The 72089-nt window shown below is 39.5% G+C and overlaps 1 protein-coding gene across 1 annotated transcript; it reads left to right on the forward strand.

The window, feature by feature from the left end:
• The first annotated feature begins 6888 nt into the window (after positions 1–6888).
• Positions 6889–47159, forward strand: LOC121326630 (claudin-18-like). The gene is made up of 5 exons (XM_041269968.1): positions 6889–7268; positions 24368–24532; positions 30869–30971; positions 41897–42007; positions 45809–47159. The coding sequence occupies exons 1-5, from the start codon at positions 7049–7051 to the stop codon at positions 45963–45965; spliced, it is 756 nt and encodes a 251-aa protein (XP_041125902.1). The 5' UTR covers positions 6889–7048; the 3' UTR covers positions 45966–47159.
• The last annotated feature ends 24930 nt before the right edge of the window (positions 47160–72089 follow it).

The following is a 72089-nucleotide window of genomic DNA, read 5'->3' on the forward strand; positions in this document are numbered from 1 at the left end:
AAAATAAACGTGATTTATAAATAGTGTAAAATCAAAAAGACAATCATTAATTCAAAAGTGACAAATGAAACAGTGAATCAACTACAAGCCATCGTTAATAAAACGTGTCTAATTAAATTGAAGTGAGCAAACCCGTTACATGAAGATTATTTTTGATAAAATTGTGCAAATGTAGTACCATACACATTAATTACGTAGCATTTAATACATACTAACATTTTACTTAAAATTGTGTAATTAAATATCCATTATATAATTAATATTATATATAAATATTATATAGATTACTTTGTCACATTTATCATATAATCGTTTTTCTAAGTACCGGATGTTATTTTTTTCACTGATCAAATCGGTGAATGGTTTGTGTTTCTTCCATATTATGCTTAGTAACACTGTCAGATTTGCTTTGCACAGTATATCCACAGGTGTAAAACTCTGGTTGTTGGCAACTAAAACACATCCGGAGCGTCCTTACAAGTCCTGCCCCATACACATTAATCCTGTAAAATATTTCAATTTATGACCTACTGCAATTACCAGTTTTGTTAGTATAATTGCAATACAATTAATGTCTTAAGATGGTTAGCATTCGACAAAACTTTTGTCATCCCTTTAAAAATAAACGTGATTTATAAATAGTGTGAATGCCCAAAAAGACAATCATTAATATATATATATATATATATATATATATATATATAGATATATATATATATATATATATATATATATATATATATATATCAATAATAAATAGCAGAGATGTATATTTACAGATTAATTAATTATTTTGTAAACAGATAAGTAGGTTCATCTACCTTCAGAACCATGAACAGCTCATGTTCGCAACGTTCCCACTTCGACTTCAGCCACTGCAAAAACAAATCTTTAAATATACATCTGTATCTGTAAGAAGCTATTTATTATTGATCTGAATTCATATGTGTATCGGACGATACCGGGCGGGACTAAAAGTTTATTGGACGGTATCGGACGGGATTAAAAGGGTATCGGACAGGATTAAAAGAGTATTGGACGGGATTAAAAGGGTATCGGACGGGATCGGACAGGATTAAAAGTGTATCGGACGGTATCGAATGATATTAAAAATGTATCGGACGGGATTAAAAGCATATACTGGATGGTATCGGACAGGTTTTAGTCACACCCCTCATTTATAAATAAACCTTTTAAGAGTGCAATACATGTACGTGTATTGCTGTTTTTGTAAACATCTGAACGCTCATTAATACAAACCATTTCTATGTTCTCCAGCTGTTTGGATGAACGGGCTTCTACTGTTAATTTGTTTTGTCAACATGGAAATGTACTGGAGAACGCATTTATTTCTGTATCATTTATTAAACTATGTTATTCTTAATTAATTTTTAACTGTTGTTGAAATATGGTGTGTTCCAGCACTTTTTTTTTCATCATCAACCAGTCACAGCTATGCTCTGCAATCCCAGAAAACAGCAACACACATTCTCCCCACTCATTCACTCATTACCCATTCTCCTTACAATACATGTAATATAAAAGACAGACCAGACAAACTGAATAGACAACAAGTCCTGCAACAAATCAATTGTCCAGGTCATTACTATATATATATATATATATATATATATATATATATATATATATATATATATATATATATATATTATTTTATATGAACTTTTAAAGTAAAAAAAAATATGAAAGCATGTGACATCCTTTATGTACAAAGGTCTTCACTAATATAAAACTGAACAAGAATGGTTGAGTATTTATTTTCATTTCAAAGACAGTGTTTATTTATATCTGATAACAAAAAAGAAATAAATATCAAGATAAATAAATGTCTATGCATTGATTTATGCATTTGTTTATTTCAATGTTTAATGTATTTATTTATTTATGTTTTACTTTTACCAAATATATTGGCTACCTTCAGCATAGCTAATTCTCAGAAATGAACGTTCCTTTTTGTCCAATGCGGACCACAAATAGCATTACTTTCATCAACCAGTAGAAGATCCGTACTTCCTTGAGCCAATAGGGACCACAATGAGCAATACACTGACAGGAAACCAAAATGTTTCAGAGATCAAGATCACAATCTCAGAATGATGATGATGATGAAGTAGAGGAATGATGACTCGAAAAAAAGCTAATTTACAGTAAATCAGATGCTTGTTAGCAGGTCAGCTTATTTTTATTAAGCAAGGGAGTTTAATTTACAATCCATGTATTGGAGAAAAAAAATGAATTGCATTAGTCTCATTAAAATGTTTCTTCTTTCTATTGACACACTGACTTCATGTTTATGGGCGTTATTCATAGAATCATAAAATACTGTAATTTTTTGGTGGGAGGTGGTAGAATGGTGGGGGAGGTTGGCTGGCAGTTGAACTACTGAAAAAAAAAAGTGTAATGAAATATGTGCTCTAGTCTGATTTCGCAATGATACTGAATAGTATTTTATGATTGTTAGAATTGTCCAATCTACTAATTTCTTTTTTTAGTTTACAGAAGCTTTTTGTATGGTAAAGTACTGCATGAGGTTTCATCAACTTTTTGGAGAGGTCTTGTGGTTATTTGTACAGTATCTCAAAAAGATCTTTATATAACATATTACTGTATTTATTTGAATGAATTCTGTATGTATTTATTTGCACGCTGGGGAAATACAGTATAACAAATAAAAGCAATTGTCCGCCTTTGAACAATGAATAGTATTTTCATTTAATGATAAGTGATGTATTCCATTTGCCTTTCCAATTAACCGCTTATGACATACACCTATTCTTTACTACTAAACCCATTTAACCAGAAAGGAACTTGACGGGTCCAAGAAAAGTTGTAAACATACTTTACCAAGAAAAATGAGCGTGTTGACTCTTCATTGTCTTTCAGATTCTTTCTGTGCACTGTGTGAATGGAATGTGTTCCAGCAGAATCATTTTTCCCACACCAAAAGTAAAATATCATGAACTCTGATAAGAGCGACATCTTTGGTAGCTTTAGTACTATTTCAGGAAGGCATGTGAAAATGTATGTTATAAGTCTGTTTTAGGGTGCTTTCCCAGTTCAGTTGTGCTTTAGTTCCATTTGCCTGACATAGTTATATGTGATGTGCTGAAACTGATCCTTGAACCCACTGTTCAGGTGTCCGCTCTCACCAGACCTGTCTTCGTGTAACAAGTAAAATACTCACCCAATTGCTTTCAGTTGAATAGTTTTTTTATTACATTCAAACAAAATAAACAAAACCTAACTCCTCTCTGGAGCTCTAACTACACTTTTTCCAAGTCAAACTATCCCGGATGGCTAGGCCTCTTATAGCAATGTAGATCATACCATTAACATTATAACTATACTTAGGACTGTAAATCTACGTTTAATTTATAACAAGCAGCACCAAAAGCACGGCTTGAGAGGAATGAAGACTTCATTAGCAGAGGTAGAAACATACAAAGTAATACCAGCTCCATTGTAGTTTTGTGTTTGTTATCTATAGCTTTTTTTTTTCTTTTTTTTTTTATAGCAAAAATGAATTTCGAACTTTACACAGCTATAAAACAAATCTACAACCTGTGTACCCTTTTTCACTTGTCCTAGTACTGTTTCTTCCCATTTTCCCCTCTGCCTGGTTAGTCCATTATTACCAGAAACTATATCCTGTTTCTAAAAATGCTTGCATCTCATTAAAAACCAAGAACGTCTTTCTTAGGGGATACAAATCTAAAAGTGTGGTGGAAGTTTATACTTTAAACTCCTGTAAGACAGAGACTCAGTAGAACAAACAAGATTGAGTAAATAAGTTTAATAGTTAAAGTTTGCAAACCTGAGAACACTCTCAACACACGCAGGTGTTAGGAAAACCAAGCAATGTTCTGAGTACATAGAGCCAGTAAGCATAATATATACCTTGTAACCTACAGTTATTAAGAGCCAATCACAGAAGCTCAACTTAATATTCGCGGATAGCAACAACTTGGAAGATTAAGATGAGACCAATCATAACAATATTTAAATTGCAAACCCCCCTAAAATGAAAAGTAAGTCAGTGACATTTCTTGTGAAGTGCCACGAAAGCAGCTTGCGGTTGCTAAGAGATAGAACTTCCTCTCTCTAGTTAAATGTCAGTACCTTTCCATTCCTTATAAGGGAAATGGCGGTTCTTCAACGAGACAGAGGAAGTATGTTCACAAACAACTATTGATAATAACACATTATTATTGTATTATACTTAAATCTCTTAAACCTGAGCATGGAAAGCTTAAACAGTCATAGCAGTAATAACATCAAAGTGGCCTATCAAATTATACAATAACAACACATCATATAACTAATATCGTAACTACTTATAGTTAACTTATTATAGCTTTTGCAAGCAGGTCTTGTTCCTCCTGGCACCATGACAATCTTTGTCTTGTCATGTAGGCTTCTTGCGGGTTACTTCAAAGCATGACTATATATGAACATTTCTGGTCTACCTTAGACCGCCTTCACTTAGTAATAACAAGATGCAGGTGGAGGCTAAAAGGGGAAGAGAAATGTCTAGACTGTTAAAGACTATATAACTAAAATCTAAAACTTAATATAAATAAAATTCAAACTTCTTATTACATTGGTATAATCCCTTTTAAGTCACACAGGCTAAACAAACACATGAACAAACAGCTCAGAGGTTAGTACATAAATTGCATAAGATGTAATTTTCCCACCACAAAAAGCAACTAATTTTAAAAATTTACTATAAACATTGTGTATTCTAATAAATAGAATACACATAAAAATTACATAACATTTGTAAGCTTTGTTTTTATAAAGTGACATTATAGGTTATATATATATATATATATAAATATATATATATTAGTAATTACTTAAGTTACTCAATGAGAGCCTAACTACTGTAAAATAATTCAACAGCTCAGTTTAATCAGATGGTTTAAATATAATTATAACTATATATTTTTGAATAGAAAATTACGAAATTCTATTATAAAATATATACATTTGACATGTACATGACTTAATGATTTTTTTAAGTCCCAGTGAAAAAGTTAAATTATCAATCTTATCAATTATCAATTACAGTAACATAGGTTAGATCAGTCAAAGTGATGTAATCTGATCTGCTATTTTGGACCGTTGTTCTTTTGTATTTTTCTTCTGTACTTTTGTATTGCTCTTAATACACTGCAGTGCTGGAGTTTAATAATATAAGCATTTTCAGTGTGTCTTACAAAATGTGGCCTGAAGCTTTAGAATCATTCACCGCCAAGTAAATATTAATAACACAGCAAAGAAACTGCAACTGTACATTTGATAGGGGGTATCCGCCTTTACACTCTACTACATTATTAAAAATTACAAATGGGAACATGACTTTACAATAAAGCGATTAAGCATAACTCTGTATAATGTAACCAGGACCTCCATTCTAATAACCTTATAATTCACTACAGCCCATTTAATATGCTCTGTGCTCCCTGCTGAGGGGAATATTGCCTTGGTGTTACAAATAACTGACCGAAACTGTGGAGCAAGTTTCACTGTTGATTCTCCCGTGTTTACCAAGTAGAGGAAGACTGGTACCCCGTGATACAGCAATGTCAAATACACATCAGATACGTGTTGCTATCAAAGCCTGAACAAACAGGGAACGAACAATACGCTAAAAGCTTTGCATTAGAGAGGTTTTTACGAGAACAGCTTTTACCTGGAAGTACAGCAAATTCTATTGTTAACTAGGTTGTTGCTACAGTGAGTGTTTAACAGTATAGGATATAATGCTGCTTTGAGCTAAATTAATCTATGCTTTGGAAACCACTTAATTGTCAACTGGCAATTAACACATTCCTTGTTGTTGATAATATTGAGCCAAATGACTTTGGATTATTTGTGTATAAACACATCACCTCTAAATAAATGTCTTAGTTTGTAATTCTATAAAGTGCTGTGAAGGGATTGTCTTGCTGCAAACTTTAGCAAGCAATGTATTTTTATGGTGGCCATTCACAGTTGGTAATTGGCACACTGGTGATCTAAGTTTAAATAGGTAGATTGGCAGCTGTTTTGACGTTGTAGAAATGGGGGGGCGAGGGGCGGGGGGCTAGCTCATATAAAGGTTACAATTTTGATACAGTTTGACTGGACTTCTACCAAAGGTTACCGATTGCCCTTGTAGGCTTTTCTATCTCATTAAAATGGGTAAAATGGTCCTATTGGGGAGCTCATAAATGGCTAAAAAGCGGTCCCCTACTTTAGGAAATAAAATGCTATAGAGAAAAGATATAATAAAACTAATTAATTTACCTAAAACAAGCTTTCAAAAAACATCTGTAAATAAATTGATTCATCAATTGACCTTGAGTCTGAAAGCTCTGAATGTATTCCAGATCTTTACAGGAGAAAAATAACTTTTCAAACTGACACCAATTTCTAGTAGAGCTGTACCTTTTGAAGGTCTCTTAACTACACTTGTAACATTAATGTAAAAAAAAAAAAAAAAAAAAAAAAAAAAAAAAAGATTAAAACATTGTATATCTGCTGTATTAAAAACTCACACAAATATGTTTTCAGAAATGTTTTGTTAAGGACTGTTTAACAGAATAGATTGCTCGTAAATACTGTTAAAAAACAGTCCTAAGAATTGTGGTTTTAATTTAGAGCAAGGTAAATGAAGGCTACATACATTATGATGAAACACAATGACAAGTCTTTTTATCAGAGAAACATGAAAACTGCCCAAAACCTCCTTGAAATGCAAAAACATATTTCTACCCCCCTGGCCCTCCCTTTCACAGGACAAGAACAAATAGACCAATTTCAAAAACAGGTGCAGAGGCGTACAGGGAACCAATTACAAACCTATCTGAGTCAAACAGAAAGTCAAACAGGTGAGCCAATGTTTAGCGATAAGACCGTACCGTTTGGATGCTGATGTGATCAAATAAGACAGAGAGTGGGTGCCATTTTATATCATTTGCCTCAAAGCTTAGCTTTGCTCACTTGTATTTGCTGTTGCATACAGTACTGCAATTGTATAATGTCGGCCACCATGTGTCAAGTGATGGGATTCGTCCTGGGCCTTCTGGGGATTGCGGGTGTCATCGCTTCCACAGTGATGGACCAGTGGAGCACCCAGGACCTGTACGATAACCCAGTAACGTCAGTCTACAACTACAGGGGGCTCTGGCGGTCCTGTGTCCGACAGAGCTCTGGCTTTACAGAGTGCCGACCTTACTTTACCATTCTCGGACTGCCAGGTAGGTCCACTGTTTGGGACTGGGGAAGCATGTAATTGATGCATCATGGAGAAAGGATGGTTGGCACTACTTCTCTAAAACAGATTCGGAACACCATTTTGAAACAAGTGCAAATGTATATTTTTGTAAAGGAATAAACCTAGAAAGTAGCATTATTTTTCTAAATAGTTTTATGCTGTTTGTTTAACTTTTCTCATTATATTTACTTTTCCATTTGCTTTAAAAAAGTGCTTGAAGTCTATTACTGCCAGTGTTTTGGGGACAGTTCTCTACTATTGGCATAGTATTGGGAAACTATGCAGTACATTTTAATGATATGAGCAGTGGTAGCTAGTGTTAATGTCAGTTTGTTAGATTCTGGGATTTGTGATACAACTATAGGGAAATAACATGTTACATACAGTAAGTGTCATAGCAACTATGTTTTATATTGGCAATAACACTGCAGTCTTTTGGTAGTTGTCAAAAAGTAAATTGTTTTTTGTAATTATCTGGCAAAACAAGACATAATCTCACTGGGAATGGAACCAGCAATAGTCCAGAACAATTTGATAAATATCTTTATCTAATTTATCAAAATGATATTTTAATAACACAAGCTTCTATATAAATACAATTACAGTTCCACCTGTTTCATGGTTACACAGACTTTTAAAAAATGTGGTCAAAATAACCAACTGCATATATTTAGAAATACTGTGTAAGAATTACCAAGATATTTACAGCTATCTTCAACAAACCAGTAACAAATTGTTTCTACAAAACCTTGATGCGCTCTATTAAAAATGGTTCTATAAATTGAAATTGTGCTTTATTATTTTGTAAATGTATTTTTGCATCAACTAGTGACTGATGCAACTGGAAGTACTGTAACACATCCTAGTTGGATTTTATATTTACCAATTTACAGGCAGGGATTAGATATTCACTAATATAGAACAGTGGGCACTAATTCTGGCCCTCAAAGTTCGTTCTTGTGCAGGAATTTGTTCCAATCCAGTCCTAAATTAATTTACCATTCTAATTTAGGATCTGCTTGAAAAAATGTCTTTACTTGAATGGATATTTAGGGCCATCTTGAATTGGAAACTATTGGTATAGAGCAATGAAAGCAGGCAGCAACATTAGACCAGAGGATGGCTTCCTTGGGCTCCTGTTGAGCACCTATAGAAATAATCTCACAACCACCATTATGACTTACAAGGGCCTATTCTCAAAGTGTATTACTGCTGTCTGTAATTTACTCATATTTTTTTTAAAGAAGAAAAACATGTCTTCCTTATACAAAATTAGCAAACAATCAAGGATTTGAACATAATGTCTATTAAATACTAACTGGTTTGATTAGAGTACAATGCAAAGCCTCTCAAAGGCTGTGTGTTTTGGGATGGGCCTAGCCCTGGCAAGGCTCCCTGCATTATGGGAATGTACTGTGATGATTTTGTTTGTACTGTGCGTAACATGGGGACTACAATATCAGCACTGTGAAATGGTTCTTATCAGTTCTTTAGTTGGACAAACAGTAGAAACTTTTTAAGCTTATAGGTGCTTTAAATCAGAATATGATTCACACACCCTATGTTGTTTTCCATAGTAATGCCCATTCATCGTACCATATTATAAAAATGGGATGGTTAAATAGACTTACGTTAAACATAAGTTGACCCATAATCCACATTATCACATGTCCATTTCAAAGCAGTAACAGCATATAGACCTTATTGAAACTAAGATTTCTCAATGGAAAACAGAAATTTATATTACTCTCCTTACTCCTTTGTGAAAAAAAGACATTACAAAAAAGATGGTGTAAACTTTTATCTTTTTATAAGAAAACTGCTGGCACCATCTATGGTAGTCAGTTTGAATGGACTGAGTTAAATTTCAAATTTCTACCCAGGGATCCTATTATGTATAACAGCAGTGGAAGCAAGATAAATAACATGTTTAAATTAAGAATGAAGGCACTATTTACCAGTGTCTAATCACAATAAAGCAGTATAACCTTATCTGTATGGTCGTTCTTATCTTCCCAACATGTCAACTACCAGACTGTAGGGCCTCTAATCAGGGTTCTAAACTTTGCTCAATAGAAAAGCAATGCTGTTACACACACTTGAGTAAAGAAAACCTTGACTATTAACCTTTAAGGATACAATTACAATGACAATTCACAATTCAGAGGGTATTGTAGAGGATTAAAAATAATATACAGTGGTTTGCAGAAGTATTCACCCCCCTGCAAAGTTTCCACATTTTGTTAGCACCTGAGCGTACTCCATATCGCTTTCAAATTAGACTTTACATGTAGAATTTACACAAACTACTCCACATTGATAAAGTTAAAAAATGCATGTAGAATATAAATAAGCAAGCTTTACAGATAAAAACAGATTAATGCAGCCCTAAATTAGCTCAGGTGCATATGATTTGTTTGAAAGGTCACAAAATTAGTGAAATGGTTTCAGCCTGTGTGTACTCAAAGTGGTTTAACTTGTAGATCATTTCTCTCAGGTATATAAAGACTTTCAAGCTGTAACTCACATAGTGATCCAACAAAGCAACCATGAAGACCAAAGAGCTTTTGAAACAAGTCAGTCATAAAGTGGTAGAGAGGCACAGAGCAGGAGAAGGGTACAAGGAAATTTCAAAGGCTCCGATTATGTCTCTCAACACAGTGAAGTCCATCATTAAGAAATGGAAGATGCATCATACCACCCAGACACTACTCAGATCAGGTCGCCCTCCCAAATTGAGCAGCTGGGCAAGCAGGAAACTGGTTCGGGATGTCACTCTGAAGCCAACAATGACCTTGAGAGATTTGCAAAGTTCTGTGTCTGAGATGGGAGTCACTGTTCACACATCAACTGATCCGACACAAAGCTGGCTTTTATGGACGGGTGGCAAGAAAAAAGCAATTACTCAAAAGTCTCCTCTTAAAGTATGTATGGAGTTTGTCAGGATTGAGGGGAGATTGGATGGTGTAAAGTACAGGCAAATCCTTGAGGAAAACCTGTTTGAGTCAGCCAAGACTGAAACTAGGGAGGAAATTCACATTGAGTCAGCCAAGAGGAAATTCACATTTCAGCAAGAAAATGATCCAAAGCACAAATGTTCTTGAGTGACCCATTCAAAGTCCTGAGTTGAATCCAATTGAAAATGTATTGCGAGACTTGAAGATTGCAGTCCGTCAACGATCCCCCCAAAAATTATCAGAACTAGAACAGTTTTTCTGTAAATTGGCAAAAATCTCCTACTCTAATTTAGTAGAGACCTATCCAAAAAGACTCACAGCAGTAATTGATGCAAAAGGTGCTTCTACCAAGTACTGACCTAAGGGGTAAATTTCATTTTGGACATTTTCTTTGCAAGTTTTGCTGACATTTAACCTCATATAACATCCTCATATAACAGTGTTCAATTTAACCACTACAGCTTTGAATAGAGAAAAAAAAGTTTGTTCGAAAAACTGTGCATACATTATTTGCAATTCAACAAAATGTGACATTATTGGTAGGGGGTGAATACGTCTGCAAACCACTGTACTTGTGGGCATAGAACCTAGAAAGTCTATATGGGCACTGAATAGTGTAACAAAACATATGCTAAAAGGGAAGTGTTCTAACTGGATTTAAACAGAGTAGTGTACAGCTGCCACCACCGTTGATACTCCGGGAAGGTGGGGACAAAATAACCGTGGAAGAGATAAGATAAATTACGGTATCTAAGGAACAGAGGGAAGCACCAGGAAAACAGCTATATTAAAAAGGTACTTAAACAAACAAGCTGGACATGTACTCAAGTAATACAGAGGGAACGACTATATAGCAGTGGTTACAGTATTCAGGATTTTCAAATAGTCATAACTTCATGAACAGCTTTAAAGTTAACTAATCTGGCTCCATTTAAATATACACACATTAAAACTAATTAACCCAAGTGCACAATAAATAAGGCACTACATAAATGAACATGATACACATGTGAACAGAATTATAAGGATTAAGTAAAGAACTAATAATTAAAGACAATTAAATCGCAATAACTATAGGTACACAATCTTGAAATGAGCTTACTTGTTTTAGCCCAGCAACTTAACCCTCTGTACAATAGGACATCAAATGCATTAATCAAGTCCCAGCAATTTAGCAGCACCCAAGCATTAGACTGGGTCAGAATAGTTGCAAATGGTAATTTAAACACCCAACTATATCAGTAATCTACACATTATACACAGAGCTTTAGCAATAACTATTAATTTAAGTACCCAATTGTATCAGTATTGTGCTTAAGAATCCGTGCGGCAACGCGCTAGTTTAAACTGTAAACTAGTGGTTTTCAATCTTTTCATCTCATGTACCAGTGTTTCAGGCAGGGACCATCAGGTGTACCAGTAACAATGTGCAATCTTAAACCACTGTTGTAAAACTGAAACCTACCCCATTACAACCAGGTTTGTGTCTGTAATCGCTTGTTTGTCGACTTATTCTGTTGAATGGTTAATCTATTCATGAACTCTGCGTGTTTATATTTTTTATATGTTACCAGTGTTGTGTATGGAATTGGTGACTGCACCTCTAATTGTGTACAGTTTGTAATACGGCAGGGAAGGGGTTAAGTTTACCTGCCCAAAAACACGTGTGAATGCACATTTGTGTTTAGTTGTTTAATTTATTGTATTGTTTAATTATCACCCGCACCTGGGCATCATTAGGACCAGGTGCAGGGTATAAATAGTCAACAACCTGTATAGTCGAGGCTGCTGAGTAGAAGGAGGTAGAAGGTGTGCTCTGCTTCCGAGCAGGCAATGCAAAGTGTTTTGTGACAGGTAAACGGCTTAGCCATCCTGTGTGTTAGTCAGGAACCTGTTAGTGTATAGACACCGCTCCAAAACGGAGTTAGGTTTTGTTTCTGTTTTATTTGTTTAATTATTTGTTTGTGTTTATTAAAAGTGTGCGCAAGCATTGCAAACTTTCACTTCCTTGTCCTGGGTCCTGGTTTAAAGGGGCAACGAACCATGTGAGTTGCAGATCTTTTACAAGTTGTACAGTAATATAGAGACAGCATGCTCCAGCTGCATGCTCAATGTTAGTGACATCCTGATTTTCAGGATAAATTCAGCAGTTCCTTTAGGTTCCCTCTGCTGGGTAGTGCATTTCAAAGCAAAGACTCAACCATGAGTGCCAAGGAGCTTTCAAAAGAACTCTGGGACAGCTGTTGAAAAGCACAGATAAGGGGATGGGTATAAACAAATATCCAAGGCCTGAAATATTCCTTGGAGCATGGTCAAGATGATTATTAAGAAGTGGAAGGTGTATGACACCACCAAGACTCTGCCTAGATCAGGCCATCCCCCCAAACTGGATGACCAAGCAAGAAGGAGAATGATCAGAGAGGCTACCAAGAGGGCAATGGCAACTTTGCAAGAGCTACAGGTTTTTATGGCCAAGACTTTTCAAAGCGTGCATGTGACAACAATATCCCAAGCACTCCACAAATATGGCCTGTATGGTAGGGTGACAAGAAGGAAGCCATTATTCAAGAAAGCCCACCTTGAATCATGTTTGAAGTATGCAAAAAAACACTCAGGAGATTCTGTAGCCATGTGGCAAAAAGTTTTGTGTTCTGCCTAAACTAAAATGGAACGTTTTGGCCTAAATCCAAAGCGTTATGTTTGGCACAAACCCAACACAGCGCATCACCCAAAGAACACCATCCCTACTGTGAAGCATGGTGGTGGCAGAATCATATTATTGGGGATGTTTCTCATCAGCAGGAACTGGGGCAGCTGTCAGGATAGAAGGGAAAATGAATGGAGCAAAGTACTGAGAAGTCCTTGAGCAAAAGCTGCTGCCCTCTGCAAGAAAGCTGAAACTGGGACAGAAGTTCACCTCTCAGCATGACAATAACTCAAAGCACAGAGCCAAGGCTACATTGGAGTGGCTAAGGAACAAAAAGGTAAATTACCTTGAGTGGCCCAGTCATAGCCCGACCTAAATCCAATCAAAAATCTGTGGCATGACTTGAAGATTGCTGTCCATCAATGCTCCCCAAGGAACCTGACAGAGCTTGAACAATTTTGTAAAAAATGGTCAAATATTGCCAACTCTAGGTGTGCAAATTTGACCTATCCTATCCCAGAATTATCAAAAGACTAACAGCTGAAATTGCTGCCAAAGGTGTTTCCACCAAGTATTAATCCTGTTAATTATATATATATATATATATATATATATATATATATATATATATATATATATATATATATATATATATATATATATAATATAATTTTTTTTCCCCTTAACAGTGTGGAGTATGGTGTGTAGATAAGTGGAAAAAAATCCTGATGTAAATGCATGAAACTCTGAGGCACTGGCACAACAAAATGTGAAAAAAGTTCAAGGGGCTGTAGACTTTCTATAGGCACTGTATATTTATGATATTAAACACACCACAGCAAGCACATTGTCATATTTTTTTTTTTTTTACTGCAATCTAGTAAGATGCAGTACATAGTATGCTTCCTAATTACAGTCCCAAGTATTTCTGTGTGGTCTGCTGTCACTGCTTTAGCACAAAACTCACGCTACATACGGTGCTCATAAATTACTATGCCTGCTTTTTAAGCTGATGAGATATTATCAGCTTATCTGGAATCTTATACAATTTAAACTGCTGACGGTAAACATGTAACTAAGGTCTATTATATCTGGGATGCAAAAAAAAAAAAAAAAAAGACAACTTTTTCAGCTTGGTATGGTAACCTTTTTACTTCATTGTTTGTTTACTTCTAGGGCAAAAACGTGCTTAATTAATTTCTTAATTTTAAGGCTCCCCGTTAATGGCAACAATTACCGTTCACAAGTGTATTTGTAGTGTTCTGGTTCTAATTCACATAAACATCGACAAGAACAAGATACAAAGAATTTACGTCACAGTAAAATTTCGATGAAAAATGGTGGTGTTCATGAGTACACAAACCAGTTTGTAGTGTTGACAAAGTTCTTTTGTCCCAAGTCATAAGATGTTACTACAATCTATATGGAGAGAGCGTTTGTGTTCGTAAACGTAAGGTCTTATCACACTTTAGTGTGAAATTAAAAAAAACACACACACACATATATATATATATATATATATATATATATATATATATATATATATATATATATATATATATATATATATATATTTTTAAACACTCTATCCTGATTAGTCAAAACAGGTCACATGGGGGTGTTGATATTACAGCATATCACCATGAGTCGACACTTTTTTTCAAAAATGGCAAAATCACTGCCATATAGCCATACACCTAGAATTTAAAATCAAAACGGCAGACATATTGGAAATTATAGCAATAAACATGACCAACAATGATGAGATTTATGTTAATGTTGAACTTTTGGGAAACCGAAGTGTACACGAGATATTGAATGAATCTGAATCGGACACCAATGATTAAAGTAGTGAAATAAATAAATTCAAAAATCGCCATTCTGATCGCTGTTGCTTCTCCCTGAACTATGGCGTTTCACTATCACATTTTGAAAATAAAGAGTTTAAAAAAATATCTGCTGTCCGTTCTTCAGTCTGCCTGCCTGCTGCCACCGGGCCCACCCCCTGTGCTGCTGTGTGATCTGAACATTTATAAATTCATCGACAGTTCCTGCCATACATTTTAAATGCGTACATGTACGATGGGATCATGTTTTCTGCTGTGCCCTGCATTGTTTTAAATTGATTCTTAACACTGATCCAGTAGTTCTCCACGTTACCAAGGTGTAAATTGCAGTCAGTTTGATAAGTAACCGGGTAATCCATGCAAATAACGTCTTTCTCGCCTCTGTAATGCTGTAGCACAAACCTGGTATGGCTACCTCCTGTTACTACCCCAGATAACAAAGGATTATTAAAAAAAACTTACTCTCACCTGATACTATTGCAGATCTTGTGAGGAAGGGTCTGTGTGATTTAAAGGCAGTCTTAATTGTACTGTGTGATTTAACGGCAGACTCATTTGTGCTGTGTCATGATGAAAATGGGCACTCATATCTTAAAAAATGTAATGAATAAACTAGGAATTACAAGAAGTGTAACAAATCAAAACTGCACTTTCAATGGCAATGTTCAATTCAACATCTGAAATTATTATTTAATTAAGGCTTTTTTTATGTTTTAAGGGACTATTTTTTCTAAGGTCAGGCAGAGGTGGTAGAATATTTAATAAAAATTACTTTTTTGTTAATTAAAACATGTTTTTAAAGGGGTTTTTTTTTGTTTTGTTTTGTTTTTCTAATGATCCATTTTATAAGTGCAATAAGGCACTTCAGGGTGTGGGATATACTCTAATATCCACACGCCCCGGGTGGTTGAAGCCACTCGGCTTCGCCTTGTGACTTATAACACATATTAGAATATATCCCAGACCCTGTCGTGTCTATTGCTTATTGCTTATATATATATATATATATATATATATATATATATATATATATATATATATATATATAGACACACACACACACACAGACCTACGTCATGTTGCACTGGTAAATATTGACACTTGCTTTTAGGGAGATGGAGCATGTTTGTGCCTATAACCCCTAAAAAACAGTTATCAAATTGATATATTATGATGGTGCGATTGAGGAAGCATTGTGTTTTGAGGAATCATATTGTCATAAAACAACTGTGTACCAGGAAAAGATACTAGTGATGGGCAGTTTGATTCTTTTTAGTGATTTGATTAATTTGATTCAGTTCAGTTTGGTGAATAGATTCATTTCATTCATCAAATTAATTATAGTTTGACAAAAAAATAATAATATATATTTAGAATCCTGGAGATAACATAACAGTTTGAACCATTAGCATTGTTTAGTCATCAGACTGAGGATGCCGTTTCTCTTTATACCTCTCAAGACATTAAGGTAAGACTCTCTGTGTTGGTATCTGAGCTTACTGTGAAATTTAAAGGAGTGAGTGTTGTCATCTTTTACAGCCTTTCAATCATTTGGTAGCAGTCCGCTAACGGGGCTAGGCTCATCCTTATCCCCACTGTCGAGCAACTCTGCTGGCTGCCGAGTGGCAGTTTTAATATATATATATATATATATATATATATATATATATATATATATATATATATATATATATATATATATATATGTGTGTGTGTGTGTGTGTGTGTGTGTGTGTGTGTGTGTGTCCCCGATGCACACAGTGCGCTCGGTGCTTACTGCACCTCTTGCGCATGGTGCTTGGTACCCTCGGTGTGTATAGTGCCTCAGTGCATAAGCAACCATGGTGCACTGAGTACGCTGGTGCACTCAATGCTCGTTGCATGCAGTGCACTCGGTGCGCTCGGTACCATTGCTCTCGGTGCTTAGTACACTCGAGGCACACGGTACTCAACGCATAGCAACTTGCTGCATTCAGTGCACCCGATGCGCTCTGTGATTAGTGCACTCGACGTGCACAGTACTCGGCACATAGCGCTTCTGTGCAGCCGGTGCCCGGTGCACTCCGTGTGCATGTTACTTAGGGCATAGAGCCTCGGTGCATTCGATGCACACAGTGTTCAGTGCTCATGGTATCTGGCACATAACACCTTTGTGCATTCGGTGCACCCAGTGCGCATGGTGCTTGGTACACTTGGTGCGCTCAGTGATAGGTGCCCTCGGTACGATAGCACCCCAGTGAGCACAGTACCCAGTTCTCGGTGCATGCAGTATTCGGTGCACGCAGCACTAGCTCCACTTGCTGTGCATGGTGCTCAGTGCAATCGGTGCGCACAGAACTTGGTGCGTCCAGTGCACATAGTACCCTGGTGCTTGGTGCACTTAGGGCGTACACTGCTCAGTGCACTCGGTGAGCATAGCAGTCCAGAACATACTGGCCAATTGGCGCACAAAGTGCTTGGAGCACTCGACAACCATGCCGAGCATTCCATTTACCGCCCAGCGACAAACAACCATTCTGCGTGCAGTGCCTGGGGGTCCAACACAGCATGGAGGCCATGGACAGAGAGGACTTGTGTGCGGTCTTTCAGCCCAGGATTCGGAACCGGAACTGATTTTATAGAGGAGGTACGCCCCTCTTGTGATAGACCGGCATCAGTGCCAAGTATTTTGAAGCAAGCAGTCTGACTTGCTTCATTGGATGGCACAGAGAAGCTGGGCTTAGCAGGATTCCCCCTGGTTGACTCCACCATCATGGCCTTGCTTAAGGCCCCACTGGTGGGTGGATTGTCAAAGGACCCAACGTGCCTGAACTCTCAATGTAGGGTTACGGAGACACATTTCAGGAGGGCTTATGCAACGGAAGCGCAGGTGAACCACCTGGCTAACATGGCGTGAATTCTCACTTTGTATTTAGATGGCATACTCACGGGGGTTCCACTTCCAGAGCCTTTGGCCACGGAGCTCCACCTTCTCTTTAGTATGCTGCTCCAGATCACCGGTCTTCAAGGGCAAACCCTAGGTCAGGCAAGACTAGTGGTAGCTTGCAGACAGCTATGGCTGTCGCAAGCCAGGGTACCCAGATAAGGCAGTGTTTGTGGACGTGCCAATATCCCCGGGGCATACGTTCGGTCCGGCTACGGAGGAGACCTTACAGCACTCCTTTCAGCAGCGTGAAGCATCTTGGCAGCTGGCCGCATTGCTCCAGTGTGGGGTAGGTCGAGTGCGTACCATCACAAGGACGGTCCCGCTGCGCATGGCCCTGCTGGGTGACCTGAAGCATTGCTACAGGCCACAGCGGCAGTGGGAAACTCTCCACAGAGCATGAGGAACGCAGGCCACGGTGCGTCTGAGCAGCAGCGTTCCAGGAAGCAATTCCAGGACTGTTGCCCTAGGCAGTCACCTCGGAGTGCCCTGCCCCAATTTCAGCAGGGCCCCTGAAGGCTTCTAGCCTCAGACCCACCCTTTCACCACACAACAGCTGCAATATTGTCGCGCTTGCACCTCGGACACCTGGGTGCTCGCTACCGTGCAAAATGGTTACACGCTGCAGTTCCATTTGGGACCTTCCCTCATGTGGGACCCTCTTCAGGTCTTGGTACTCAAAGAAGAAGTAGCCACCTTGCTGTGTAAGCCAGCCATTTGTCTAGTAGACCCCACCTCCTGTGGAGAGAGGTTCTACTCAAGATATTTTCAAGTATCCAAGAAGGACGGTGGCTTTTTCCCCATCTTTGACCTAAGACTCCCCAACAAGTTCTTGAAGGAAAGGCGGTTCCAAATTCTGACTCACCATCACATTTTCCAGTCAGTCCTGCTGGGTGACTGGTTCACCACCGTGGACTTACAGGACGCGTACTTTCACATTACCATTCGTCCAGAGCACAGGAAGCACCTATGCTTTGCCTTTTAGAAAAGTGTTTACAAGTTCTCTGTGCTGCCATCCAGCCTCTCCCTGATTCCTTGTATGTTTTCAAAGTGCATGGATGCTATCCTGGCCCCGTTGCAGTTGCAGGGGATCAGAGTACTAAACTATCTCGATGATTGGCTGATTTATGTTCAGCCGCGAGAGGGAGCAGTGGCCCAAACAGCAATTGTGACGCAGCATCTGTCGAGGCTGGGCTTCACCATCAACAATGTGAAGAGTCGGCTTATATTGGTGCAGTGCACAATGTACTCGGGGTTCCGGCTGGACTCCAGTACGATGTGCGCATACCTGTCAGACGACAGAGTAGCAGCTATTCAGGATTGCCTCTCCCTGTTTCAACAAGGATCAAAGGTCCCTTGGTGCAGTTCCAAAAATTATTGGGTCTGATGGCCACAGCCATATCAGCCATTGAGCTGATTCTATTATGCATGCACCCACTCCAAGCATGGATCAATGCATTCTGCTTACACACCAAGCATGACAGACACCTTTGGCTGACAGTGCCTCACCCGTGCTCCGCGGCATTACGATGGCTTCCCTCTCTAACTGATGTTGTTGGTGGTCATATTCGAATTTAAAGGGAACATTAGGTTACTTATCATAAACCTGGTTCCCTGAAAGAGAAGACGACCACCACCCGAGAGTTCGCATCGGTCACACTCATGGGTTCGATGCAAAAAGAGAAATGGCTTCCTCAGTATGACGATTTTAACCACTCGGTAGGCGGGACCGAGGGCGTCATCCCAAGAAGGGGCCTATCAGCAGCTCTGTTATAGAGAGCTCAGAAAATACCCACCATTAGGCAGGCATATCCCATACCTAATGTTGTTGGCAGTCGTCTTCTCTTTCAGGGAACCAGGGTTACAGTAAGTAACCTAACTTTTCAATTAGTAAATTGTTATGTTGGTTAATTCAGTTAGCTTTAGCAGAAAAACGTTTGGGGAAATACAAATGTAATAACATAACTAAAATAGATATGTAACTGTACTTTAAAGTATTGTACGCGTAAGAGTGTTTTAAAAGTAATAAATGCTTTGAACGTAATGTATAGAGTGTTTTGATTGTGAGAGTGTTCATAAAGTATGTAGGGGAGTCTTTTAAATGTAGAATTAGAGTGTTATGAAAGTGACCTGAGTGTTTTGAAAGTGACTAGTAGAGTGGTTTGAACATACTACACCAGTACCCAGGCCAGGACTCCACAGAGTAAACTTCTTCTCATACACAGCATCAAATCAAAGTTCACAATCACACACAGGCAGCACCAATGTAATGTTGTTTTCAGGTACCTGGATAAAAAGTGGTATGCAGCACTTTGAAAACACAGAAGTGCCCATTCAAATCTGGTACGTTATGCTGTTTTCGATCTTTTTGTAATTTAATTTATCATATTTATCCAACATGAAGAACATAGTATGCAAATATTTGTCAAATGCAATACATTGGGTCTTGTACATTTGTTTACTTTAACTTTGCGGTGGACTTAACATTTTGTCTTGTTTGTCGTGAATTGTTTTTTCTTTTTAGAGAAATTTGATTGTCTATTTCCAGTTTTGTCTGAAAAAAATATATATAATGAACTCAACATTGTTTTGTGTTTTTACTGCAAACTTTATAGCTTCCTACGGAGGAGGACACTAAATCAGACGATTTAAACTAATCTAGTATTAGAAATAAAACCTAGCTACTGTACTGTGTCAAAGAAAATGTAACAATATTTTAACACCCGCAGAAAATTACACTTATCGAATTTTTCCAACAGGTTTTATGACTCATGGAGGAAAACATTTAATTAACTAAAGTTATCAGATACATTTTTCTTGCTACTGATAAAAATGGAATGAATAACTTATTTTATTTATAAATATTTATTATTATAAATATTTATTTTGAGAAAATAATTGAGAGTATGTCCATTATTGCTTATAAACCCTGAAAATAAACATTTATTATGTTATTACAGTCACTTAAACAATGTCTTGTGAATTTGCCCAAACATCACGAACATTGTAAACTTGGGTGTGTAGTAACACATTTTTATCAATGTATCTTAAGTTGGTCTAGAAAAAATAACATAATTTATATATATATATATATATATATATATATATATATATATATATATATATATATATATATATATATATATATATGTGTGTGTGTGTGTGTGTGTGTGTGTGTGTGTGTGTCCGTCCGATGCACACAGTGCGCTCGGTGCTTACTGCACCTGTTGCACATGGTGCTTGGTACCCTCTGTGCTTAGTGCACTCGGTGAGCTCGGTGCCTGGTGCTCTCGGTGCTTATTACACTAGAGGCACACGGTATTCGACGCATAGCGACTTGATGCATTCAGTGCACCCGATGCACTCAGTGATTAGTGCACTCGACGTGCACGGTACTCGCATATAGTGCCTCTATATATCTAGATTGTCAAGCCTGACAGAAATAAGACTCACCATTATAATACAGTATGATATACAGTATCAGTTCACAAAAAGATCTTCCTCAGACATTTTGCTAAGGCTGCAAGTACCTTTGCTTGATTTAGAAGAACCATGTTTGCAGTTGAAAAATGCATTAACCGTTGTATAACCAAATTATGATAATTGCCATTTAGAAAATAAGGAACGGTATTAATACCGTAATGTACCTAAACCGTGGTAAACCGAAAAACAGGTATACCGACCCATCCCTATGACAGGGGGTGGGTTAACATGAGATACCGGACACTTAGTGCGTTATAAGGTGTTAACACACCCCCTGGAGTGCCTTAATGGTATTATAAATCAAATTTAAAATTATTATATTTATTTACTTTTTAAATTAACACAGCAAATAAAAAAAATAAAAAGTTTGATAACAGTAAATATACACTACGCACAAAAAAATAGTCTAAACATGTTTATTTTTTTATATTAACATAAGTTTAATTGTAAATATAGCATGTATATATTAAAATTTTAGGTACATTTGTGTGTAAACCATATGTTTCTAACTAATCCCCAAGCTGTGTTTGGGTTGAGAGCTTAAGATTTTTTTTAGCTTCTCCAGGTCTTCGTGTGTTATTGGGGGGTGTTGCTTTGTCATTTCCACTTCATCTCAGTTTTTTAATCACTGCTACCAATACATTGTTAGCTGTACGGCAGATCATTCAAAAAGTGATTGATACCAGCTTGCAGACTGATAAAGCTGGAAATGCTGTACTGCTCTCCATCTTTATTTCTTATGGAAGCATAAAATTCCCCAAGGAGACTGTTCAGTTGTTCCCGAGAAAGTAAATGAAAGATAACAGGTTTACCTTTTTCTTGTAGACCATTTTGTATGATGTTCACAGCCCATTTGAAAGCTTTTATTGTGTTCTTTTTTCCTTTTGTTCAATTTCAAGTTGATTTAGTCCTGTTTCTGTTGCCATTTTTCTTTTAAAGTAAAGTTAATTACTGGTATCATTTGTCAGATTCAGGAAATTGATCTTCATGCCATTCGTCAAATGTTTTTCCATTAAAAAGATCAACATTTGATTATGGGTTTGTCATTTGTTTTTAATTAATGATAATTTACAAATATTAAACATAGAATAATGGAATATGAATTTAAATTCAAAGCTTTTGGTGATGTGTCTGCATTGGAAAGTTGTGTGAGATTAATGTATAGCTGATTGAATGCAGCTAACCAATCAGAAAGCAGATTTTTTTCTAAGCAGGTTTATAATATAAAACAAAGCCCCTTGATCAAATTCTCAGAGCTGCTGGTATGCAGGGGATTCATACAACGCATCCTTTAAGACTACACGTCTTACAAAGCCAAATTGTTGTTGTTTATTTTTTCACATATCAAAACAAAGAAGCAAATGAATTATAGCAATAAGAAAACAATAAGAACATGCTCAAAATATGCCTTTTTGTTTCATATATAAAACCTTACCACGTGTACCCATCTTTTTTTGCTCTTTATGAGGATTATTCATGGATTTGTAATCAAAATGTAGCATTTTCCCACAGTGTATAACAGAGATTTCACATAAAATCTAAAATGTATTTTCTTAATGGGGACCCCCTATTATGTCTGTTCATGTTTTACAAGAATGTATATGTATATCAACTTTAAAGACACTGCTATATGCTTAATGAAGTGTGTTGAAAGACCTTCTAGGTAATGGAAGACATCAATGAATGTAACAAACCAGGTACCACACATTTACAAAATACTGTAACAATACGAAATCGTTATGTTCCAACTGCCAAGAAAACTAGACTCCCATCCCACATCATCTTGTGAACAGGAAATAAATAAAATTACGGAACGAAAATCCAGTGTTGAAACTCCACTGTTGATGTCAAATTTTGAGCAAACATAGGCTTCATAGAAGTTTTGGCTCTTTTGAGCAAACTGATAAGGAACTAAAAGGACTGGAGAGCTCTGCTAATACTAGACACTGGAGTATTTCAGCAGAGTCTAATGAACAGCAGCGAGAGCAGGAAATGGCGGTCACTATGTTCCAGATAATCGGGTTCATTCTGTCAGTACTAGGGTTAGCCAGGGTCATTGCAGCAACAGCCATGGACCAATGGAAAATTGAAGACCGATATTATAAACTTCAATTTACAACTATGAAGGACTTTGGTACAGTTGTGTTGGTGAGACTTCTGGTCTCGTTGAATGCCGTCCATATTTCACTGTTCTAGGACTACCAGGTATGTCTGTCACCAGTTTTATACTGAAGGTCATTTGTGAACTTGCTGCTGCAGTACATTGGTATAGTACCAAATGTTAGAAATGTAGAATGTTATTGTATTTAGTTTACTATGATAAAGCTTGTTGTAAAAGTATATTGCTCTGAATGGTTTTCCAATTTTGTTTTGCAAGCAATATTTAGGAAAAAAAAAAAAAATCAGTTCTGTGTTGTTTTTCACTGAGTTGTGTTTTAAGTGTGAGGTAGCAAGAGTCTAAATAACTGAACTACCGTAGGGGGATCTGCTTTCAGAATAAGTCATACAGAACACAAAGGAACTTACATTGAGTTTGGAAAACGAGTTTGATTTTGTACTTTTAAAATGCCATTTTTACATTATTATTATTATAGTCTAACCCATGTTTTGATGTTTGCGAACATTCTGACGTTCTTATTCCAATGATTTAATGCAGAATGATCACAAGCAGAGTACAATGGTAAGAGATCAGTAAGAAAATAAATTTTGAATTGAGAAGTTGGAGGAGTAGCAACAGAAATACATAAATTAAAAAGCATTCTTCCTGGTCAATTTAAATCATGTTCTCTGACTATTTTGTTTGAGGGTTTATTGTTAATGTTGGTGTTTTACTGATGTGGGTTTATTGGCAAAAGCAGTTTAAGAAACAAGTAACAAGTACCAGTAACTAATATTAACAATACTTGACCTTTTACAGTAAATTTCTACTCTAAATAGCGGCATTTGCTGTATAATACTTAATTACTATAACAGCTATAATAAATGCTGCTGAATACTGCTGAAAATGCTGATAAACATCTTGTAAAATTTGCAGCAACAAATTGCATTATGCTGACATTACTACATTTTCAAATAACCTAAAATAGGAAACACATGCGCTGAAGTTACTAGGAGTGGTCCAGTTTGAAAACCGCTGCTGGATACTTCTTGGTGTTGAAAAGTGACTGCCCCAGATGGTAAATGAAAGATACCTAAGTTTGTGGGATGGATCTCCTCTTTCTTTAGGCAGCTTCCAGGCAGTGAGAGCCCTGATGATTGTGGGGATCGTGCTGGGGGTTATTGGAGCACTGATCTCCATATTTGCACTGAAGTGTATCCGAATGGGCAACATGGATGATACAGTGAAGGCTAACATGACCCTGACATCCGGGATCCTGTTCGTTGTGGGAGGTAAGGTTTGATCAACAGCTGCCCATTTATCCCGCTGTATACAATAGTTCTTGCTTTAAGAAGATGAATTTGTCTTGGCATCATTTATGGATTACTTTCAAAATTTCAATGATGCTTGACATATGTAATTACAAAACTGATTTGCAACAATATGAAACTCATCATGCACACATTAGGGATGTACATGAATCTTAAACATACCAAATAAAAATGGCAACTGTCAATACGAGACTAAACTATAAATCATGCTTGTCCCAACTCCATACCACTTATTGGGTTGTGTGAGGCATCAAGAATATTAGGATTTATATAGTCAAATAACAACACACATTTATTTTTCATTAAGCTTCTGCAGAGCCCATGCACAACAATGTTTTTGTGGGTGATAAAGTGAAGAACCTACACTTATTGGATCACTATTATAATGTTGCAGCATCAGCTAACTGTTTAAGAGAAAGTTTGCGCACTCTAAAAACACAAATACCAAATACCCTCATTAAATGAAGTTTATAACTTAGGTTTGGGGGGATGAACAAACCCTCATTCGCTACGTCATTCAATTATCACCTATTCATTCCCGGTCCGCCTAAGCTCCCGAATTATCTCCTGTCCACAAGCATCCGATATTACGTCCTGGACAATCCCAAAACTCAAAATAGCAGCTTCAAAATAAAAACATCCCTTTCAGTAGTTCAGCTCGCACAGATCAACTCTTCCAGCTTTATATGACCTTCCTGAAAACAAGTTCCAGTTGCTCTCGCAATGACGCCACGGCAGGACCCAGCTTCCCTGCCTCTGCTCCCTATTCACTCTCCGCCCCATGCCGTGGCGGGGCGCACACACCCATTCACGGATACCTCGTGCTTCCCTCAGAGCTGCCTCCACACCGGCGCCTAGATAACCTTCTCAGCAAATCACTCCCGAGCCCCAAAATGACTATTAAAGTTTCTGTTCACCCCCATCAACATCCAAGCGTCCACTTCAGAACTCAATAATCACCACGACCCCCAGTTCATCTCTTACCTTTTGCATGGTCTATCTAATGGATTTTCAACCGGCCTTGTAGTCCTCCCTTCACTATTTTCAAAAACCTCTTGTATAGATTATAACAAAAAGTTTGATCCTCTGGCCGTGACTTTTCCTTTCCTGCAAAGGACTATTGTATACAAATTCCTGATCGGACCCTTGATACTAGCCTGGGAAACCACCCTCCAGGGTGGGGGGTGGTGGTAAAGAAGAATTACCGCATTAGGATTAGCTAAGAAGTATTCTGGAAAGAAGTGTCATCATAGATCTATCTACACCCCATAACTCTTCCATTCCCAGCATTAGCAATCTAATCCCCCATGCAGACTTTTCTTTTCTGTACACAACAATAGATCACACCATTTCTCTAATAAAAATAGCAGGTCGAAATGCATTGCTAGCAAAAGCAGACATCTCAGATGCTTTCAAAATCATGCCTATAGAACCCTCATTAAAGCAACTTTTTGGCAGTCAGTGGCATGATACATTTTTCTGTTTGCCTTACCTTCGGTTGCAGAAGCAGTCCAAAAATCTTCAACACCCTCTCTGAAGCTCACTGCTAGATTCTCCTTAATAACTACCACATCCTATACATTTCTGCTCCAGCTTCTTGACAATTTTCTCTTAATCGAATTTCCCCCTGCCTCACCCGTTCAAAACCTATCCATTTTAAAAATCGTCTTTCCTAAAGTAGGAATTCCCTTAGCTGAAGAGAAAACCTCTGGCCCCTCCACTTCCATTGAATTTCTGGGAATTAAACTCGACTCCAACTCTTTCAAAACCTCACTTTCCAAGAAAAAAAAAAGATTGTATCATATATGTCATTTCATCATTTTTATCAGAAGCCCAGTGCTCAAAATGTGAGTTCGTCTCTCCTCGGGCATCTAAACTACGCAATGAGAATTATTCCTTAGAGTCGTTCTTTCATTTCCTATCTGCTGCAGCTTGCTGTTTCTGCAAACTTTCCCCCGAAGATTTGTAGCTTTTCACAGATGCTCCCCCATCTTATGGGTTCAGAGGCTATTTCAGAGGAAGATGGTTTGCAGCTCTTTGGCCCCAGGAGTTTTAATCAATGCCTTTTTTGACCAAATTGCTCTTTTTGAAATACATCTGATCACCATAGCTGTTTTTTCTGTGGGACATCGAATGGTCAAAAAAGTCCATATTATTTCATTCAGATAACTTCCCCACAGTTCACATTATTAATAAGCGTTGTTCATTTTCTTCACAAATTATGAAAATTCTCAAGAGAACCCTAACCCTAACCCTAAACCTTACCTGGTTCTCAGTCTTTAAACAATTTTTATTAACAGCAAAACATGTTCCAGGTCATTTAAATAATATTGCTGACTCTCTGTCTCTCGTTTTGATTTTACGAGATTCAAACTCTTTGCTCCAGAAGCTGATTCTCTCCCCACTCTGACCCCTCCCTATTCAAAACAAATATTTCTGTAAATCATCCAATATATCCTCTCATCCTTCAAGCCCAGGAAACTTTGCTTCATGGTATCTCGCCACGCACCCTCAAAACTTATTGGTCTATCTGGACCTGTTTTAAAAACATCCACGCTACCTTCAATGCTTAATTTCCCTCTTACACCACCTCAGTTATCACCTAATTCTTCACGTTCCTTCGAAACAGTCACAAAAAAGTGTCTTCCATCAAAGTAGGTGCTTCAGCCAATCAATTGTTTCATAAGCTCATATTTGGTGCTCCCAGTCCTATTCTCACTAATTCAACTCTCCTTACTCCTCAAAGGGCTCCAGCACTCTGAATCACCTTCCTCCCTCTTTCGTTTGCTTACACGTCAGATATTCTTTCTCACTGTATCTTCATTCTCAGAGCCAGGTAGGTACCTATCTGCTTTACTCAACAAAACTCTTGAAGCTCTTTTTCTATTGGCTTTTTAAGTTGCTCTGAATTTACAGCCTCTTTTCATTCTTCCATTCCCTCTCTTCACCCTGGCATGAACGACCTGTCCGTTCTCTTTTCAGACACAATTTCTTTTAACATATAAATAAGTAAAACCATCTAAAAAGGCAAAGGCACTCTCATCTTTTACTTCAAATGAAATTCTCACCTAAGTCCCTATGAATCCCTCCTCAATTACAGACCCTTTTTTTTGAATGAAAAGAAAACTATCAAAACTCACATCACTTATCATCTTCAACAGATTCTGTCCAAGTGCGGATTCTCAATGTCTCAATTAAAATTAGCACAGACCCGCGACTGCAGCAGGATAGCCTACCTATTATCAACGTAGTTTTGTTTAAACAAGTTATAACAATATGCCAATTTTCTTAGGTAAGTGAAGAAATCTTTTTTTACAAACTCCACATGTGTAATAAATGGAAGCTTACTTCTGCAATGCCATGACGTGTAGCTATAAATCCAATAACAAGTTTTAGTATAAAAATACTTTTTTTTTTGCTGTACATATTTTATTTATACGGTTGAAAAAATAAAAAACTCATCTCTTAATAATAACATGTATGGGTACATGTTTGTGTTTTAAGCAATAAGACCGATCATTTCTCAATTCTATTTACCATCAGCTAAACAAAGTATTTATTTATTTATTTATTTATTTATTTATTTAGTTTTATACGTTAAAATGTTTTAACAAACTACAGCACCACATCATTTTGAGCAAATAATAGATTTTAATACTGTTATAGTATAACATTGAGACTGTACAACTTTAGTTTTTTTTATTTTTATTTTCATTGTCTATATAAAAATTATTTGGCATAGTAAAATACTAAATACCAAATGTTTAAATCATTCCATGAAAGGAAGTGTGATTTGTTGGTTTTGTTTTTGTGAATTACAGTAATTTAAGTGATTTACATTAGTCTTTCTTCAATTATGCCTTTATTTTATCGTGGTATTTATTTTAACAGTTATCATACCATACAAATTTTATACCGTCCCATCCCTTGTGGGCAAACTATAATGATATTTTGTTGCTCGTCGGATCCCCTTTTTTTTCTCTTTCAACGGCCAGGCAGCTGATCAGACCTGCAGCTGGTATCAATCAGTAACCCGTCTCACACCACTCCTTATCTGCGGCATTGAGACTTAACTGGATATTATTTTGGGGGTCTCCTGCCTTGTCCGACGGCCAGACAGGAGATCTTCAATCCAGATAGGTGAAATGCCAATTCTTTTTGTTTCATTCATAAGAACATAAGAACATAAGAAAGTTTACAAACGAGAGGAGGCCATTCGGCCCATCTTGCTCGTTTGGTTGTTAGTAGCTTATTGATCCCAAAATCTCATCAAGCAGCTTCTTGAAGGATCCCAGGGTGTCAGCTTCAACAACATTACTGGGGAGTTGATTCCAGACCCTCACAATTCTCTGTGTAAAAAAGTGTCTCCTATTTTCTGTTCTGAATGCCCCTTTTTCTAAACTCCATTTGTGACCCCTGGTCCTTGTTTCTTTTTTCAGGCTGAAAAAGTCCCTTGGGTCGACACTGTCAATACCTTTTAGAATTTTGAATGCTTGAATTAGGTCGCCACGTAGTCTTCTTTGTTCAAGACTGAACAGATTCAATTCTTTTAGCCTGTCTGCATATGACATGCCTTTTAAGCCCGGAATAATTCTGGTCGCTCTTCTTTGCACTCTTTCTAGAGCAGCAATATCTTTTTTATAGCGAGGTGACCAGAACTGCACACAATATTCAAGATGAGGTCTTACAAGTGCATTGTACAGTTTTAACATTACTTCCCTTGATTTAAATTCAACACTTTTCACAATGTATCCGAGCATCTTGTTAGCCTTTTTTATAGCTTCCCCACATTGTCTAGATGAAGACATTTCTGAGTCAACAAAAACTCCTAGGTCTTTTTCATAGATTCCTTCTCCAATTTCAATATCTCCCATATGATATTTATAATGTACATTTTTATTTCCTGCGTGCAGTACCTTACACTTTTCTCTATTAAATGTCATTTGCCATGTGTCTGCCCAGTTCTGAATCTTGTCTAGATCATTTTGAATGACCTTTGCTGCTGCAACAGTGTTTGCCACTCCTCCTACTTTTGTGTCGTCTGCAAATTTAACAAGTTTGCTTACTATACCAGAATCTAAATCATTAATGTAGATTAGGAATAGCAGAGGACCTAATACTGATCCCTGTGGTACACCGCTGGTTACCACACTCCATTCTGAGGTTTTTCCTCTAATCAGTACTTTCTGTTTTCTACAAGTTAACCACTCCCTAATCCATGTACATGTGTTTCCCTGAATCCCAACTGCGTTCAGTTTGAGAATTAATCTTTTGTGCGGGACTTTGTCAAAAGCTTTCTGGAAATCTAAATAAACCATGTCATATGCTTTGCAATTATCCATTATCGATGTTGCATCCTCAAAAAAATCAAGCAAGTTAGTTAGGCACGATCTCCCTTTCCTAAAACCATGTTGACTGTCTCCCAGTACCCTGTTACCATATAGGTAATTTTCCATTTTGGATCTTATTATAGTTTCCATAAGTTTGCATATAATAGAAGTCAGGCTTACTGGTCTGTAGTTACCTGGTTCAGTTTTGTTTCCCTTTTTGTGGATCGGTATTACGTTTGCAATTTTCCAGTCTGTCGGTACCACCCCTGTGTCAAGAGACTGCTGCATGATCTTGGTTAGCGGTTTGTAAATTACTTCTTTCATTTCTTTGAGTACTACTGGGAGGATCTCATCCGGCCCAGGGGATTTGTTTATTTTAAGAGCTCCTAGTCCCTTTAACACTTCTGCCTCAGTTATGCTAAAGTGACGGAGTCAATACGATTATGCTAAGTTCCTCGCATACTGGATAAGTAAAATACTTTGTTTTTACCAATAGCTTCATGAGGTTTGTCCTGAACTACTGAAATGATGTTTGTAACTTAGGTTAGGGGGGAATGGACAAACCCTCATTCGCTATGTCATTCAATTAGCACCTATTCATTCCCTACTGATTATTCATCAGTATTATAAATACCCAGTGTACTCACCCCACACTTTGCTTTTGCTTAGTTTTCACAATCCCACCTCATCACCCTCTTCCATTACTTTTATTTCAAAGTTATTGGGGGTCTCCTGCCTTGTCCGATGGCCAGACAGGAGATCTTCAATCCAGATAGGTGAAATGCCCAATTCTTTTTTGTTTCATTCCTTGCATATTGCATAAATAAAATACTTTGCTTTTACCTAATCAATAGCGTCGTGGGGTTTGTCCTGAGCTACTGAATGTTACAATAAAACCTGTTCAACTCTTGACTTTATACCATCCATGCTAGCTGATGTACCACCTAACACTTCTTTTTAAACACAGGTGTTTGTGGCATTGCTGGTGTGTCCGTCTTCGCAAACCTGATTGTGACCAACTTCATGTTCACGACCACATCAGCCACTATGCAAGGGTCTCTCCAGCCAAGGTAAGTGGAAGTGTAGCCCAACACACATTCCAGAGCCGCACAAAAGAAATTGCATATCCCAAATTAATCTTTCGACTGCCATACAAAAAGAACTGAGTCACCATAAAATGACACTTTTACATCGTCTATCAATTTCCTTGTGCAATTTGTATCTCCTGGCACCCGGGGCAACAAGATTTGTGGGACAGAAAACAAGTTTTGCTGCGAAACTTTTCCCATCAGACAAGTAGTTTTTATTTATTTTCCCTGTTTGTTCTGTTGCTAGAAAGACACTCGGTATATTTGTTAGAGCCACGCAAGTTTCTGAAAAATGAATTGCGGAATTCAATCACATACACAAACATTTTATCCCTTTGAGTGATTATTAAAATGCACTGTCGGTCTAGTGCATGCACTTGATTATTAGTGTACAAACCAGCTGAAAGCCATATGTTTGTAATGAATACTGACGAAATACAGATAATTTTTTTTTTTTTTACCGTAAAAAATAAAATATATATATATATATATATATATATATATATATATATATATATATATATATATATATATATATATATATATATGGGGCTCTGGGAAAAATTAAGAGACCACTGCAAAATTATCAGTTTCTCTGGTTTTACTATTTATAGGTATGTGTTTGGGTAAAATGAACATTTTTGGTTTATTCTATAAACTACTGACAACATTTCTCCCAAATTCCAAATAAAAATATTGTCATTTAGAGCATTTATTTGCAAAAAATGACAACTGGTCAAAACAACAAAAAAGATTCAGTGTTGTCAGACCTCGAACAATGCAAAGAAAATAAATTCATATTCATTTTTAAACAACACAATACTAATGTTTTAACTTAGGAAGAGTTCAGAAATCAATATTTGGTGGAATAACCCTGATTTTCAAGTACAGCTTTCATGCGTCTTGGCATGCTCTCCACCAGTCTTTCACATTGATGTTGGGTGACTTTATGCCACTCCTGGCGCAAAAATTCAAGCAGCTCGGCTTTGTTTCATGGCTTGTGACCATCCATCTTCCTCTTGATCACATTCCAGAGGTTTTCAATGGGGTTCAGGTCTGGAGATTGGGCTGGCCATGACAGGATCTTGATCTGGTGGTCTTTCATCCACACCTTGATTGACCTGGCTGTGTGGCATGGAGCATTGTCCTGCTGGAAAAACCAATCCTCAGAGTTGGGGAACATTGTCAGAGCAGAAGGAAGCAAGTTTTATTCCAGGACAACCTTGTACTTGGCTTGATTCATGCATCCTTCACAAAGACAAATCTGCCCGATTCCAGCCTTGCTGAGGCACCCCCAGATCATCACCAATCCTCCACCATATTTCACGGTGGGTGCGAGACACTGTGGCTTGTAGGCCTCTCCAGGTCTCCGTCTAACCATTAGACGACAAGATGTTGGGCAAAGCTTACTTCAGTCCTCTACGGTCCAATCCTTATGGTCTTTTGCAAACCTTAGCCTGGCTCTTCTCTGCTTCTCATTGATGAAGGGCTTTTTTCTAGCTTTGCACGACTTCAGCCCTGCCCCTAGGAGCCTGTTTCGAACTGTCCTCGCCGTGCACTTCACCCCAGCTGCCGTTTGCCATTCTTTTTGTAGGTCACTTGATGTCATCCTACGGTTGCTGAGTGACATTCGAATGAGTTGGCGGTCATCCCGACCAGTGGAGAGTCATTATCGCCCTCTACCGGTCTGTAGCTTTGTTGTCCCCAATGTGTGCTGCTTGACCTTGTTCTTATGAACCGCCGTCTTTGAAATTTTAAGGATGGAAGCAACCCGACGCTCACTGTATCCCTCTGCCAGTAAAGCCAGAATTGAACCCTTCTTTTCCTCATTCAAAACTTTCTTTTTCAACTCTTTGGGCATGGTCAATAGTTATTTTTTGATTCCAATTACTTTTGAGGTACTACTAGCACTGTTTTGCCATCCAAATAACATGCAGGCAATAAACAATAAACAACGAGGTGGAACAACCACAACAACACGTCCTAAGAAAAAAAGGCTGAACTAGAGAGAAAGAAAGAGAGAGAGAGACATGAATAAATCATAACCAGGTACACAGGTTGTGGTGCCGGAGGGAGTGAGAGTGTCTAATGCTTCAACGTATGATTCTCCTTGAAGCATGGACGTACAGAGCTTGGCGCCACCTCTTCGCTGTCACTTGATGTTGATGGTAAATATTCTTTGCTTATGTCTTCACTGACACACTATACATCCGATTCAGTGGAAGAATTGTATGTATTTGAATTTAAATCAGAATATGAATTAAGTATTATTACTAATACTTCTTTCTCACCGAGCGATTTTCGCCGGTTTACAAACACTGTTGACATTACCGGTACCGGTATGTTTAAACTCCCTGGGGACCAGACAGCAGTGAATGTACCGGTATGTTCATACTACTCAAAGGAGTAAAAAGTGTTTACGTCCCCCCCCTATTAATTTTGATTGGCTAGCTGTGGAAGAAGCTGATCTTCTGTTGGTTACAAAGAAAACCAGAAATGGCTACCTGAGTGGAAGGGTCTCTGTCAAAACACAGGCTAATCTTTTAAATTTAAGGTATTATTTACATTTTTTGTAAATGAGCAAATAAGTAATACTTCTTTCTTAATACATGAACCTGACATTTAAATGCAGCAATTTAGTAAATTTACAAATTATATATATATATATATATATATAATTTGTAAATTTACTAAATTGCTGCATTTTCCATGAGGATCAACACATGCTTGTTGCACACCACAGGTAGGAAGCACTGGCAAGCAAAATCACCTGTAGCTCCAGCATATGCAGGGACGTCCAGCGGCCCAACCAGGACCCGATGATTCCTCTGCTTTCGCAGACTGCGCCCCAACCTGGGTATGGAGGCGTCCGTCGTCACTACCCCGCGATTGGAAACTACTCCCATTCGGACCCTTTGGCGCAGATGATAGGTCGTCCTCCACCAGCGCAGGGCCGCCGAGCACGCAGGACACACTGTCTGCCGACGGTGTCTGTTGTGCTTGGATGCAGATAAAACTCATTGAGCCACGTTTGTGGCGGGCGCATGCACAGTAAGCCCAGCTTGATGGCTGACATCGCTGCAGCCATCAGACCCAGGAATTTCTAGCACAAGACAAGGGGCACCCTCGATGCTTGCTGCTCTGTCGTCTGACAGGTATACGCGTATTGTAGTGGAGTCCAGCCGGAGCCCCACATACATTGTGCACTGCAGCGGCGTAAGCTGACTCTTGGCATTGTTGATGGTGAGGCCCAGCCTCACCAGATGCTCTGTCACAAGTGCTGTGTGGGCCACTGCTCCCTCCCGCGACTGGGAACAAATCAACCAGTCGTCGAGGTAGTTCATCACTTTGACCACTTGCAGCCGCAAGGGGGTGAGAATAGTACTTTGAAAACGAATGGGAAGCCAGGGAGAGGCCAAATGGCTGTGCCGTAAACTGGGTCCAATGCTGCAACCCTTCAGGGGCCCTGCTGGGGCTATATGAGGCAGCTGCCTAGGGCGATTGCCCTGGAATCACCTTCTAGGGTGCTGCTGCGTGGACTGGCTACGGCATGCACACCCTCCACGTTGCGGCAGAACCCCGTCTCTTGCCTGTGGTGATGCCTGTAGGCAACGCCTAAGGTCACCCAACGGGGCTGTGGGGACTGGCACCATCCTGGTGACTATCCACATTGGAGGTGTGTGCCGGTGGCTCGATCTACCTCACAACGGAGCGGGAGTTAGGAGCAATGCGGCCACCTGCCTAGACGTCTCATGTTCTCAGCAGGATCTCCTCCACTGCGGGACCAAAGGTATGGTGTAGCGATATATGCGTGTCCAAAAGCGTAGCCTTATCAGCATCAGGCACCCGCGCCTGCGACAGCCACAGCTGTCTGCGCGTGACCACTAGGCCAGCCAGGCTCTTGCCCAGAGTCTATCTTTCCAGGCCGGAGATCTGAAGCAACGTGTGCGATAAAAATCGCAACTCAGGGAGCGGGGTGTCACGCAAAATGCCATTCATGTACACGACCAGCATACTGGATGTGTTCGCCAGACGGGTACTCTGAGCTCCCGCCACGTACGCCCTATCAACATGTGTCTCAGCCCAGGCCCAGCTTTTCCACACCTTCCAGCAGGCCAGTTGAGGATCGTGCCTCAACTGAGTAAGTGCTGTGGCTGGGTGGTCCCAAGAGGAGTGCACTTCCTCCATAAAGTCAGGGAAGGCAGGGAAGGGCTGATGCCAAAGGGTCACATCATGCGGCCGAAAGACAGAGCAACGTGGCTCTGCCACTGTTGCCCAGGGGACCTGCAGGTACGTTGCCGCGTGCCTCATGAGCGTGGACATTGACCCTGACAGCGGTGGTGCACTAGTAACAGATGACACCTCGGAACCAGGGACTGCTTCGGTCGGTAACTCGGGTTCCGCCTCGACCTCCATCTCTGCTGGAAAGGCAGACTCCCCCCACGAGGCCATGATGGAAAGCACGTCCTTCTCCGAACTTCGTGCCCGGTCTTCCTGCTCACCCTAGTCTCCCAAAGGGATATCAGGGAGCGGTACAGAGACTCTTAGTGGCACCAGGGGTGGGGGCAGAGCCACGCAAGGGGCCGAAGCCATCGGGGCCTGCAGCTTCTCCAAAAGCTCCATGATCCGTGCGATCTGGGTCTTCATATCCATGATGTCCCGTCCTGCCGAGACTTCTTCACCCATTTCACTGTAGGCGACAGGGGTGGACACAGATGCCTGAGCACAAGGAATTCCCCTGGAGGGGCTCTGTGACAGCATTGAGAGGTGTGGCTGGGAAGGACTCACTGCAGGGGATGAAGAACACCCCTGTGCAACTCTCTCCAGGCTGAAGAGGTGTGTTCGGAGCCTAAGCACTGAACACACATGGTATGCCTATCTACCTGAGGGATGTTAGTCCCACAGGCCTTGCAGGCATGAAACCCAGCCCACAGTGGAAGTGCATAACATGGAGAGTACGTGCAGTACTTGCACCGACTACCGTAGCACTAACGCACCGCATGCACCGAGTACCATGCAGCTCCAGATACCATGCGCACCAAGTGCAATAAGCACGGGGCATCAGGTACCGTGTGCACCACGTGCACCAAGCACCGTGTGCACCGAGCACCGGATGTATCGCTTGAACTGAGTACCGTGCAGCGCCGGGCACCATGCGCACCACGTGCACAGAGTACCGCGTGCACCCTGTGCAACAAGTACAGCGCGTACAGTGCGCAATGCCTGCATTGGGTACTGTGTATCAAAGAGCACCGTGCACACCGTGGTACCGAAGTAGCATGGGCTGACCATGCACCGCGGTATTTAGAAAACACCATGGGCAGCTGTGCAATGGTGCCTACCCTAACCGCATGGTCACACTTGGGCAGTGTGTAGCATATAACAGGGGGACACAAGGACCGAAGCCACGGCGGGCGATTGACAACAAAACAATAATACAGTACAATAATACAGTACAGTACAGATGGGGCGAGCACACTGTCTGTTCATGTAGTGGTGGACCAACGCAGCCGACAAGAGATATCTCAACTCAACAACGGGGCTGGCCCCATTGAGAAGTACACGGCTGGTTCGGCTGCAAGCAGCCGCGCTGCAGCTAGTCTCTGAGCAAGCAAGGGGATGCGCAGCACAATAAAAACAACAAGGCCCGACCGGCGGCCCGAAGGCAGCTAGTGGACTAACTTGACAACGGGGACAAGGCTGGCCTAGTCCCGGGGGAGTAATAGAGCTCTCCCAAGTAAAAAAGGGGGTGAAAGACACACACTCACTCCTTTAAATAAATACTGTATAAGCAGTCGACTCACAGATGACAGACAGAAAGACAAGCAGCCAGCAACGCAAGCGAGCAGGTGTAGAAGGCAGTATAAGAAAGAGAAAAAAGGGCTATGATTTAGGAGCTACTGATTCTGTGAAAGCGGCAAGCCAGCTTTCAGCACGAAGTGCAGGGGAACTAGTAGGAAGCTCAACGCAGCACTTTTTAAGTAATAAAAAGGGCTCAATGCAGCACAGATGGTCTTACCTTACCAACTTGAGAAGTGAAAAGAGGTCAATTCTTCCCTGCATGACGGTTTTATTCCCTCGGTAGGTGGGACCGAGGAGGTCTTCAAGGGAAGGGGGCCTATCGGCAGCTTTGATAGTAAGAGCTCAGTGACACCTACCAATAGGCAGGCGTATATCCCATAAACGATGTTTGGTGGTCATCTTCAAATTGAAAGGGAACATATTTTGTGTCTGCAGAATTTGATGGTGCCTGCTGTAATTACTGCGTGCATTTTGATAGAACAGTAAAAAATAAATAAATAAATAAATAGATAAATCGGAGAAACTTGCAGGTTATACATGTCCTTGGTAAATATGGGGTTCAGCAGTTACAAAACTGAAAGAATGTCAAGAAAAATTTGAATTTAACAAAGCAGCAGTAATAGTTGACAATTAATTTGTGTCTGTGATACAACATACTAAAACACCTGTACATCAGAAGTTGAATTCAGCTTTTAAAGAAAGAGTGGAAAAAACAGGCAGAAGCTATTTTTATATTTGAATAACTCAGAAGTATTGTTTATTATAGTTGTACTCTTAGTATGTTACTTGCATTTACTGGAAAATGTGTTCCAAACTGCACTGAAAGAAACATTTCCTTAAAGTATGTTATAGGAAAGTTTGTTGAGGTGAGGTCGGGTCACAAGGAATCTTTTGGTATCTTGAAGAATTTATTTAACTCTTCAAGCTACAAAGCTAGACCCGCCCCTGTTAATCACTAATTGATTGATTGTGTTCACTGTTAAATAAAATCAAAATCCAGCAAGTTACTACTTTTTTGTGTGTGTGTGTGTTTTGTGCAACAAGGAGGAGGCAAGTATTGTTAAGAAGGACAAGTAAATTTTTCTAGCATTTTGTCCCATCGACAACAAGTTTTTTCAGAAATTGCACACCCTGAAAACGTTTTACAAGCACATCAAATCAAATGGTTAATATGATCTAAGAGAAAACATTTATTTCATTGATCATATATACAGTACATAAGAACATAAGAAAATAAGAAAGTTTACAAACGAGAGGAGGCCATTCGGCCCATCTTGCTCGTTTGGTTGTTAGTAGCTTATTGATCCCAGAATCTCATGAAGCAGCTTCTTGAAGGATCCCAGGGTGTCAGCTTCAACAACATTACTGGGGAGTTGATTCCAGACCCTCACAATTCTCTATGTAAAAAAGTGCCTCCTATTTTCTGCTCTGAATGTCCCCTTGTCTAATCTCCATTTGTGACTCCTGGTCCTTGTTTCTTTTTTCAGGATGAGAAAGACCCTTGGGTCGACACTGTCAATACCTTTTAGAATTTTGAATGCTTGAATTAGGTCGCCACGTAGTCTTCTTTGTTCAAGAATGAATAGATTCAATTCTTTTAGCCTGTCTGCATATGACATGCCTTTTAAGCCCAGAATAATTCTGGTCGCTCTTCTTTGCACTCTTTCTAGAGCAGCAATATCTTTTTTATAGCGAGGTGACCAGAACTGCACATAATATTCAAGATGAGGTCTTACTAGTGCATTGTACAGTTTTAACATTACAAAATTCAACACTTTTCACAATGTATCCGAGCATCTTGTTAGCCTTTTCTATAGCTTCCCCACATGGTTTAGATAAAGACATTTTGGAGTGAACAAAAACTCCTAGGTCTTTTTCATAGATTCCTTCTCCAATTTCAGTATCTCCCATATGATATTCATGATGTACATTTTTATTTCCTGCGTGCAGTACCTTACACTTTTCTCTATTAAATGTCATTTGCCATGTGTCTGCCCAGTTCTGAATCTTGTCTAGATAAATTTGAATGACCTTTGCTGCTACAACAGTGTTTGCCACTCCTCCTACTTTTGTGTCAGCTGCAAATTTAACAAGTTTGCTTACTATACCAGAATCTAAATCATTAATGTAGATTAGGAATAGCAGAGGACCTAATACTGATCCCTGTGGTAAACCACTGGTTACCACACTCCATTCTGAGGTTTCTCCTCTAATCAGTACTTTCTGTTTTCTACATGTTAACCACTCCCTAATCCATGTACATGTGTTTCCTTGAATCCCAACTGCGTTCAGTTTGAGAATTAATCTTTTGTGCGGGACTTTGTCAAAAGCTTTCTGGAAATCTAAATAAACCATGTCATATGCTTTGCAATTATCCATTATCGATGTTGCATCCTCAAAAAAATCAAGCAAGTTAGTTAGACATGATCTCCCTTTCCTAAAACCATGTTGACTGTCTCCCAGTACCCTGTTACCATATAGGTAATTTATTATAGTTCTTATTATAGTTTCCATAAGATTGTGTATAATAGAAGTCAGGCTTACTGGTCTGTAGTTACCTGGTTCAGTTTTGTTTCCCTTTTTGTGGATCGGTATTACGTTTGCAATTTTCCAGTCTGTCGGTACCACCCCTGTGTCAAGAGACTGCTGCATGATCTTGGTTAGCGGTTTGTAAATTACTTCTTTCATTTCTTTGAGTACTACTGGGAGGATCTCATCCGGCCCAGGGGATTTGTTTATTTTAAGAGCTCCTAGTCCCTTTAACACTTCTGCCTCAGTTATGCTAAAGTTATTTAAAACTGGATAGGAACTGGATGACATGTGGGGCATGTTGTCAGTATCTTCCTTTGTAAAAACTTGTGAAAAGTAATCATTTAATATATTTGCTATTTTTTTTTTTCTTCATCTACGATTTTGCCATTTGTATCTCTTAAACATTTAATCTCCTCTTTGAATGTTCTCTTGCTGTTGTAATATTGGAAAAACATTTTGGAATTGGTTTTAGCTCCCTTAGCAATGTTCATTTCTATTTCTCTCTTGGCCTTTCTAACTTCCTTTTTGACTTGCGTTTGCAGTTCTGTATACTCTTTCTGCGTACTTTCTTTTTGGTCCTTTTTTAATGCTCTGTAAAGTGCATTTTTTCGCTGAATATTTTTTTTAATTGATCTATTAAACCATTTTGGCAATTTAGTTTTACATTTAGATTTGTCTACTTTAGGGATGTAATTGTTTTGCGCCTCTAGTACTACATTTTTGAAGAACAACCATCCTTCTTCTGTGGGTGTTTTCTCTATTTTACTCCAATCTACTTCTGTTAGTCTCTGTTTCATACCTTCATAGTTTGCTTTTCTAAAATTGTAAACCTTAGCTTTAGTCTTTACTTTTGGGGTTTTAAAAAACACTTCAAATGAGACCATGTTGTGGTCTGAGTTTGCCAGTGGTTCTCTGACCTCTGTTTTAGTTATTCTATCTTCGTTATTTGAAAAGACTAAATCAAGGCATGCCTCCCCTCTAGTCGGTGCCTTGACAAATTGTGTTAGGAAGCAGTCATTTGTCATTTCCACCATTTCTATTTCATCCTTCGTGCTACCCACCGGGTTTTCCCATTTTATATGGGGGAAGTTGAAATCCCCCATTAGTATGGCTTCTCCTTTGCTACACGCATTTCTAATGTCATTGTATAACAGATTATTGTGCTCACCGTCTGAATCTGGTGGTCTATAGCATGCTCCTATTATTATGCCCTTTGAATTTTTGTCCGTTATTCTGACCCATATTGATTCAGCTTTATTTTCTTTGTCCAGGTTTAACACCTGGGCTTCAAGACTGTTTCTTATGTATAGCGCTACCCCTCCTCCTCTTCTGTCCTGCCTGTCTTTCCTATACAGTGTATACCCACAAATATTATATTCGTCCCCATCACTCTCAGACAACCAAGTTTCAGTAACACCTATCACATCATAGTTACCTGTTAGTGCAGTAGCTTCAAGTTCTAGAATTTTGTTTCTGATACTTCTAGCATTTAGATAAATACATTTAATGGTTGTCTTACCTGAGTTGTTGTTCTTGTTTTGATGCGGTCTCCCTTCTGTTTTTTTGTTGATTTCTCCCCCCTTCCTTTCTAGTTTAAATGCTTCTGAACCTGCTCGAGGATTTTTTCTCCAAGTAGACTGGTTCCCTTGTTATTTAAGTGCAGTCCATCCCGTCTATACAGATAGTCCTCGTTGTAGAATGTGGTCCAATGATCAAGATAGGTGAAGCCTTCCCGTGTGCACCACGTCTTCAGCCATGCGTTTTGATTAATTATTTCCCGCTGTCCATATGGTCCTTTGCAAGGTGCCCGTAGTATACCATAAAATACCACAGTTTTGGTTTTCTCTTTTAATTTCCTTCCTAGCTCTCTGAATTTTTTTTGCAGGGATTTTGGTCCGTCTCTTCCAATGTTGTTTGTACCGATGTGGACGACTACTACCGGGTCGTCTCCTGTTCGTTCTAGGAGCCTGTCCACGTTCTCAGTGATGTGCTTGACCGAGGCTCCCGGAAGGCAGCACACTGTTGTAGTAAGGGGGTCCAAACTGCGAATTGGACTTGCTGTGTTTCAATATGGAGTCCCCAACAGTCATGACCTCCCTTCTTTTTGCTGTCTGGTCACCACTGTCAATAGGGTCCTGGATGTTGTTCCTTTCATTCTCTTGTTGTTGGTTCTGCTCATCAAAATTCTGAAGTGACTCAAATCTGTTGGTTGTTTTGATTTCTGGTAGTTGTGTTTGAAGAAGTTTCTTTTTTTCCCTGCTTCTGCCTACCTGAACCCAACTGTTCTGACCTTCTATCTCCCTGGTGGCTTTCAGTCTGTTAGGGGTGATGCAGACTTCCATGAATTGTGGGTGTGCCAGTTCCTCAAGATCCTGTTGCTGTCTCACTTCTTCCAGCTCCATTTCTAGCATACGTACTAATTTATGCAAATCCTGGATCGCGCAGCACTTTATGCACACTTGGTTTAGCTAGACAACAAAATATCTTGTTCATATAGGAGATGATGACTTGTTAGAACTTATTTTGTACCGTGTATTCTCGCTTGCTCAAAGATGCTTTTCTGTGTATTTCAGGTACACCTTTGGCCCTGCCCTCTTCATGGGCTGGGTGGGAGGAGCAGTGCTGGTAGTGGGCGGGATTATGATGTGTGTGGCCTGCAAAGGAATGGCACCTGAGAAGACTCAGTAAGTTTCTATGGCAACCCCTGTAACTTATTGCCCTGAATAACAGCCCTCAAAGGATACAAGCAGTATTCCAAACCTCTTTTTTTAGCAGCAGTACAAACTTGCTACTAAGGCAATGGGATTACCATTGAATTTACATAGGAGTTCTGTGACACATTAGTAGTGGAATAAATAATTTAACAACCTATGATAAATCACCAGTTGGGTTCATTCATGGTTAGGCCATATTGACACATTAAATTATACAAGCACTACATTTTACTGACTAATTCATAGTTTTAATTATGTAACACATTTTGTAATTGTTCCAGCAACAAACTAAATGGTACTCAATGTTACTTTACAAAAGTCATAGATTTCTTAGGGTAATTTGTAGAACAGAGTCTGCGTTGGAATGTGGTATTTTTGGTTAATGTTTTTAAAACGGTAAAATGTACATTTTAATTTTAATTGCTTGTGGCACAAAAAGTTAAAGGCTTCATTGACTAACATCAGATGTTATGTTTAGAGAAAGGGAAACAGTTATATAAACCATTCAGATGATTCTGTTATAGGAAATATTTAAACAGAATATATTCCAGAAACATATTGTACAATTATTTTGCTTAAAGGGAAAACACTTCAGGAGCCTCTTGAGGACAGAATAATCGTTCATATATATTCTGGGTTAACTCCAATAATTTTTCAATTTTTTTTCAAAAGAGGAATTTCTTTTAAAATCTAGAGCCAAATAATGAAGGGGTCAATTTGACAACCCCATGCCCTGCTGGATTGTATGGGAGTATTCTACTGAACTGTGGAATCACTCTGGATTGCAGCAACCACTTTCCTGGATCAACCCTTTGCTTAGGGTTAGGGTTAGAGTTAGGGTTAGGGTTACAGTTATTGTGCTTATGTAATTCAAGTCAATGCAATTGTTTATTTCTAATTTGAAAATTGTATTCTTCTCCTTTTAAAAAAATCGGAATTGATTTGAAATTTGAGTAAAGAATATACGCTCCTTAGTTTCTTATTGTTTATGTCATAACACAGATAAAAGGATTTGCTTAAAATTGTATTTTAATTGTATTTTAACGCTACTAAAAGAAAGAGCGTGCGACAACTAACTTTTATAGAAATCCATTCAAATTTGTAAAGAAGCTCTTTACCAGTGAGAAAAATGGCACACTAAAATCATCGAAGTTTGAGCTGGAGAGATATTTGGAGAAAACACATATAGATCCAAAAAGACAGGAGCCTATGCCAATTCCATCAGACATCCCACCTATCAATCCACTCGAATACCAAATGGACGACTGTGCACCTAAGAGGAAAGAAGTAGAGCAAGCTGTGAGAAAAGCACGGGCATCATCATCTCCAGGGCCTAATCGCGTTCCATACAGAGTGTACAAGAGTGCTTCTGGAGTTCTACGAATCCTGTGGAAATTGATGAAAGTCGCATGGGAGAAACAGGCTGTACCAAGAGCATGGCCCTGAGCAGGTGGAGTTTTTATATCAAAAGAAAAGGATTCTACAAGCATTGATCAGTTTCGTCCTATTTCCTTATTAAACATTGAAGGCGAGAATTCTTTCAGTATTATTTTGCAGAGATTGTCAACCTACCTATTAAAGAACTGCTTCATTGACACTTCAATACAAAAAGCAGGCATTCCAGGTTTCCCAGGATGCTTAGAACACATCAGCGTAATCTGGCAACAAATTTAATCAGCAAAAAAGTAGAGGAAGGAGCTCCATGTGACATTCCTGGATGTGGCTAATGCATATGGTTCAGTGCTACATGAACTTCTTTGGGCAGCACTTGATTTTTACAGCATACCGATGACAATAACAAATTTAGAGAAAGCCTACTTTGGAGATTTGCAATTTAGTTTTTCAACTTCAGAATTCAGCACTACATGGCAATGCCTAGAAGTTGGAATGATGGCAGGATGTACCATTTCTCCACTGGCTTTTACCATGGCAATGGAAGTAATTATTAGGGCATCAAAATGGGTAGTGGGAGGAGAGCGCTTGGCTTCTGTAATGTGACTACCACCAATTCAAGCATACATTTATGTCATGACAACTATGACTACAACAGTAGTCTGCACTAATCAGTTATTGGGCAAATTAACCAATAACATTGAATGGACACGAATGCAATTCAAGCCCACTAAATCAAGGAGCATCTCTAAAATTAAAGGTAAAGTAGTAGATAAAAGGTTCTAGATTAACGGGGAGGCAATACCAGCAGTGTCAAGATGCCAGTCAAAAGTCTAGGGAGATGGTACGACAGGGATCTAAAGGACATAGTTTTTGTAGAGGAAGTTAGACAACAAGCAGTGGAAGGATTGAAGAGCATAGACAGCAGCGCTTTACCGGCAAATTGAAACTGGTGCTTTCAGTTTGGTCTACTGCCAAGACTGCTGTGGCCACTGACTGTGTACAAGGTTTCCTTGACAACAGTTGAAAAGCTGGAAGTTTAATCAGTTCATATGTCAGGAAATGGTTGGGAGTTCCACGCAGGCTCAGCAGAGTGGAACTTTATGGTAAAGGAATACTGCAGCTACCAATCTCTGCTCTAACCGAGGAGTTTAAGTGCGCCAAAGTCCTACTGGACATGACGTTAGTAGATTCACGCAACAGATGCATAAGGGAGGCAGCACCTGTGTTGAAAACTGGAAGAAAATGGACAGCAAAGAAAGCTGTGGAAGATGCTAAGGCTGTCCTTTGAATCAGAGATATTATGGGGCAAGTTCAGCATGGAAAAGGACGTTTTGGTCTCAGTTCAGCTCCTCCTACATGGCACCCAGCTCAACGGAGGAAGCTGGTAGTCAATGAGGTGCAAAAGCAGGATGAGTGGATCAGGTGTGTAAGGGGCCATTTCCCAGGCCAAGCAGGGAGAATGGATGAGATGGGAGAGTGTGGAACAATGCAAGATCGGCTGGTAAGACCTATGGACAGTGGAACAGAACAGGATCAGTTTCCTCATCAGATCAGCATATGATGTTCTCCCATTACTACAGAACCTAAACCTCTGGGTGGGTGAGGATCCCTCATGTCCTTTGTGTTCATCACCTGCAACATTAAGGCACATTTTGACAGGATGTAAGGTGGGTCTTAGCCAAGGACGGTTTACTTGGTGCCATGACCAGGTGCTGCAATGTTTGGCCTCAGCATTGGAAGATGAGCGTAACCTGAGTTGCCACCAGTTCCATCAAAGCATTACATACAAAAGACAATATTCCTCCATCCAGGAGAGCAACCACCAAGAAAAGGTGTTAAAACCAAGTCTCACCCAGGACAACTGGAAGCTGCTAGAGACTGGAAGATGCTGGCAGATGTTGGTCAATGGCTTATTTTTCCACCTGAGATTGTCACCACTAACCTTCGACCAGACATTGTTTTGTGGTCTAGATCAGCACGCCTTGTTCATCTGGTAGAGTTAACAGTGCCATGGGTAGATGTGCACGAGGCGTATGAGATACGAAATTTCAGCACGCTCAACTAGCTGCTGAAGCGGAACAGCGAGGATGGAGAATCCGAGTTTACCCAGTGGAGGTGGATTGTCGAGGATTTGTGGCACACTCTACAACCCGGTTTCTCAGAGATGTCAGGTTCAGTGGCCAAGAGTTGTGTCACACATTTAAGAACTTCATGTGAACATTGCAAAATGACCGTGCAAAAATACTATGGTAAACTTTTAACAGGGTAGAAGCACTCAGTTTGTATGTAGATACTCCAGCAGCCATTTTGTGTGGATGAGTTGATGAACTGCATATCATGTAGCCTGATTTTAAAATACTTTTTCTGTGTTTTTAGCTACAACACAGTAGCCTACAAAGCATCTAGACCCAACACCATCTACAAGTCCGGAGATGAGCGGTCCAGACGTGGGTTTGACGAGGACTACAAGAAAAGTACAACTCGCAGCGACGATGGCAGGCAAACACAGCCTTCCAGATTTGACTACGTGTAACACCGGTCTGCAACTAGGGAGGCTGCCGGTGAAATACAAACCTCAAACTGTCTTAGAACAGGGGATCAAAGATGGGTCTCTGCAGCTTTCATTGACAACCAGTTTAGCCAGGTTATAACAGATTAGGAATTTGACCAACATCATATGATTACATCCAGGTCATAAATGTAATAAATTATATTAAAATGCATATTAAAGTGAATTCTCAGGACATTGGTAATCCTTGTTATTGAATGTATTTGTTTAATATTTGTGAGCCTGTTCGCAAACATTATACTTTGATTAAGGATTGCCCCACAGGCTCTAATTTTCTACTCCCCTTTATGGTGTAACAAATTACTTTTGAGTAGAACTAGCAGATTGTATAGTACCACATTATGTACTGAACGCAGAGGTGCATAACTAGCAGGTCCCTTTACTTTTTTTAACTTAAAAATTTGGCATTAGCTGAAGTTGTCTACTTATGGTTTAACACAGCTTTAAATGACAAAATTGCAGTAATGAATTTAACCTTAAAGGAAAGTGAAGCATGTGATTATAGTCAATATCCCCAGTTCTGACTGTGTTGTGACAGTGCTGCGCTTGCATTTTTAAAATATTTTTACTTGTTATTTCTTGTTTTTTTATAGTTATAAACATACTTAAATAGACTAATCACACCCACAGAATTCTGGTGTGTGTAGTCTGGTATCTAAAATAATAATAATAAAAAAGCTTATATTTTTTGGTTCTGTTTCTTGACCCCTACTGTGCTTTTTATCAATTTCAGATTCCTCCCCTTCACCCCAAATAACACCACAGGCTTGTGTATGGCCTATAAAAAATCAGGCACCAAGAGTTACATGAAAAGTCTGTTTTGATTAAACAGTTTGATAACTAGGAATACAACCATTGTAGGTTTAAGTAAACTTTAGTAAAATGTCGGTTTAGGTAAACTAGGGCCTAAGCTGTGGTAAATGGCCCTAGTTATTAGTAAGGACTGGCTGATTATTATAGCTGAGAAGTGTCGTGTGTACCATGTTACATATCTTCACCGTTAGACTGTACTAAGATGCAAAGAATGGAAGTCGCACCAGTATGTACTGTAATTAATTACTGCTACATTAAGGCTGTAATCATCTGTCTCTTTTTGTTCTTCATATTTGTATGACTTGAGAAAAATGCATTTTTTTCATTAAAGTTTTCAAAGTAATAGTTTTTCTACATTTTGTACATTCTTGTTTCTTTTTATATATAAATGCATGCTTATAGATATTAAACGAGCCATTGAAACTGTCAAATTTAACAACACAAAATACAGATAATCAATTATGGTGAACCAAACAGGACATGAATAAATAAATCATTTTAAGCAATAATAATAATAATAATAATAATAATAATAATAAATAATAATAATAATAATAATAATAATAATAATAATATACTGATCACAGTATATTATTTTTTTCCGTATGGGGACTTGCAACTCAGATTCCTTCTCTCCTCGTCAAAGTCACTGCACTGACACCAGGGAAAAGTAAAATCTGAGTGGTACCTGCACTGGTTGATCAATCGCAATCAAGGAGAAACCTGGTGCTTTTTTAATAAACAAAATAATCAGATAAATATTTGATTAAGCTGCTTTTCCATGAGTTCAGGAGCTGCTCTTCTAGTTCTAGTTGCCTGCAACAGATATATGTAACATAAGCAAGATCAGACAGTGCCTTTATAGAAAGAAGAGACAGTACCATCTAGGGATCTGTCACTTTCTGTTAGTTTTGCTGGCACTAGACAGCAATCATCTTGATGGTGCTGAAACTAGTAATATAAAGAAACTTTTGCAGATCAAGCCTACATTGCACAAGTCTACGGCATTACTGGAACTGAACAGCAGCTCCTGAACTTTTTGTTAAAGCACCTTGACACTGAATTGTACAAAAAAACACATTATTTGCGTAATTGCAATTAGAAACACTGATGATTGGAAACACCATGATGTATAAGTCATTTGAAGAGGTCTGCTCTTTAATTGAGGGCAATGGAAAAGGCAGCGCATTGTTCTTAAAAGGAATTTCTGTTCGTTCTTGAATTTGAACTTAGAAAGCTTATTCTTGCACATTCTTTCAACTCATGCACATCACATGTTCCAGGCAGATCAAAGGAATATTACTTCCCGATAGCAAACAAGCCCTAGTTCTGGGAATGGGTGGGACCGATACACCATGGATGCAGCAGAGATAAGAAATGCTAGTGGAAAACAACCCTGTGAGAAACCCCATAGCTGATAGCAAGTTTCGGTCACTTTGTAAAACATAAAAGGCTTTACTGACAGGGCTTACAGGAACCTCGAGCTGTGTTTCTTTCTACTGAAAACAGTAGAGAAATACATTTAAAATAATGACATGGACGATCAACCTAACAAAGACGAGAATTCAAACAATGAGGTTCAGACCAGTAACAGAAGAATTAAGGGAAACGTTTTTAGGAGCAAGAAAAAAAACACTTGCTTTGCACCAGATACATGAAAAAGGATTTGAATAGACACCTTGTTTTATGTTTACATCAATTTAATTTTATAAATCCCAATCATGTCCATCTGTGTCTGCCTGTCACACTATACTGTGTGAACACGACAACTGTCTTTATTTTGATTTGTTTTCATTGATATTAGTTTTTTGTTAAGTCTGTACATTTATTGATCTTAACAAAATGAAAAATCTGTGTAAGAAAAATTCTTTAACCAAAGTGAACATGCGTGATTCATAGAAATTTCCAACGTTAGTTCTGCACCATGAATTACTCATGTATTATTAATACATTACCTCCTTTATTTTAGATTCAATCAGTCCCTGGATCAACTGTGCAAATTAACTGTATTTACATTAAAGGTGTTGGAGCTGACTAAGAAGTTCAATAAAACTCCACCTGAGAATAAGGGCCACCACACAATTAGGGACAACTTTTCACAGTTCAGATTTGCTCCCATTGGCAGTAATGTCAAGTCACTGTGAATATTAAGGCCACCCCTGTATTCAATATTAAGGCCACCATCTGCAGACCAGTATTGTTTCCTCTCCAAATAGACCTAACTATAAAACTAACCATCTGAAAACTTGAATGCAACATGATAAAAAAAAGAAATTGTGAGTGAATGAACAAATGACTACAAATGAGAATTATTAAACTGTTCAATAAAGTGTTCACCAGTTAAATACAATGTTTAAACTAAGACCCTTTTAAACAAATGCAATTAATTTGTTACAAGACACACTCTGTCCCATCAGTAGTAAGGCCACTCCTATGAAGGTCTCATTTTGTTGGTCACTTGATTGACCTTAATAAGGACTTTTCACTGTAATTTAATCATATTCAAAATCAGTTATGAACAAGCACACTGAAATGTTAGGTTATTACCATAGCTCTGGTTCCGTGAAAAGAGAATGACAACCATTACCGAATGGGAAAAGAGCCTCTCTGACCGTCAATCACTGAGCATATATACAAAAGCTGCCCTATCAGGGTCCTGCTGTGAGGGGGAAGTTCCTCCCACCTCCTGTTGAAGAGAGACATCCTCACAGTAGCACATCACCATTTTCTTTCTAAAACAGAGGCCAGCTGGGGACATGACCTCAAATGATAATGGTTGTCATTCTCTTTTCAGGGAACCAGGATTATGGTAATAACCTAATGTTCACTTTCAATTCAAATGACAACCATTACCGAATGGGAAAGCTGTACCAAAGCTGTCGTGGCTCCAGACTACAGAAAGTACAACTCCCCGGCGATAGTCTCAGAGCCCACATGACACCTAAGGGCATGCCATCTGCAACACTCGAGAGCCCAGAGAGGGTCTCATTCAGTTTGTAACATCAAGGCGGTAAAACTGCACAAATGTCTGACTACCTGTCCATGTAGCAGCATTCCATAACTCATTTAAGGAGGCGCCATGAAGGAAAGCCCATGAAGTTGATGTGTCCCGGTAATGGGGAATCCATCTGTTCATACGTCAAGTGTATTACATCTGTCACCCAGTGCGCTAGACATTGTTTCGATAGGGCCTGACCTCTAAAGCGGGACCCATAGCAGACAAATAGCCGGTTGGACTGTCTCCAGGATGCCGTCCTATTCAAATAACAGCGCAGAGCCTCAACTGGGCATAGCAAGTGTTCTATATGGTCTACCGTCCTCCTCTGACTTGTGCGGTGGGGGTCTGAAAGTTTCCAAAACCATTGATTGGTTAATATGGAATGAGGATACCACCTTTGGCAAAAAGGATGGATTTGTTCTTAATGTTACCCACCAGTCATTCCCAGTGAAAGCCATACATGTGTCATCGATGGCCAGCGCATGGAGCAGACATAATGGCTATTAAAAGTGCCACTTTCAATGAAACAGGGTGCAGTTCTGCTGATGCCATGGGCTCAAATGGAGGGCCCAGTCTTGGAAAACTTTCCATTTATATGAGTACTGGGCGCTAGTGCTTGCTGCCCTAGCAGACTGTAGTGTTTCTACTACTGTTGGAGCTGGGCTGGGTTTGGGTGCCATAACAGCCCTCTTGGCTCAGGAGAACCTTGCGCAGTGGGAGATGCCATGGCTTTTCCGACATCATGTCAGAGAGGAGAGCAAACCAGGGGCATCTCGGTCTTCTGGGTGCAACCAGCAAAACCTGTGCTGTCTCCACCCTGATTCTCTCTAATGTCAGGAGTAGTAATGGTAGTGAAGGGAACACATACAATAGCCCCAGCAGCCAGGGGTGAGCTAGCGCATCTACTCCTAGGTGCCCCCGTCTCTCTCCATGGAGGACCATAGGGGACATTGAGTTGACTCGGCTGTGGCAAAGAGGTCGACTCGTGCAAGTCGAAACCTCTCCCAAATCTGTTTCACCACTGGAGGATGCAGCCTCCACTCCGAGCTGTCTGGAGCTCCTCTGGACAGGAATTCTGCTGCCTTGTTGTCCATATGGCGAGATGAATTGCCCTGATGGAATGCAAGTTTTTGTGCGTCCAGGACAGGGGTCTGTGCGGTATTGTCCATCCGGACCAGCACATGTTTGGCAGCTAATTGCTGGTGAAAATGGGATAACACCAGGCTCACTGCTTACAGCTCCTGTGCATTTATGTGTGCTTGCTGCCAATGTCCCTTCCACTGACCTCTTATTCCTCTCCAGTTCCAGGCCGCGCCTCAGTGATCACTTCCCTTCTGTGAGGGGGTACGATGGGAGATCCGAGGCGCAAATTGCTGGGATGGAGCCACCACTCCAGTGTCTTCTGGAATTATATGGACACTCGAACCAGCCGGTACCAATCTCGGACCAGGTGTACCTTGAGCGTATTCACCCAGGCTTGAAGCGGGTGTATTCTCAGCAGCCCTAGTGGAAGGATTCTTGAGGTGGCTGCCATCAGCCCCAACAACCTTTGATATACTTTGACCTGTAGCAGAGCGCCCTCTCTGAATAGGGAGAGTGTGGTCTCTAATGACTGAATCCTGTCTTCTGACAGTGAAGAAAACATGCTCACAGAGTTCAATTTGATCCCCAGGAACACTGTGAACTGAGATAGTATGAAGATGCTCTTCTGTTGATGTATTGAGAGCCCTAACTTCGCCACATGATCTATGACCTGTTTTATGTGCGGCTCTTCGAGTGCTTTTGACTACACACAAATGAATCAATCATCCAGATAGTTTAGGATCCGAATACCTCGCAGCCTGAGTGGAGCCAGTGCTGCATCTATGCACTTTGAAAAAGTGTGGAGCACCAGCAAGAGGCCAAATGGCAGCACGCAGAATTTCTACGCGTTGCCTTGAAAGGCTAGGCACAGATATTTTCTGTTCACGGGATGGATCAGGACGTGAAAATAGGCGTCTTGCAGGTCGATCGATGCGACGGACTGGAGGATACGCTGTGCTGCCAACATGTTGAACTTCCTCTGTTTGAGGAACAAGTTGAGGACCCTGAGGTTCATAATTGGTCTGAAACCACCGTCCCTCTTGAGCACTAGGAGATACCTGGAGTAGAAGCTGCTCCTTTGAAGATTGGTGATCTCCTGTTGAAGGAGTATTGCCCTCGCTGGTTCGACGGTGGTGAGGTGCACACCCTTGAAGGGTGGCGGACCAATGCAGAATTTTAGAGCTTATCCGTGTCTCATAGTCGATAGCACCCTTGCCATGGGTCATTGCCGTTGGTCAGTCCAGTTGTGGGGGGGTTTGGTGGCAGCCGGGGCCCCTCAGGGCGGTCTCCCTTGGGCTTGGGAGGGGACGGGTCTTTCTTAGGCCCCAGCCTCTGTCTCCAGCCTGAGAACCGGTTACCCCTGTCCTGCGGTGGTCACCTACCACTGGCCTTGCCTCTGCCTCTGCCTGCTTGCCTACGCTGGGGTGGAGGGTAGTGTTCAGACCCTTCTACCCCAGCAGGCTATGAATGCCACCTTGGGTGCTGACTGTAAAAAAAACTTTGAGGCGACCTCCGTGACCTTGTGGGTCCTCTTAAGGCTCACATCAATGATCACCCCAAAAGTCTGCCTGGTGTAATGAGTGCATCCAGCAGCGCCACCTTCTCGGTCTCCACAACCTTAGCTTGTGTCAGCCACAAATGCCGGCGAGTGGCCACCATCACCGCCAGTGACCTCCCTGATGCCTGACCTAACTCCCTCATTAGGTTAGTCATCGCCTTTGCCACCACCTGGAGCTCCCCTGTGTCTTCCTCTGTAGCTCTGTCCTGCAGCCTTTCCGCCAGCTGGTTTTGGAAGAGGCTTGGATGGGCAGGTTGGGTCCTTATCCCCCTTGGTGAAGGTGGAACCTTGCACCAACACCGTAACCATGTCCCCCATATTTTAGGGAATGTGCCTAGGCCCACTTCTTGGGCTCCTGCAGTCAAAAGCAGAGACACTGCTATTCTGGAGGCTTAGGGTGGAGATGCTGGGTTGCTCCAGGAGGAGCTCACTAAATCTAGGAAGTCCGGGCATAAGGGGAGGGCGTGCTGTGGGTGCCCTCTCTGCTGGAGGATGCAGTTCCCCTTTCCCTCTTGTATCGCCAGCCAGGGGACGTCCATGGCTGCAGCTGCACGCTGCATTAGTGCCCGGAACTCCTCCCTCTGCACTACGTGTGGCAAGGGCAGCAAGCTGCTCCCCACTGTGGCCTGCCCAGTGAAGGTGGCTGGATATGAGATGTCCGACCTGGACACTGTGAAGGCCAGCTTGCCTGGGCTAGGGGGTCTAGGCAGAGGTAGGGGGCAGCCTGCCTGAGAGTTTAATAGGGTCTCCAGCATGGTTTGCTGAGTTGGTGCCGAATCAATCAGTGCTGGGAATGGAGCAGAGGAAAGTGCTGTTGGCGTCGAGGTTGGTGCCGCTGTGTAGCGCAGTCAGTTCCGGGCGGTAGATGTCATAAGAACATAAGAACATAAGAAAGTTTACAAACGAGAGGAGGCCATTCAGCCCATCTTGCTCGTTTGGTTGTTAGTAGCTTATTGATCCCAAAATCTCATCAAGCAGCTTCTTGAAGGATCCCAGGGTGTCAGCTTCAACAACATTACTGGGGAGTTGATTCCAGACCCTCACAATTCTCTGTGTAAAAAAGTGTCTCCTATTTTCTGTTCTGAATGCCCCTTTTTCTAAACTCCATTTGTGACCCCTGGTCCTTGTTTCTTTTTTCAGGCTGAAAAAGTCCCTTGGGTCGACACAGTCAATACCTTTTAGAATTTTGAATGCTTGAATTAGGTCGCCGCGTAGTCTTCTTTAGAACATAAGAACATAAGAAAGTTTACAAACGAGAGGAGGCCATTCGGCCCATCTTGCTCGTTTGGTTGTTAGTAGCTTATTGATCCCAAAATCTCATCAAGCAGCTTCGTGAAGGATCCCAGGGTGTCAGCTTCAACAACATTACTGGGGAGTTGATTCCAGACCCTCACAATTCTCTGTGTAAAAAAGTGTCTCCTATTTTCTGTTCTGAATGCCCCTTTTTCTAAACTCCATTTGTGACCCCTGGTCCTTGTTTCTTTTTTCAGGCTGAAAAAGTCCCTTGGGTCGACACTGTCAATACCTTTTAGAATTTTGAATGCTTGAATTAGGTCGCCACGTAGTCTTCTTTGTTCAAGACTGAACAGATTCAATTCTTTTAGCCTGTCTGCATATGACATGCCTTTTAAGCCCGGAATAATTCTGGTTGCTCTTCTTTGCACTCTTTCTAGAGCAGCAATATCTTTTTTATAGCGAGGTGACCAGAACTGAACACAATATTCAAGATGAGGTCTTACTAGTGCATTGTACAGTTTTAACATTACTTCCCTTGATTTAAATTCAACACTTTTCACAATGTATCCGAGCATCTTGTTAGCCTTTTTTATAGCTTCCCCACATTGCCTAGATGAAGACATTTCTGAGTCAACAAAAACTCCTAGGTCTTTTTCATAGATTCCTTCTCCAATTTCAATATCTCCCATATGATATTTATAATGTACATTTTGATTTCCTGCGTGCAGTACCTTACACTTTTCTCTATTAAATGTCATTTGCCATGTGTCTGCCCAGTTCTGAATCTTGTCTAGATCATTTTGAATGACCTTTGCTGCTGCAACAGTGTTTGCCACTCCTCCTACTTTTGTGTCGTCTGCAAATTTAACAAGTTTGCTTACTATACCAGAATCTAAATCATTAATGTAGATTAGGAATAGCAGAGGACCTAATACTGATCCCTGTGGTACACCGCTGGTTACCACACTCCATTCTGAGGTTTTTCCTCTAATCAGTACTTTCTGTTTTCTACATGTTAACCACTCCCTAATCCATGTACATGTGTTTCCTTGAATCCCAACTGCGTTCAGTTTGAGAATTAATCTTTTGTGCGGGACTTTGTCAAAAGCTTTCTGGAAATCTAAATAAACCATGTCATATGCTTTGCAATTATCCATTATCGATGTTGCATCCTCAAAAAAATCAAGCAAGTTAGTTAGGCACGATCTCCCTTTCCTAAAACCATGTTGACTGTCTCCCAGTACCCTGTTACCATATAGGTAATTTTCCATTTTGGATCTTATTATAGTTTCCATAAGTTTGCATATAATAGAAGTCAGGCTTACTGGTCTGTAGTTACCTGGTTCAGTTTTGTTTCCCTTTTTGTGGATCGGTATTACGTTTGCAATTTTCCAGTCTGTCGGTACCACCCCTGTGTCAAGAGACTGCTGCATGATCTTGGTTAGCGGTTTGTAAATTACTTCTTTCATTTCTTTGAGTACTACTGGGAGGATCTCATCCGGCCCAGGGGATTTGTTTATTTTAAGAGCTCCTAGTCCCTTTAACACTTCTGCCTCAGTTATGCTAAAGTTATTTAAAACTGGATAGGAACTGGTTGACATGTGGGGCATGTTGTCAGTATCTTCCTTTGTAAAAACTTGTGAAAAGTAATCATTTAACATATTTGCTATTTTTTTTTCTTCCTCTATGATTTTGCCATTTGTATCTCTTAAACATTTAATCTCCTCTTTGAATGTTCTCTTGCTGTTGTAATATTGGAAAAACATTTTGGAATTGGTTTTAGCTCCCTTAGCAATGTTCATTTCTATTTCTCTCTTGGCCTTTCTAACTTCCTTTTTGACTTGCGTTTGCAGTTCTGTGTACTCTTTCTGCGTACTTTCTTTCTGGTCCTTTTTTAATGCTCTGTAAAGTGACAGAAAGTACTGATTAGAGGAAAAACCTCAGAATGGAGTGTGGTAACCAGTGGTGTACCACAGGGATCAGTATTAGGTCCTCTGCTATTCCTAATCTACATTAATGATTTAGATTCTGGTATAGTAAGCAAACTTGTTAAATTTGCAGACGACACAAAAGTAGGAGGAGTGGCAAACACTGTTGCAGCAGCAGAGGTCATTCAAAATGATCTAGACAAGATTCAGAACTGGGCAGACACATGGCAAATGACATTTAATAGAGAAAAGTGTAAGGTACTGCACGCAGGAAATAAAAATGTACATTATAAATATCATATGGGAGATACTGAAATTGGAGAAGGAATCTATGAAAAAGACCTAGGAGTTTTTGTTGACTCAGAAATGTCTTCATCTAGACAATGTGGGGAAGCTATAAAAAAGGCTAACAAGATGCTCGGATACATTGTGAAAAGTGTTGAATTTAAATCAAGGGAAGTAATGTTAAAACTGTACAATGCATTAGTAAGACCTCATCTTGAATATTATGTTCAGTTCTGGTCACCTCGCTATAAAAAAAGATATTGCTGCTCTAGAAAGAGTGCAAAGAAGAGCGACCAGAATTATTCCGGGTTTAAAAGGCATGTCATATGCAGACAGGCTAAAAGAATTGAATCTGTTCAGTCTTGAACAAAGAAGACTACGTGGCGACCTAATTCAAGCATTCAAAATTCTAAAAGGTATTGACAGTGTCGACCCAAGGGACTTTTTCAGCCTGAAAAAAGAAACAAGGACCAGGGGTCACAAATGGAGTTTAGACAAAGGGGCATTCAGAACAGAAAATAGGAGGCACTTTTTTACACAGAGAATTGTGAGGGTCTGGAATCAACTCCCCAGTAATGTTGTTGAAGCTGACACCCTGGGATCCTTCAAGAAGCTGCTTGACGAGATTTTGGGATCAATAAGCTACTAACAACCAAACGAGCAAGATGGGCCGAATGGCCTCCTCTCGTTTGTAAACTTTCTTATGTTCTTATGTTCTTACTACTAATTAATAATAACAATTATGACCCTCCGTGCTCCCTAGGCCCTGAGGTCAATTTCCCCGAACACAAACCACGAGTGGGTGAAAGCATGTTTGCATTTTATGCAGCTGGTACTGAGCTATAACCGATTGCTAATTAATCCATTCAATTGGAGTCCCAGTACAACTAAACACATTATTAATAAAGTGCAATTAATTAATTAGGCTGCTACTGGCCATGCTGTTAGCAGACATGCTGACAGTGGGGCTAATCTCTTCTCTCGCTGTACCACTGGCAGCTGACAGCTGACAGCTCCCAGACTGACTCCTTCAGCCGGGGCAAGTCTAGAATTTTGTTTCTGATACTTCTAGCATTTAGATAAATACATTTAATGGTTGTCTTACCTGAGTTGTTCTTGTTTTGATGCGGTCTCCCTTCTGTTTTTTTGTTGATTTCTCCCCCCTTCCTTTCTAGTTTAAATGCTTCTGAACCTGCTCGAGGATCTTTTCTCCGAGTAGACTGGTTCCCTTTTTATTTAAGTGCAGTCCGTCCCGTCTATACAGATAGTCCTCGTTGTAGAATGTGGTCCAATGATCAAGCTAGGTGAAGCCTTCCCGTGTGCACCAGGTCTTCAACCATACGTTTTGATTAATTATTTTCAGCTGTCCATATGGTCATTTGCAATGTGCCGGTAGTATATCAGAAAATACCACAGTTTTGGTTTTCTCTTAATTTCCTTCCTAGCTCTCTGAATTTGTTTTGCCGGGATTTTGGTCTGTCTCTTCCAATGTTGTTTGTAATGATGTGGACGACTACTACCAGGTCATCCCCTGTTCGCTGTCTGGCCAGCACTGTCAATAGGTTCCTGGATGTTGTTCCTTTCGTTTTCTTGTTGTTGGTTCTTCTCATCAAAATTCTGAAGTAACTCAAATTTGTTGGTTGTTTTGATTTCTGGTGGTTGTGTTTGAGGAAGTTTTTTTTTTTTTCCCTGCTTCTGCCTACCTGAACCCAGCTTTTCTGACCTTCTATCTCCCTGGTGGCTTTCAGTCTGTTAGGGGTGATGCAGACTTCCATGAATTGTGGGTGTGTCAGTTCCTCAAGATCCTGTTGCTGTCTCACTTCTTCCAGCTCCATTTCTAGCATACTTACTAGTTTATGCAAGTCCTGGATCGCGCGGCACTTTACGCACACTTGGTTTAGCTCCGCTGGGTTTTCTCGGATTTCCCACATCAAGCAGGTGTCACAGATTACTGGCTTGAAGACCATGTTGAGGGTTTTTTTTGAAGTTTAGTTTCTTTTGCAGCCGTCAACCTGCTTTCCAACTGCTTCTAAACTGCTCTGTACTTTTCCACGCCTGTACTTCTCCCACTCGCTGTCGCTTAAACACACGCGGCTGTTTGACTTTGAGCTGCTGCTGTGTTTCCCCAATGTCTGTGTTTTCTGATTAAAGCAATTAAAGATGCAATTTCTCCTTAAATATCTGCTCACTGTGTTTGTCTGTACTGTCCATTTTGTTTTTCTTTTTGTTTTGGCGAATGTGCCGTGTCCTGTGTTTTTGTTTTTTACAACCTTTTTATTTTCTGTGTCTGTTCATTCATTAAATGCTGAGCGAAACCATTCGCTCAGCTCCACCAAACTCCACCTCTCTCTTCCGTTTATTTCCTGGTTCCTGTTTCTGGTCTGACGTCCCCCACTCCGGCCATCTTTGTGACATGGTAGCAAGAATTTTCCTGTCAATCAAGCGATCATATTTGCAGATGCATTTAGAGCTTCCTGACTGACAGTTTGCATAGCTTTACATTCCTCTGTTTACAGTTTAGTTTTGCTTGCACCTGTGGTATGGTACAGGTAACCCCATGAGGATGGCTATTTAATTCAGAGAGTGGGCAGGCAGCTTCCTGCTGCTACAACTACCTTAGGTTATGTAAACAATCTGGTATGCCAACAATGTCTAGTTCCTAGTGTAGCAGAGTGAATAGAAAACTGTGCAAGTAACATGCACACAGGAACCAACTATGTATAATTGAAAATGAGAGTGGCAGATACAGAAAAATGCACTTCCTTCATCTCGGTTGGCACCATGACCGATAACCATCTTTCCGCTACGTTGAATTCTTTATTTATATTTGAACTCTAAAACCTTTATGTATTGGTAATGCTTCAACTAAGCATGCAGCGAGTAAATCTAATTTTAAACCACAAACTCTACAAGCGTTTCAAAAAAATGTATTCACGCAAGCAGAAAGGCGAACTGCAAACTCAAAACATGTCATCCAACGTTTTTTTTTAATTTTATTTTAATGAAAGAAGTTTAAACAGAACTTTTTGAAAATACATAATACATGTCTCAACGTATAGCATAGACAGTAGATTGAAACTGAAAAATTACCTAACTATATAAACGTAGGAAGCTCTCCCATCTGACCTTTGGGGTGATTTTTTTTTTTTTTCTTGTGTGGTGGATGAGAAGTCTATAGTTGCATGCCGCTGCAGTGAGCACACTGAAAATCTTGCAGTGCACATTACATCATGTAGTGCTTAATGCAGACTGTATCAAGTGGTGTTGGGAAACAAAGCCCGCTTCCACCCTGGTTAAGTAAGCAGGCACAAGCCAAGCAGCAAGTGTTACTGAGTGCAACATAAACACCATTTTATAGCATTGTATTTATAGCATGCACTGCCTTGGCTGGCCCTTTATGTGTAATGAAATCTGATTACTGCAGGGTAACTGTCCTAAATTGACTGAATGCTCCAAGGCCATGGGTATTGCAATAATGTACATGACTGTTTTAGTTTATGTGCATATGCATTTACATACTGAATAACTATACAGCACAATTCCCCCCAAAAATGTTCCAAGCTAAACGGTAATATGCAGATACAGAACATATAACTACCCCTTATCCTACCCCGGCGGTTACAACAAACTCTCGTTTCTAATGAACTCCTAGATGGTCCACAAACTTGTGTTTCTTGTACACCAGCATTATAGTTATTGTAGCAACAAAATAATACCATCATCTTACTTGTTTTGTATTTACATGAGTTTCATAAGTCTCAAATGTGCAGTTTTAAAAGAAACACATGAATTTTAAGCAAACTTATTTTAAAAAAAAATATCTGGTCCTGCTTTCGGTTAAGAAAGTTATCAATTATAGATGCCTTATTCTCAGGATATCCGATATACTTGTACTTTCTGGCTCATTTCACCTCAGCAGTGTCTTCTGGGTCAAAGCGTGTCAGTCAATAGGGGAAGCAACTGGTTGATTAATAGGACCATTTCTCCCTCCAGGTGACGTGACCAAAGAAGTGTACCAACCAGATAGCATGCTTTAAAATAAAAATCCATGTTTACTATGACGTATGTGTCTTTCAAAACTGCACATTTGAAACCTATCCAACAACTAGATATGCACAAGAGGTACAATTTATCAAAGCCTATTGTTAGCCACAATACCTTAAAAGTGTGTAGAACATGGCTACATTTGGCACCATTTTAAAAAGCACTTGCTTTTCCTGAAAACTAATCCTACAAAGTGTGTGATGTCATCCTCTTACAAAAATCCTTTAACACCCCTTCATGCACAGATCTTCTGTTGTTTAGCTCTGGAAAAAACAGCACTTTTTAAATCAGCATTAGAGGTATAATGGTGACTTGTGGGATTAATTTGTAATCTTTTCTGAAAACACTGGGTCATCTGCAGTTTGTTCATTAATAACCTTTCTTTCTCACCTTGACATATCCAATTACATCAAGTAACAACGTGAGTTATTAATTTAAGGACTCAAAAGTGTGCCTAAGCTGTTTGCTACAATCTAACACTTTCATTGTATTTTATTCATTTTAAGGGTTGAAGCTCTGATGTGAACCCCTTTAAGAACTCTTTAAGAATCAGATTTTCCATTTTTTCTGATAAACTGCTGGAGGAAACATTTTCTGTCTAGTTCTGAGAATCTACAATTCAAAAGCAAATCATGGCCCAGCAGGTTGCAGTTTATAAAGTCTTGCCAAGATGAACAATTCTATCAAAACCCTAGACTGGAACACTGGGGAATATATACTGCATATATTGCATTGCATTTTTAATGTGAAATCGCAATTTTATATCTCTGGCAATAAAACATATGAACATATAAAAAATAAATCCATCTAATGTATTGATTTATATTGCATTTCACACTGAAATGTATCTGTTTGAGATATTCATTAAATATTAAGGGATTGGACAAAATGAATATAAACTCAGACCATTGTAGAGTGTAAGACAGCAGTGATTTAATGTGATGAGTCTGAAAAGTGTTTAAATTACTCTGTAAGGATACGTGACCATTCCTCAATGATTACACCTATAGTTCCTTCAGAGTCATTGTAATGGGGGTGGGAATCTACTTCAAAGTCTGTTTTCCAGGCTTGATGTAGATAGTCATGCTTCCTCATGAAATAACTTTCAGTTCTACAGTCTTTGATATGGAAGCACCTAGCAACCGAGAACCGGTTCTATCAAAGTATATCGTATCAGTTTTATTTTTGTCCCATCGTGAGTGAAACAAAGATAGCCACTGGGATCAACTGCAGAAGACCATTACCTACAGCAGCCATGTTGTTGATGCTGAATCACCAGGACCCTTTAAGACCCGAGATCAGTTCAGTTATCAGTTATATGCTAGGAACTGGATGAGCACTGATGGGCCGAAAGGCCTGTTCTTGCTCGTAAATATTCTTATGTTCAAATCTTATGTATTGTTGCATAAGCCCTGAAATACATGCAGAACCTTTTTTTGCCACTAGATGGAACCATAACCATGTGTTTCTGGCACACTGGCATTTCAATGTCTCTTAGAACAGAGGTGAGTCAAAAACTTGTTTTCAATGCAACCTAATGCTTAGAGCTAAATAATATTATTGCATGAACATAGCTTCTATTATGTTGATCTGAATTCTGGACAAACCGAGTGTCTACTATCAGCATTCTATATTATATCTATGTTACAAAATAGATGTCAGAGATGCTAATTTACAAAGCATTGTCATTCATGTTTTGATTCAGTGGGCACTGGGTTACAGTATTATTACTGGGTGTTTTTGGCAAACACAATAGGGTCTTTTTTATTGATCTAAACAGTTGCAGATCTTAATAAACCACCTTAAATTTCCTAACACCGATCCATTGTGGACCCTTTCCATAGTATTTTGTATTGTATTTACTATAAGTATCCACACATACTGGTGTGCAAGCAGCTAGACTGTAAACCCACTCCAATCTCACAGCACTTTAATCAACATGATCACGACTTCAGACAGCTTAAATATCAGTTCAATATGCTACCAAACAGAGCTGCTAGACATTCTCGTTTTTCTTTTTTCTATTCTTTGTCTTTTTTCTATATAATGAATATATATATATATATATATATATAATATATATATATATATATATATATATATATATATATATATATATATATAATATAATTGAAAGGTAATATCCAGTGGCAGATGTAATTATTGCTCTAACACACATAATACCAAATATTTTGTCCATTCATTCATAATATATTATCATCCATTCAGGTCAGAAATATGTCACTCAGGATTTTATTAATTGTAACTCCACTCGTGATATATATGCTTGTGATAAAGAAAGAAAGAGTCGATGTTATAAATCTCCCTCCCAACGAGAAATGGCGCGGTGTAAGGATAGTGGTACGCTGACTCCTAGGTGGACCGCCTTGATAGTAGGTGGAAACCGGAAGGTGACCATATTAGGAGGGGCGCGTAGTTGCAAGTACCCGGAACGACTCCATTGCAAGCAGTTGTGGGATGGCCCTCTATTGGAGAAACCATGGCGATGGGTTGTTTGCAGGAGGAGTGTCTGGGTACAAAGGGGAAGCAGCTACGTCGGTACGCTGCCTTGCACTGAAAACGTAAACTGACGGCCGGAGCTGCGTTTTGTTATTTTTGTTACATGTTTATTTTTGTCTTTTGTAGAGGAGGAGTGAGAGCGAGGGGCTGCAGCCATGGAGCCAGTCCACACCTCACCGAGCACTTCCCTCACCGCACAACAACAGCACACACCACAGATCTGACTTTTGGAGAGCACAGTTTCGTGCATTGGATGGGGACTTTCAATTGCTTGTGGGTTTTTTTGATCTTGAAACGCTCAACGTGTACCCCCCATTACCATTGCTGGTAGAGGGGTGGCTCTTTCTGTTTATTTAATAAAATACAGACTTTTTTTGAAGAATCGCTGTTTCGATTGCCTTGTTTTCTGCACTACACCACTCACACCTGTCACAATGTTTATATGTCTTTGTAGACCAGCATATATAGGTCAAACAAAAAGAAATCTGAAAATACATGTAGCGGAACATAAAGCCGCTATACATAACAGTAACATGGATTACTGTGGCGGCGTATCCCGCCCCAGTTTCTTGTGTTTTGCTGAAAGAAGTGGAACTCTGTTAGGTCGTCAACTGCCATACCCCATTCGTGTCAAGGTACAACGAGTTGTGCATTCTTTTATGGGTCTTTCGGCACCAGTGTTGTACTGGACTGTCAGTTGACTAACTGTAGCCCGTCTGTTGCTCTGCACAATTAGTGTCAGCCTCCTTTGGTCTCTTTCATCAATGAGCCGTTTTCGACCACTGGCCTGCCATTGGCTGGATGTCCTTTGAGTGGTGTTCTTGATACACATGGGAAACTGTTGAGTGTGAAAAACCCAGTAGCATTACAGTTCTTCACACACTCAAACCAGCGCACCTGGCACCTGTGTCAAGGCTTAAAAATCCTTCTTTAACCTGTCTCCCCTTCATCTACACTGATTGAAGTGGATTTAACAGGTTACATCAATAAGGGATCATAGCTTTCACCTGGATTCACCTTGTCAGTCTATTTCATGGAAAGAGCAGGGGTTCCTAATGTTTTGTACACTCACTGCATATATATATATATATATATATATATATATATATATATATATATAGAAAGGGATTAGCCTTAGCTTTTGTTCGTGCCCCTTTAAAAAACATGACCCGCGCTTACACACACTTTTATTATAACCAAAAAATAAACAAACAAAACCTAGCTCTCACGAGCAGGACAGATAAACTGTTAACCTGCTGTAAAACAAAATATACAGTTTACAAAACTACACAGTACTTACAACGGGACTGCACAGACACAGCGTACTCCTTCCCATGTCCTTCTACTCAGCAGCCCCGAACAGACTGGCTGCACTCCTTTTAAACCCTGCACCTGGCTCTAATTAATAACGGCCAGGTGCCGGTGATAATTAACAATTAATAAAACAATTAAATTAAATAATTAGCTTGGCAGGGATGTTTTTTCACCCCGCCCCTACCATAAAACAAACATTCTTAGGATTGTAGGCCCCCTGTCCTGCTACATCTGTTACTATGTATACACACACACACACACACACACTGATGCACAATGAAAACATAACTTTTACATCAATAGCTCATTGAGCACATACATGATGTTATTTACATTTTAAGTAGTGAGCAGGTAGGTTTGTTGATTGTTTGAATAGTATTGTTCCTTGGGATAACAAAATACTGAGCTTAAATCATGTGATTTCATAAAAATGGTAGGTGCTCAGTGTTTGTTATTTGATGAGTTAAAATTGACAAAATGAGTTGATTTAGAATCTGTATCAAAAGCCATTCGAAAAAACATGATTTTAATTAACGCAAGAACAGATCATGACCTGCTTGAGTAATGAAGGTCATCTGGCTGCTATCGGCAGATTAAATTGTGATTGTATGTGAGAGAAGTTGCCTGGAGAATGAGATGTTCTGCTTCAACAATCAGCAGACTAGTCCAGGGAACGAGAAAACCGGCTCTGTGAGGGACAGGCCACATTCTGGAATGCAGAGGGTCACCACAACGTACGTTTGGCAGGAGTTTCAGTGACCAAGACAGTTCAACTTGCTGATGCATGGAACGGCGAGGGAAATCAGCAAAGGGCAACAGTGGGCGGATACTCCAGAATCGTGATATATCCGTGCATTCATTCAAAGTGCAAAGCAAAACAGGCGAGCAACTGCAGATCAATTGACTGCAAATTTCAACCTGGGGCAGGAGCAGTCAATTGCATCAAAAACGGTTCGCCGAGAACTCCACAGAACTCTTCCAGGATGACAATGCCCCCATCCACAGAGCATGTGTGGTCACCCAATAGTTTGATGAGCATGACACTGACGTATCCATATGTCATGGCCTTCTCAGTCACCAGATCTGAACCAAATCAAGCGTTTATGGGATATTCTGGAACGACGCCTGAGACAGCGTTTTCCACCTCCATCAACTAGGTTGATTGACTTTCTTATGGAAGAATGGTGCCGCATCCCTCCTGCAGAATTCCAGAGGCTGGTAGGCTCTATGTTATGGCGCATACTGGCCGTACTGGCCGCACGTGGTGGCCCAGCGAACTATTAAGTGACTTTACATTGGTGTTTTCAATTTTTTGGTACACTACCTGTATATATATATAGTTTACATACCCCAATAGAAATTTTGAATTTCTAGAAATTTCTCGATAACAATGAATTTTAGGAAAAATCTTTTATAGCAAAAGTTTTGCTTTTGTGGATGAAGTAAAAAAAGATACTACAATTATTGTAGATTGTAGATAGATATCTACAATTGTTCATTTCAGCATTTTTTTTTTTGGAGGTGGTAATACCCAGATAGTCAGCGGCGTCAGGCCAGACTTGACATTTCATCGGTACTGTCGGCTTGTAACATAGTTACATAATATCGTATGTTCTTTATTTCTGCTTGTATAAGTAATATTCAATACAAGTATTTGCTCCCCCTAGTGGTTGATTTGGAACCAGGTGTTTTTCCTCCCAGCCTGGGCTCAGTCTTGCAACAGGTGCTGTGCTAATTAATGAGCTGCATGAGTCCCTGGGTTTGGATTTAAGAAACCCTTTGCATAGAAAAAGAGGTAAAGAGAGGTGACATTCAGAGAGAGATTTGTTAGGCCTCTCTTTAAAGAAGAAAAAACTCTTATTGTAAGTTAGTTTCTCTAGGCATATTTGCTAACAAAAAGGAATTAAAGTTTTTGCTGGATCGCGCCACCTGTGTTAGCATATGGTTTTCTTTAGTTTTATCCTTTTTCTTTAGTTTTTGCTGCTTTTCTCTTACTCTGGACTAGTTCTTTGCACTGGATGTTTTTATTTTGTGTTTTCATTTTTATGCTTGATTGGATTTCATTAATTTCTTTGTGGATTACAAAATTATTCAGCAACTTTATTTCTATCGCACTCAAGTCTGCCTTGGGCAGGATAAGTGGATGAGATCTGACCAACTCTCTATACATTTATTTATTTATTTGTATCCTTGCATTACAACTCTTGCAAGGTGGACAAAAGCTAATATAGGGGTGCAATGGATTTGGCTATACCGTGTGTTATACCTCACAAGTGTGAAGCCTGGACATTAAAAAATATCAGGCTTGGGACTTATTCAGGGTTCTTGACTTGTTGTTGCTCAGATATGCCCTTATTGTGTTGAACAATATATTATTGCTCATTATTATTATTCCTTTGTTGTCCCCATTATTTATTTTTTTGTTTTTGATTGCTTTAGATCAGTCTATATGTTTATCTTCCTGTAGAGTGATCGTTTCAGGCTCATTATCGGTGTTGGTGATCAGTAATCGGGCCAGCACCGGGTCATTGTCGGTACTGTTGTGTAATCAGCACATATACTTAGCACTATCTTCTGGTGAAGAGAATATTTTTATGAGATTTTCTCATTGTTTTTTTTTCTGCTAGTACACACACTAAAATGTATTTCAATTGAGAATACTTTTTTTTTTTTCTTTTTTTTTTTTTTTAGAATAAGATGCAGTAATTCTGGCTCAGCGCTGGCCCTAGGATTCTGGCCCGATGCCGCTCGTCAGAATTGGCCCAGTGTATCCGACCAGATCCTGACCGAACCTGTTGGAAATAAATTACTTAATAACTGTAGAAACGTGTAATAAAATACAGTTATATTTTAATTTTGCAATGACACTTTTCAACTTCTTAATTAAATTCCAATTGTTTGTCAGCAAAAAAAAAAAAAAAGCTCACATAACCAACAAATATTTATTTGCTGCAGATGATTACCCAACTAGGGAAAAAAGGGAAAACAAAACGTCACTTGACTGTTCTAAGCATTCATTTGGTTGGCTATCAAAAGTGCCAGTTATATTTAGTTAAACCAATCAAACCTGCTTTTCAGAGCAGGAACATGTATATGGGCAGAAAGCATCTCGCTTTTCTATGTCTATATCAGTCATACTCAAATGGCGGACCACGGTCCGTGTCTGGACCCACCAAAGGATCAATACAGACTGAACAACACCGAACTTAACGATATCGAAGTCAATAAATTAATTTCAGACGCCTTTCAAACATTTCAATCGACCGGGCGCCATTTCCCAAGTGCAGCACAGCCTCTCTGTCTCTAGCAGTGGTGAAGCAACACCAGCCTGGGGCTGCGTCCTATCCAATCACGTACATTTATGCAAATAAGTCTCGTGAGAGAGCCGTGTCTTATCTTAGTATATATATATATATATATATATATATATATTATATATATATATATATATATATAAGATATTATATAATTATATATATATATATATATAAATAAATTAAGAAAATTAATCAAAAGGAGCACGAGCGCACCAACTCACGAGATACAGCCTATTTGCCCCTCACAAGCGTTTCGCGCCTCACCCACAAGAAAAATCTCTCTACTAACTTGTTAACTGACACTTGTCGCTTATCGAGGATCGAGTGAATTTTATTTTTAATCTATACTGTGAACTGTAATATTATGATGTATTTGTGTAGGGTGATAACAGAAAATATTGTATGCAACGCATGTTGTAATTTCAACATACAAAAGGAAATAATAATTAAGTTAAAGCAGTAGTGTGGATTTACACAGGTTTTGATTCTAATAAAACTTGGTAACTTGGTAAAATAGATGTGTACCCTTTATAGGATGTTGATCAGACTGACAGAAAATATCTATATTTTGCCCCTCAGATTGTCTTTTCTATTGTCTTCCATCACAAAAGTAAGTCTCACTGTTTCATTGTTTTTGTGATTGATTGAATGATTAAAAAAATAACAATTTAAGAAAAAGGAAACAAAAAAAGATTTTGGATCAATGTTGTGCCCTTATGCGTTTTTTTTCTCTCTCTCGCTCCGTGTAAGGTTTAAGCTTTTCCGTTTAAAGTACGATAAGTGCCCTTTGTCTTCTCTATATAAGACCAATATTTTGTATCGATCATGGTTCATGACTGACAGAAAATATCTTTATTTTGCCTCTCAGATTGTCTTTTGTATCAAGCAAGATCCTCTGTCACACAAAAGTAAGTGTCACTGCATAATAGTTTCGAAGTTTTGTTTTTAGTTTTGTTGTTTTTGTGATTGAATGAAAAAAACTACAAAATAAAATTTTAAATTCCAATTTTTTTTCTATATACATTTTAATATATTTTTCATTCACACTTGTAACCAAATTTAGTTTTAAACTATTGTATATTAACATAAGCTCCAGATAGCTGATATAAGTTAAAGCTGTGTAATAACACATAAGTAATGATACTTATTTTATTTTTTATGAAACTTATTTTTTAATTCTTGTGTAGCATGTTACTTTAATTCATATTTTCTTTTTTTAGGACTTGAGGTACCAGTAGAGTAAGGCTTCCTCTCTGAGGTGCATGGCCAATGCTAATGTTTCTAAATGGCTTAAGATGATGGCATAAGAGCAAGGAACGCTGTAGGGTTCACACTCACATAGTAGTTTGTCTGGTAGCAGCAGGCCTGCTGAGAGTACACATAGTGGGGAATCTATGTGTAGTTAACCCGAGCTCAGAAACTTATGCAATAGAGATACCAATGACTATGAAGACACAGGAGATTACTACAATTTTCTGACAGACAGTAACTCCGATACAGGTACTTCTGATGTAGATGAAGGCAGTGAAAACAATCTAGGAGAATCATTGGCAAACTGGGCTGTGAAATTCAGCATCACCTTAGTTGCCCTTTCCGCTTTGTTAACACTACTGAAACATTATTATCCTTGTTTACCTAAGGATACAAGAACCCTCCTACAGACCAACAGGTCATTTCCTGTCCAAAGGAAAGCTTGTGAGCACTTTGAACCAAATGTACAAAAACATCTCAGATAAATCAACTCTTAATTTGCAACTGAATATCGATGGTTTACCTCTCTTTAAAACCGCCTGTGAGTCATGGCAGTGACACAGAGAGGTGGGAAAGTGGGTGTGTGGACTTTCCCCCTCTCTGAATGGCTGAGAGGCGGTCTTGGGGAGATTGTTAGCCCTATAAGTTAACACTCTGTTGTTTCCTCAGGTCTGTCCTTTTAAACGCGCCTAGAGTGCGGAAGCGCTGGTCCACGACCGAGAACCAGTCGGAGAGAACGAAACAGAGGTTCAGAGCGAGACAGTGAGGGCGGGGAACCCTTGGGCAGACCCCTGAATAGTATAGCTGAGCAGGCTAATTAGCCTGCAGCGTAGGACGGTGATTCGGGTCGCACAGGCAGCGGCGACCGGGATATCACTGCAGAGTGCAGCACCTTTTCTTTATAGTTTTGTTACTGTTTTATTTTCCCTTTTTCATTTTGCCTTCTATTTTTGAATTATTGTTAGAAGCACTTGCGAGTGTGCTTGCACCCTGAACTGTCTTACCATCATTTGGTATTCCCGTGGTTCTGTTTATCATAGTTGGTAAGCAGACCACGGACCAACAGCGCCCACTGCGGGCTAAAAAAAACAAGACACCCTTAAAAATAAAACTGGGCACCTGTGTGGTGTTTTCAAGTACACCTGTCTGTCTCCTGGTCAGTAAATTACCCACCACCCTTCCACATATGGACTGACGAGATGTTTAAGGGTATGGTAGATGAAGATCACCATGTTCAACAAACCCCTTTTCAGAAAACTTCCATAGGAATTGTGTCACAGGTTCCGCACGACTACATGCATTTAGTTTGTTTAGGTGTGATGCGCCAGTTGTTACACTTTTGGATGAAGGGACAGCTTAAGCTTTGATTGGATGTTTATTAAAGAAGCTAGTTAGTTTTACAGGTCACATTCTTTCAGAGTTTGCCAGGAAACCTAGGCCTGTGGAAGAGAAGGATTGCTGGAAAGCAACTGAGTTTCGCCAGTTGCTCTTTTACACTGGTCTTGTTGCTTTCCGTGGGATTTTGAGTTCAGCAGTCTATGAAAACTTCATGTTGATGTCTGTAGGAATTTTTATTCTATTCTATTCTTTGTGTATCTTACTGTGACTATGCCCATAATTTGCTAGTTTTGTTTGTTGAGCATTATAGTCAACTTTTTATGGTCCAGGAATGGTGGTGTACAATATTCATGGGTTGTTACATTTGGCAGAGATGTTAAAAGACATGGTCATTTAGATTTATTTTCTGCTTTCCCTTTTGAAAATTATTTGGGGAAGCTGAAAAAGTTAATAAGAAAACTCCATTGTCCTTTAGCTCAAGTTGTTCAAAGAATATCTGAACATGATTTTGTAATTCCAGAGAAACCTTTGGTGATTGTGTAAATTATAAATTAAAAAAGATAAATTTTGAAGGGCCATTACTAGTTACTAGAAGAAATACGTACATACGTGGTGTTCAGTACAAAGAGGCATTTCTTAAGGACTTCTGTATTAAGACCTCACTTGGAGACAACTGTATTTTATTGGGTAGGAATGCTGTTTTAGTATGCAATAACATTTTGGATTGTGGTGTTACTTACGTTGTATATGAAGAATTTATTAATCAAAAATCATTTTTCAGTTATCCTATAGAATCTAGTCATTTGGGAAGATACCAGTTTTCTATTCCATCAGGAAAGTTTAGGTATGCAAAACTAGATGAGAATGTGCCTTTCCAAAATGAGTATGTTGGTATTCCACTGTTACTTTTAATATGAGACACCTCTTCTAACACAGGGCTCTGAGTTTTTAAAAACTTGTTTTTTTTTTCACTTGTAATTCAATTGTTAACCTGTAGTTCATAGATTTTTTTTTTTTTTTTTTTTTTTTTTAGGTCTCTCTAACATCAATTGATTAAATGGTCACAATTGTTTAAGTAGTTGTTTATTTCTACTTAGAGCTTAATGTGTTGATTTCTTAATTATTACTTACATTAGTAAATGGAGTGGCTACATGAACAACTAGAGGTTAACAGTTAAATTATAAGTGAAAAAAACAAGTTGTGAAAAACTCACAGCCCTATGTATCCTAAAGTTGAAACAGCACAGAAATGTCTTCAACTTCCTTCACTGCCTGTATTTGAACAGTATGTATCTCATCACTGAATTTCTAAATACCGCTGAGGTAGAGGCTGTACCAGCTTTATGGGTACAAGATGATGTGTGCCTGTGACAGAGATCGAATGACGGTTGGTGTTAGATCTCCTTCCCGACCTGTGAGGGCACTAGAAAGAAGGAACAGAGTAACCTTAAGCAAATGGCAAGACAATTTATTCCGTAGGGTTGGTGGAAGTCGGCCATTTAGGAAGGGGGCGGAGCTACGGCACCCAAGCTCACTGTCCTGGATGGTAGATGACGTGGCATCCGAGGACTGGAGGAGTGGATGTGCTCGTTAACCTAGGGGTCATGGACGAGGGTATAAATAGGGGGAAGTAGCTTCAGTGATCTGTTCATTTGTAGATGGTTAGCAAACAAACCTAGGAGGAGCCCGTAATTTGTGAAATAGAAACCGTGAGTGTTCTGTGTATTCGTCTGTCTCATAACACTGTTTGTTTTGTGTTGTTTGTCTTTAAAGAATACTAGCACGATCCGGAGCTGTAGCTGCAGACCAGCATTAACCCGGACATCAACACTCATCTTTTCACATTGGAACTGTCTTTGACCACAGGCACTTAATTGACGCACTATCGGAACTGTGTCTGTGTTTGTGTTTTGTGTGGGTGAGGAAAGACAGGACTTTTGGTTGCGGGTCAAACCCATGGGATTTTTACAAACGGGAGTACCACTTCGTTCATTATTATTGTTTACGGGTTTTTACAGCAAGGCTCTGGACATTATAACCATTAATAAACATCTTTGCACCTGTGAATCATTTGTCTGTGCGATTAATCCGAACTGCACTGCACTCACCTGCACGTATTCACCACTTTGCCACAGTGCCACTGGCCTCTGTACAAAAAAAGAGACAACTTTATAAGAGCTGTTCAAAAGGCTGAGATTCCAACAGATGCATAGACTCCCTATGACATCAGAATCCTGCACCTAGCAGGTACATTTATATTGCCTACTTCAAATACAGTACAAGTGTATTTCTATGACACTGTGTGTGTGTGTGTGTGTGTGTGTGTGTGTGTGTGTGTGTGTGTGTATATATATATATATATATATATATATATATATATATATATATACTAGCAACAATAAT

This window comes from Polyodon spathula, chromosome 14, assembly GCF_017654505.1.
Source record: "Polyodon spathula isolate WHYD16114869_AA chromosome 14, ASM1765450v1, whole genome shotgun sequence".
NCBI classification, from domain to species: domain Eukaryota; kingdom Metazoa; phylum Chordata; class Actinopteri; order Acipenseriformes; family Polyodontidae; genus Polyodon; species Polyodon spathula.

Coding starts and splice junctions, on each gene's coding strand:
- LOC121326630 (XM_041269968.1), top strand. CDS start 7,049: ATGTCGGCCACCATGTGTCAAGTGATGGGATTCGTCCTGGGCCTTCTG. Junction 7,269..24,367: donor TACCATTCTCGGACTGCCAG/GTAGGTCCACTG, acceptor CTCTTTCTTTAG/GCAGCTTCCAGGCAGTGAGA. Junction 30,972..41,896: donor CAAGGGTCTCTCCAGCCAAG/GTAAGTGGAAGT, acceptor TGTGTATTTCAG/GTACACCTTTGGCCCTGCCC.